Below are 72,089 nucleotides of genomic sequence, written 5' to 3' on the forward strand. Positions count from 1 at the left end.
ATCTCATATAAGTGCCACATTAATTACTTCATGTTCACATTGAAAATATCCCTAACATGTCACCTTTCATGTTATTACTGTTTACATCTAATGGCCTAAGTTAATACAATAAAGGATTATATGTAGGTGTAGACTATCCATGATTATAATGCACCCCTACAAATGAGAGAATGAACTTTGCGCTCTAACAATCCACCCCTCTGATGAAAAGTGTCATCACACCCACATTACAACTCCCTGTAGAAAGAACCAACCTAAACAGATATTATAGTCAGTCTTCCCTGTTGAAACTTCTCTAGGCTCTTGAGATTCTCATAGTGACTGTCCTGCAGTCTTTCCATTCTCCTTTCTCGCTTGCTAAGAGATTTCCCAGCTCGTCTAGACTGATGCCACTTATAAGCCTTCACTGTTCCCATCAGCAAGATGACACAAACCACAACTATTACTATTCGCTTCAAAATAAAACCAATGATACATTTTCCAAGGCTTGCAAACCAACTTCCAACTTTTCCAAAACACTTTCTAACTTTATCTCAAATTCCCCCAGTTGCTACGTCATGTATCTCATGGTGTATCTCAGTGATGTTACTTATATACTTCTTCAGATCCTTACTATGGTCTGGGATATAAGTACAGCACTGTTGAACCCTCAACATTTCACCGACTCCGCCTTCTTTTGCTAATAACACCTTTAAAGCAAGATGGTTTTGCATCACCATAGCTCTTATCGAGACCATCTCTCCATCTATGACTAACAAAGACTGAGCTGTATTGACTGACAACTTATCTACTATAGTAATGACCTATGTCTAACCTCTACTTGATCTACGAATTTCTCTTCTATGTCAGTTAACATACAAGTTAGACTATGAGCATAAGCTTGATCTAATGTAACAGTAGGTACACAATAATTTCCCATTCTAATTTCCCATTCTCTCTTCTTGCTTATAATAATCATATTTGTTCAGATGTTTTGAAGCTGGAACTTCTGAAAGCACTAAGTCATAATTCGAGAAATAGTATTTGTAATGACCTTTTCCATAGAACATGCTAAGCAGCAAACTACAAATAATCCCATAAGGCAAGGGCAGGTGATGATACCTAATACCCTCCTCGACAGAGGCGGGCAATTGCATGCACCCATAGTAATCTCTCACATCCATAGTATTTACATTCTCATACACTAGTTTTGCATAAGCATTCACTGTAAAATCACCTTGGACAAATTTACATGCAATAAGCGACCAGTCTGTTCTATCAAAACATTGTCAACTCCAAATATACCCTCTTTTGCGCTAGAAGTGGTAGGTGTGGATTTCCCATGTACTCTCACTCCCTTAACTTCGGCTTCTTGTAAACATATAATGGACATAGCAATGACTGCAACTATTACTATGATTACTCCTACAATAAGTGTATCTATTATACATTTGTGCCTACGGTTCGAGTTTACAGAGTCCATTTTCAACTGAGTTCGGATTGAAACTGTAAGAGGTTTGCTGAAATGTCTATTTCTCTGCCTCTCACCGTGCCGCAATTAAGTTTATGTGCAGTTTCTTGAAATCATGGAAACAGTTTCAGTTTATGGCACAATATTTACACAGTTCGAAAGACTTCCCTAGCCCTCTTTCTTCTTCTACGGAAAAGTCCCTAATTTTATTCTTCTTCCTCTCGGGCCTAGGTTATCTTTCTTTGAGCAAAAGGATTTTTATTTATAGTTCAAAGTTCAATTTACATCCCTAAGGAGATCAGAGCCAACATCCTCAATGACACACTGCAAAAGTTAAAAGCGACATGCTGCAATCTCCTGAGCTGATGGCTGATTCCCAAAAGTTGGAAACTTGAGATCTTCCAGGATCAAGATCCACAAGCCACTCAGTCTCGGTGGACATGGTACAGTCAATGTCAAAACTCCATTAGCCTCCGCTCCAGGGACTAGCAGTTCAATTTCAGTTACCACTACTGACGTTCCTGACCTCACTCTCCCAGACCTCACTCTCCCCAGCATGTGAAACAAGATAAGTCCACTCAGGGGAGGTGTATCTCTGACACGGTACTCTCACTCTTCTCGACCTCCTCACGCTCCTCTGCGCTTGTTCGGTCTCCCTTTGATCAGATTCAGATGATTCAGATATGAGAGCAAGGTCTCTTTCTGGTGCAAGTCTCCGTACCTGCCTTTTCTGTCTCACAGGCCACAATTCCCTTGCCACCTCAGTTTTCTTTCGCAGCACCCAACCACTTTCCACACCAGTCTCTTCTACTGAGTCGGACTCTATTACACTCGCAATGTTACCATCTTCCTCAGAGTCTTTACCTCTGCCTTGTGTAGCGTGACCCCTCTCAGCTTGTCTTGGTGGGTAACCCTCATCACAAACCCCACAGCTTGGCCTGCTCTCTCCGGTGGTCAGGCCCCCACGGACCCCTTCCCATGCCACATCTTCAACAGAGCCGCTGACACCATCGCACCCATGCTCCGCCACACCATCAACAGCTCCCTGGTGACCGCCTCATTCCCCGACGACTGGAAACACGCCAAGGTCAACCCCCTTCTGAAGAAACCCTCGACGGACTCCACCGGCCTTGAAAACTACAGACCCATCTCCCTGCTCCCATTCCCAGCAAAAGTCATTGAAAAAGCCATCAACAGCCAACTGACCACATTCATCGAAAAGCACAACATCCTCGACTCCTCCCAATCCGGCTTCAGGACAAACCAAAGTATGGAAACGTCCCTCTCGCCACAACAGACGACATCCACACCCTACTTGACAAAGGAGAAACAGTATCCCTCATCCTCCTTGACCTCTCAGCAGCGTTCAACACAGTCTCTCATAGCACCCTAATACATGGACTCCACGATGCAGGAATGCAGGACAAGGCCCTCGACTGGATCTGCTGCTTCCTCTCCAGCAGAACGCAGTGGGTCAGACTCCCCCCTTTCCTCTCGGACCCTACACCTACCACCTGCAGAGTCCCCCAGTGCTCCTCCCTCAGCCCGATGCTCTTAAACGTCTACATGGCTCCACACGCCCCCATTGTCAGAACCTACGGACTAAACATTGTGTCATACGCAGACAACACCGAACTCATCCTCTCCCTATCCAACAAACCCAACACCGCCAGACACAACTTTCGAGAAGGCATGGCAGCAGTCGTCAAAGGGATGAAAAACAGCTGCCTACAACACAACACCAACAAAACAGAAGTACTTATCATGGGCCCAAACCCCGATGCCTGGAGCGACACCTGGTGGCCCCCCCGCTCTGGAAACCCGCTAACCCCCACAGACCACACACGCAACCTGGGAATCCTTCTGGACTCCGAGCTCAAACCAACTCCGTCTTATCTTCCTGCTTCCACACCCTCCGCCTCCTTCGTAAGACCTTCAAATGGATCCCCCTCGAACACAGAAAGACCGTCACCCACGCCCTGGTCACCAGCAGACTCAACTACGGCAACACACTCCACGCCGGAATAAACAAAAACCTCACCGCAAGCTACAGAACATCCAGAAAACCGCCGCAAGACTGGTCCTCAACCTGCCAAAACACTGCCACATCACGCAGCACCTGCGAACACTCCACTGGCTCCCCGTCGAGGCTAGAATCACCTTCAAGATACTCACCTAAGCACACAAGGCCCTCCGCGACACCGGACCAGCATACCTTAACAGCCAATTGATTGATTGATTGATTGATAGGGAATTTATAATGCACTACTTTGCCCGAAGGCGTCAAGGCGCAACTGATGGAAAGCAATCAGCCAGATCCAGGATAAGAAGAGGAAGAAGCATTAAGGGTAAACTCAAATTCCACGTACCCCAAAGGACCCTATGATCAGCCCAGCTCTCCTACGCCATGGTCCCCCGCACCAGACAGACCAGATCGGGAGGCCGCTCCTTCTCCTTTCTCACGGCCAAAGCCTGGAACGACCTTCTGCTCCACCTCAGACAGACAACATCGCTCCCCATCTACTCAAGACCCCCTCCTTGATGGACTGGAACCTGCACCCACCTCCCCCTAGCACCTTAAGAACCTTACGGGTAAGTATTCGCGCTCAACAAATGCCTGATTGATTGATTGATTGATTGATTGATTGTCTTGAAACCATGGCTGGAGTCACTTCAGGGAGAGGAGCTATTTCTTCCGAGGGTCCTGAAATTGGAGGCATGTATCCAGTTTGCAAAGATCCACACTTCACCGCAATGTTCGTCACAAAAAATTACATGGTATGGACCTTGCCAACGTGCATCAAGATAGTTCTTCCTCACATGTCCCCTGGGCCCAAATCACAACAAAGGTCCTTCGAAGTCTGTGCAGTCACAGCTTCAACCTGGTGAAACACAGACACGAACCGCATCAGCCAATCACTTGCAGTGGTCAAGAACCAAATCATCGGTGATGTTAATTAACGCATTAAATAGCACTGCAGGCAAGCGCATCGCGGTCCCCATGAGGATCTCATGAGGGGATAGCCCAGTCCTCTTGGAATGCTGCGCAAAATCATCAACACCAAAGGCAATGCATCAGGCCAGTTCAGAGACGTTGAAGAGCACACCTTTGCTATTCTCATCTTTAGTGTCCCATTTATTTGCTCCACCATTACCAATGCTTCTGGCCTGTAGCTACAGTGTAATCTTTGATCAACATTCAAACAGTACACAAAAGCTTCATGATCTCACTGTGGAAGTGAGTTCCTCTATCCGACTCCAATGTAGTTGCAAATCCGAACCGCGGGATAAGCTTTCTTAACAACAGCTTGGCTACTGTGAGGCTATCACACCTTCTAGTTGGATGTGCATCTGCCCACAGTGAAAATATTACAGCCAGAATGTATCTCAAACAGTTGCACCGAGGCATCTCACGAAATCCAGCTCTATTCGGTTAAAGGGACCTCACAACTTTCCAATGTGACTCAAGGCAACCACCGTCTTCTTACCAGCATTCATCTGTTGACACGTGACACATCGATGGTACACTGCATCCACATCCACACGATTTCTCGGGTTAAATCACGTTTCTCTGAACACTCACACTATTGCATCTCTTCCAATATGAACTGCTCCATGAATCTGTCTCACCATAGGATTCAGTAAACAATCTGGCAACACTGCTCTGCCATCAGTTGAAACCCAAATGCCATCATCATTTTTTTCGCATTCTGCCTTGATCAAACCAGCCTGTTCTTGATCTGAAGCTTCTCCCTGCAGACGCCTGACATCCTAGGTTTCTGCTATGGCTAGCATCATGCTGAGCTTGGTCCAATCCTTGTTCTAGGCTGAATATTTCCCATTAAAAATACATGCATGTTGTTGGACTTGGCCCTTCTGGCAGGTTCACCCCTAAACTTTTTGCTTTTTATTGTGACCTGGTGTTAGTGATTTTTGGCTTCTGCGCACTTTACCACTGTGTCCCAGGGTAAAGTGCGTGCGTGTAGTGAGGTTGGCCTGCCCTCCCATAGGAATGCATGGGGGAATGTATGTGTCCCTGGTAGTTCCTGATGCATGGGGAGTGCAGGTGCGAGTTTGGTATGTGCAGACTCGTGTGATGAAATGCTGCGCGATGATGTGCGCGGCGTCAAAGTACCTAGTGGGGAAGTGATTTGATTTGATTTGATTTGATTTTAGGTTTTCTAGAGCGCGCAGCTACCCTGGGGCATCCCGGCGCTAAAAAAGACCACGGTACTGAGGGAAGGAAAGGTCAGGAAGACGAGCTCAAGGGAAAAGTAGGGTTTTTAGACGTTTCCTGAACCTGAGGTGGTTGTGTTCTTGCCTCAGGGAGAGAGGAAGGGCGTTCCAGAGTCTAGGAGCATTATAGGAGAACAGGCGACCGCCTGTTCTGGCCTTCCTAATTCTAGGGACATTAGCGAGGGAAAGAGAGTTAGATCTTAATTGTCGGCTTGAATGTTGTTGAGTCACGAGTGTCCTAAGAATGGGAGGGCCTTCGTTGTGCAACATTCTATGCGTAATGCACAGGGTCTTAAATTTGACCCTCTCCTTTACTGGCAACCAGTGCAGGCTTCTGAGAGCTGGTTTGGCCGAATTCCTCGCTGGGGTTCCTGTGAGGATTCTAGCCGCCGCATTCTGTGCGCGTTGAAGTCTTTGGACAACCGAGACTGGGGCCCCCAGATACAGGACATTTCCATAGTCCAGTCTGGAGTTCACAAGCCCCTGCATCAGGAGTTTCCTGGACTGGAGCGGGAGTAGATGTAAAATCTTTCGAGCCATCTTTATCAGGCCGAAACAAGTTCCCGCCGTTTTCCTCGCCTGAGTTTTGAAACTTAGATCCTGGTCAAGCCATATCCCTAAGCTCTTGACTTCGGATTTGGGAATTGGTGGCGTTCCCATACATGGTGGCCAAGGGAGGGATATGGGGATTTTGTTAGAGGTTCCCAGGAGGAGAATTTCAGATTTCTCCCCATTCAGTTTTAACCTGGATTCGCACATCCATTGATGCACCTTCTCCAGGCAACTGCTCAGATTGGACAAGGCGTTGTCTGGTTGGTTAAGGGAGACGACGAGCTGAGTGTCGTCAGCATACATTATTGATTTAATGCCGAATGGCTTGACAACATCCTCAAGGGGAGCCATGTAGACATTAAAAAGTGTGGGGCTCAGGGAGGATCCCTGAGGCACACCGCACTTGAGAGACTGAGCATTAGAGACGGAATACCCGTCAACAACTTGAAAGGACCTGTCTTTGAGAAAGGATGAGATCCAGGCCAAAGCGGAATCCGCCACTCCCATCAGACCAAGGCGCTGGACAAGGGTTGCATGGTCCACCGTGTCGAAGGCGGCACTCAGGTCGAGGAGGATCACTGCCACTGATCCTCCTGCGTCCATTATGCCCCTAGCTTCTTCGACCACGGCTAACAATGCGGTGTCAGTCCCTTGTCCTGGTCTAAAGCCTGTCTGGGACATGCGGAGAAGATGATTGGTCTCTAAAAATGCCGAAAGTTGTTGGTTTGCTACCCGTTCGGCTATTTTACTCATAGCCGGTAGCAATGAGATCGGTCTAAAATTAGAAGGATCTGTGGGATCTAAGTGCGGTTTTTTTATGAGAGCCTTGACTGTGGCTTTTTTCCAGTTCGCCGGGACTATACCAGTTTTAAGGGAAGCGTTGATCAGATTGGTAAAAAGGGGGGCAATAGTGGGAGCAACTAGCTTCAATTTACTAATGGGAGCTGGGTCTGATGGGGAGCCACTTTTGATTTTCTGTAGAACGTTAAGAAACGTTTCAATGGAGATTTGGGAGAAAAAGGTTAATCTCGGGGTGTCTTGAAGGGGAGAGGAACCAAAGCCTGTTTGTGCGGTAGAAGGAGCTGGAAGGGAGCTCAGGATTTTAGCAATTTTTGCCGAAAAGAAATCTGCCATTTGATTACATTTTGCCCCATCCAAGTCTGAGGATGATGGAGGGTCTTGTATTTTGGTGAGGAGTTTCACTATTCGGTAGGTCTCTTTCGCGGAATTAGCAGCTGAGGCTATTTGCTCCTCAAAGTAGGAGGCCTGCGCGGTTTTTAATGCGTTTTTATAAAACCTAATATGGGTTCTATAGTCGTTTTTATCGGCTGTGTTCCAGTTCTTTCTCCATTGGCGTTCAAGCCTTTTGCCCTTCCTTCTTATTTCGCGTAGTTCTTCAGAGAACCATGGTAGTTTGGACGATTTCCTACTGGATGGGAGAGTTTTAACTGGTAAGACTGAGTCGAGGGAGTCATTTATCCAGTTATGAAGTTGGATTTCAGCTGACGAGGGGTTAGGGTCTACTATAGGCAGAGTGGAGGTCAGCGCGTGATCCCATAGGATTGTGTCCAATTTTTTCCAGGGACGAGAAGGGACTCGGGGAAGGGGGGTGTCAGACGGTTTACCTGGAAGTTGAAGTTTAAAAGGGACCAAAAAGTGGTCTGACCAGGGAAGGGGCAGAGGGGTTTGTACGGAGAGTTTGGAAAGGTTGGAAAAGATGGGGTCCAGTAGCCGTCCTTTCGTATGGGTGGGTTCATTGTTGAGTAGTTGAAGATTAAGGGAAGCCAAATCGGCTTGTAAGTCAGTGGCGAGTTTGTTGCTTTGATCATTGAAGTGGAGATTTAGGTCTCCGAGGATTGTGAAGTTTGGGGTCACACAGGCAAAAGAAGAGATGGCGTCCATGAGTGAGTCTATGAAACACCCTACCTGTCCCGGAGGTCGGTAGATTAGGGCCCCAGAAAGTGTCGTAGATGGCGGCAAGTGAAGGGAGAACAGAACATTTTCACTATCTAAAATGGGGCTATCTTTAAACTGGCATAAGAAATTATCACGATAAATGATCGCAATACCCCCTCCAATACCCTTCGGTCTATTAAGGGTTTTAATGAGGTATCCGGGGGGAAGTGCTTGATTGATGTCCGGATCAGTGCTAGGGGAAAGCCAAGTTTCTGTTAAGAACAGGACGTCTAAGTCCGACTCTGATAATAATAGGTGAATTTCTGTCTGGTGCTTTGGGAGTGACCTACAATTAAGCAGGGCCATCTCAATATATACTGGTTCGGGTTGGGGGGATGGGGACAATCTGTAGTCGCAGTTTGGGCAGCCAGTAGGATCGGTTTCCAGAGTGATAGTTCCATTACACCTGGTGTTTAATGGTTTCCTGAGCTGGTACAGAGTATCTAGTGAATAGTTCAGTCGAGGGCAGGTGTGACCAGCCTGGGGTATGGGCTCAGGGCTCGGTCTGGCGCGGACGGGCGCAGACGGGCTTACCTTAGGCGCGCCTTCGGCACGCCATCGGCGCGCCCGCTGCGCTCGTCCGCTGCGCTTCCTGGCGAGGCACATAATTTATAATGGGGAGAAGAGGCGTCACGGGGGCGTGGCCACCTGAGGTGGGCGTGTCTCTCGTCGCGCCTCGCCCTCGAGAATGGCGGTGGGAGAGTGACAAGCGTTGCAGCGATGAGCTCGCTGTTCGTGGACTGCAGAGTGCAAGAAGTGAGTATTTAAAAACAGAGTATCACACAACAAGAGATTTTTAAAAGAAGTTTCTCAATCACTCCCGGCTTCCGCCTCAGGAGTCTCGTGGGTCTTAGTGTCGCGCTTTCCAGCTGCGCGCACTATTTATACTGTATCAGGGGGCGTGGCCACCTGAGGTGGGCGTGTCTCTCGTCGCGCCTCGCCCTCGAGAATGGCGGTGGGAGAGTGACAAGCGTTGCAGCGATGAGCTCGCTGTTCGTGGACTGCAGAGTGCAGGAAGTGAGTATTTAAAAACAGAGTATCACACAACAAGAGATTTTTAAAAGAAGTTTCTCAATCACTCCCGGCTTCCGCCTCAGGAGTCTCGTGGGTCTTAGTGTCGCGCTTTCCAGCTGCGCGCACTATTTATACTGTATCAGGGGGCGTGGCCACCTGAGGTGGGCGTGTCTCTCGTCGCGCCTCGCCTTCGAGAATGGCGGTGGGAGAGTGACAAGCGTTGCAGCGATGAGCTCGCTGTTCGTGGACTGCAGAGTGCAAGAAGTGAGTATTTAAAAACAGAGTATCACACAACAAGAGATTTTTAAAAGAAGTTTCTCAATCACTCCCGGCTTCCGCCTCAGGAGTCTCGTGGGTCTTAGTGTCGCGCTTTCCAGCTGCGCGCACTATTTATACTGTATCAGGGGGCGTGGCCACCTGAGGTGGGCGTGTCTCTCGTCGCGCCTCGCCCTCGAGAATGGCGGTGGGAGAGTGACAAGCGTTGCAGCGATGAGCTCGCTGTTCGTGGACTGCAGAGTGCAAGAAGTGAGTATTTAAAAACAGAGTATCACACAACAAGAGATTTTTAAAAGAAGTTTCTCAATCACTCCCGGCTTCCGCCTCAGGAGTCTCGTGGGTCTTAGTGTGCCACTTTTAGACGTTGGCATTTCTGTGTGCAGTGCGAGATGAGTGCCTTGTCTGGCGATTGGCTGGCTGAGGCCATGTGATGGGCTAGGGAATCCCCAGAGTCAGGATGAGTCACCCAGTGGTGAATGGGGAGGTCAGCAGCCAGATGGGTGGGAGGAGTGCACCTGGGACCTGAATAGGGCTGGGCTTTCCCCACACAATGCTGGCTCCACCCCCTGTGGTGAGACTGATGACCCTGGCCTGTCCTGTGAAAGGAAGGAGAGGGGCTGAGCAAAACAAAGTGCTCAAGTGCTCCTGAACCAGTTGTAACTGGTTCTGCCTTAAACCCTGTGCTGTGTCACAAAACAAAAATGTGTATAAAAAGGGGCTGTGACCCCTTACAAAATGTTCTCTGCTGATCCTAATTTGAGGGGGGCCTGCTGCTGGGCGCCAGGATGACCGCCACTGGGGACTGCCTCCCTGCCTGGAGGGCCCTGTGAGCTGGCCCCTGGGCCCAGCCCTTGCCCCCTTCCTTCCTAAAGACTTTTCCTGGACTTTAGGGGACTCCCCATCCTAGCGCCTTGAAAGCACTTCAGTTTTGGTGCGGAGCGCATTTTCTTTGCCAAGGAGCGCGTGGGCTCTGTAGCACTGCGCTGCCTCATCCACCAAGGGAGTCCCGCCGTCGGGATTCCCCCGCATCTGCCCTTTATCCAACGGGAACCTACCCGGCGTTATGGCCGCTTTCACGGATCATTTCTAAAAGCAGGTGCCCACCCTGCATCTGTGCCGTTTTGTTTGGCAGATTTATAATTCGAGGGAGCCCACCCCTCATCGCCGCTTTGGAGAAGGAGAAAATCCCCGCCGCAGGCCCGGAGTCTCCTCGGCGTCATCTCTCTGCCGCGCTGGGATTGGCCCAGCGGGAGAGAGTGCTTCCCCGTAACGGGAGGCTCGACTGAGGGAGCCGCGCAGTGATTAGAGGGAGCTCAAGCCCCCTCCGTGCTCTTCCCCGAAGCCACTACGGAAGTGGAAGTCCGGCAGCGGCCGCCTCAGCGCGACCTGAGGAGAGGCTGAGAAGCGTGCGGAGGGCGGGAGTCCACCACGCCTCTCTGCGACACGGCCTGGAGCCTCGCCAGTTCACCCGTAGAAGTCCCGGTCCCAGAAGAGGGACCGGGTGAAGCGGAGGCCCCGCCAGGAGGAGCCGGTAAGTGAAGCCGGCTGGGGGGAAGCCAAATCGATGCACCGCTCCGGTGCCTCCCTCCCGAGCAGCCCCGCCTGACAGAGACGTGCCGGAGCAACCCCGCTGGTGCGGGTCGCCCCCAAACCGAGGCCCGATTGTTCTCCTTTTGGTCCCGACCACATTCATTCCAGAGCGGCCCCACTTGGCAGCGGGCTGCTCCAACGAGGCCCGCCACCCTTTGAAAAAGGGGGCATTATTACTGCTGAGTCCCCCGAGCGGGACTCCAACGTTTGGGGGCAGCATTGATCAAGAGCCAGAAGCGCTCCAACGTGCGGTATATTTGTTTTGAAAGGCACAGTGGTGCCCCGGCTCATTTTCCCAGCTGCCCAGCACTTAGTGGGCAGCTGCAACGTTTAGGTTGTGCCCCTGTGCTGTGGCTTGCGCAGTCCAGCCCTGACTTTGGACAAAGGGCGTTTGAGCCCCTGAGAGGCCAGGTTGGCCTAGGGGACAGGTCTAAGTGATCTGTGCGCTATTTGTACTTATTGCCTAATGTGATTTATGCAATGCTTTGTGTATCCCCCTAGATGTATTTTTATACCTAGGAGGTTGTGTTACCTAGTATAGTGATACTAGTGAGTTCATGGTTCCCTGCGTAATATTTTCCTAAGGTGGTTAGGGTTGCGTAGGTGGTACTTACCTGTTACCAGTGGTTACTGGTTGTGCGCTACATTTTCTAATTGGTGCTACAGTGATTATATGTGCTATGTTCTAAAGTGTTATTCCTACAAAGTGCTAGTTCTAAAAGTGCTTATTCCTGACAGTGGTCCATGAGGCCCTGTCCCATGTAGATAATTCCCCTGTAAATTCCGCCCAGTGCCAGTTGGCACAGTGAAAATTGTGTGAATATTATCTAATGTGTTTGGTATAATACAAAGGCTATTTTTATATATAACCTTGTGTGGAGTTTCTTTTGTGGTGGGCCTTGGGTGTTGTTGCTGGGTGTGCGTGCAAACGCTTTACACATTGCCTCCGGGATAAGCCTGACTGCTCGTGCCAAGCTACCAAGGGGATGAGCAGGGGTTATCTTTGGCGTGTAACTCCCCAGCCCTGACTAGAGTGGTGGTTTCTGCCTGGCTTTGGCGCAAGCCCTAGCCAACCAGAAATCCCATTTCTAACATAGGTGATTAGCGGTGGGATTAGGACTTGCGTTTGCGCAGTACCACAGCGACGACTGGCTGCACTACAAAACTCTGCCTTTTAGATAATCACGTGTTGGGGATTATTGTTCTGAGGTTTATTTTCAATTCTTCTCCTAAAAGTGTCATTCTTGAATTGTGTACTCTTGCTTCAGCTCAGACGCCTAGGTCTCTTGTGTGGCGCCTGTGTTTTTTAAAACCTTGCCATAATGGAACCTACCTTTAGTGCATATAATCTGTTGGAATACAGTATGTTTGAGTTAAGGGGGTTCTGTGATGAGAGAAGCTTAGCTGTGGGTGAGGAAGGCACTCAGCTATCCCTTAGGACAGCCCTGCTACACTGGCAACAGGATAGATGGAGACAGATATGCAGGGACCAGGCCGCACTCCAAGAGGGTGGTGGGTCTGAGGGTGACACTGAGGAGTCTGAAGAGGAGGAAGAGAATGACAGGACAGAGACGCCAGTAGATAGTGAGGACCCCATAGGTAGGGAGTCCCTTGCTGGGTCCAGTGTCAGGGGCAGCACCCCACCCCTTTCCCTATCCCCAGAGGAGTGAGTAGATAGGAGGGAAAAAAGGGAGCATCAGCTGGCGTTGGAGAAGCTCAGGTTAGAGCATGCCAAGAAGATAGCGCAGCTGAATGTGGAGGAGAAAAAGTTTGAGACCGAGAGGGTCTTAGCGCAGGAGAGGATGGCAGAGGCAGAGAGGGCCTTTGCTAGAGAGAAACTAGCTCTGGAGTGTAAGTTGTCCACTGAGCGCAGTTGTAGTTGTCTGGATTCCCCAGGGAGGGTAGAGTCCAGTGGTGGCAGCAATATAGAGTCCAGTGCAGAAAGTCCCATTCCCAGTTCCCAAAGTATGGTACCTTGTTCCCCAGAGGAGGAGTACAGGTTGAAGTTCAGGGACAGTAGGAAGCTGTCTCACCAGTCTTGGGAGGAGTTTGTGGGTGAATGTGATGATGCACTGGATGATTGGGTAAAGGTTAACCCGGAACGTGGTCAGTCCGCGCTGTATGATCTGGTTATCAGAGAGCAGATGCTCAGTAGTTGTTATCCCGGGTTGTGCCAACACCTGTTGAGGTATGGCTCCCTTTGTCCTTGGGACCTTGCAGAGGAAGCAGACCACTGGGAAAGGGCCCAAGGTTCTGATGAGGTATGGGAGAGTACTTCCAACAGTAGTGGCTCAGGTATCTTCCCATCCAGTATTGGGGAAGAGGCTCAGAGTAACCCAGCTAGTTCCCAGAGTAGTGAGAGAGGTGTAGGGGCTCACGTCCTATCTCAGTGGAGTAGGAGTGAGTGGGTGACTTCGAGTCCCCAGAGGCCCGAAACCCAGTCTCAGAACCTGGATGGTTTCTTCAGGGAACACCAGGTTGGGGGCCTAGGCTGTCCTGTTAGTCCATTTGAGGAGGATCACCTAGCGTATGGAGAACCTGGAGCATCTGTAAGTAGAGCTCCAGTGGTTCTGGTGTCTGGCAGTGCCGCTCCAGTAGGGAGGGTACCGAAGTCCAGCGAGAGGGGTGGCATGGGGCTGTGTTCCCCAGTGAAGGAGCCAGTGGGTCAGGGACCAGCCGGGAGGGCTGAGTCTCCTAGAGGTGACCATGGTGACCACACGTCTGTCCTGAGGGATCTTCACACACTGTCAGGTGGACAGGGGACAGGAGATCTGCACCAGGCAGACTGTCACGCAACGTATGAGACATATGTTACCCTCGGGAGGATGGTGTTTAAGTCCCCAGAAGTCCTGGAGTGCCAGGCAAGTACTCAGCCAAAGGGTTTAGACGAATAGGTGTTGTTAGTTCGCATACCATTAGTGCGCATACCATTAGTGCGCGGATTTTACTTCGCATATGGCATTTCTACGCATTTTTCTACTTCGTATGCTTTTACTTTGCATCTGCTTGTAAATCAGATTGTGACCTTTTTCTTTCTTTTCGTACATTAAATTAAATAAATAAACACCCCAACACTACACAAAATTCTAAATGTAAAAACACTACACTACACACGACAAACTTCACAACAATACTCTAATCCCTTCAACACTACCCCAGAACGACACTAACCTGTGCCCCAGTCCTGCCACTACATGCAAACACTTCCCTACACGACCCCCTGACACTACTCTAAACCCTTATACACTACTTTACACTACACAAACACTACCCCCAGCACGACCCTACCCCCAGTCCTTCCCCTACACTTAAACACTACCCTACACAACCCCCTAAGACAACCCTAAACCCTAACGTACTACCCTATACTACACCTACACTACAACACTACCCTAACCCTAAAACACTACCCGAAGGACGACCCTGCCCCTAACACCACTCCACTACTCTACAAAAACACAACACATCCCTTAAAACTACACAGCCCCACTTACCTCTCTCTCCTCGTTGTCCCTCTCGTCTCGCGTGGTTCCTCTCTGCTCCGGCTTCCTTCCTCGTCTACAAACGGATGCGCCTTAAACATAACGATGACGATAGGACATACAATTCCTACACATGCGTTGTACAAAGCATGCGATGTAGCAGCATGCGTACTAAAGGCGACGCGTTGTTACATCGCATGCGTACTAACGCTTGCGTAGTAATGGTACGCGAACGAATGTCCGCGTACTAATGGATGTTTCCCGGTTTAGACCCCTGGTTGGGAGGCCAGGTTCAGGATCAGCCTGACCTGGAGGGAAGGACGACTGTAAGCAGTGTCCTGACCGATGTAGCTGCTAGGGGCACCACTCCAGTTGGGAGGGTGCCAGACTCTGGAAGGGGGTGCAGAGGGAGGGAGTACTCGCCTCTGACCCCGGTGCAACCTGAGGGGTTAAACCCTAGGTTGGGAGACCAGTTCTCAGGGAGAAGTCCTGAGCTGGTGGGTGAATTGTGTTACGGGGTCTCCTCTCAGAGGAAGAGAGGACGGAACCCTAGAAGAAGAGGTAGGGGGAGGAGAGCCTCGCCCGTGACTGTTGGTCAGCTTGAGGGTACAGACCCTAGGCTGGAAGATCAGTGGCAGTTTAGAACTGCCCTGACGAGGGGTAGAGTGGAAAATGGTTACTATGTGCCAGGGGTTACTACCCCCCACTCTATGGTTAGGCAAGGACCAGTGGCACCTGGATGGCCTAGGGCCTGGTCCTGGCCGCGGACAGCTGAGGAGTACCAGTGGGGTAGCCCAGTTGGTCCGCCAAGTTTTTTCAGAGGGAACTACGTGGGTTCAGAGTGGCGTAAAACCGGAGAGTGTCCCTGCCGTTGCGGGCCTGCGTCCGTGTTTTATCGCCCCAAGCAGGGAAGACCATCACGGTGGTGATTGATCTACCCTGCGTTTTGGCTGGAAGGGGGTTGTGTTGGACTTGGCCCTTCTGGCAGGTTACCCCTAAACTTTTAGCTTTTTATTGTGACCTGGTGTTAGTGATTTTTGGCTTCTGCGCACTTTACCACTGTGTCCCTGGGTAAAGTACGTGCGTGTAGTGAGGTTGGCCTGCCCTCCCATAGAAATGCATGGGGGAATGTATGTGTCCCTGGTAGCTCCTGATGCGTGGGGATTGCAGGTTCGAGTTTGGTATGTGCAGACTCGTGTGATGAAATGCTGCGCGATGATGTGTGCGGCGTCAATGTACCTAGTGGGGAAGTACCACTTCTAGAAGTTGGCATTTCTGTGTGCAGTGTGAGATGAGTGCCTTGTCTGGCGATTGGCTGGCTGAGGTCATGTGATGGGCTAGGGAATCCCCAGAGACAGGATGAGTCTCCCAGTGGTGAATGGGGAGGTCAGCAGCCAGATGGGTGGGAGGAGTGCACCTGGGACTTGAATAGGGCTGGGCTTTCCCCACACAATGCTGGCTCTGCCCCCTGTGGTGCGACTGATGACCAAGGCCTGTCCTGTGAAAGGAAGGAGAGGAGCTGAGCTAAACAAAGTGCTTAAGTGCTCCTGAACCAGTTGTAACTGGTTCTACCCTAAACCCTGTGCTGTGTCACAAAAGAAAAATGTGTATAAAAAGGGGCTGTGACCCCTTACAAAATGTTCTCTGCTGATCCTAATTTGAGGGGGGCCTGCTGCTGCTGCTGGGCGCCAGGAGGACCGCCACTGGGGACTGCCTCCCTGCCTGAAGGGCCCTGTGAGCTGGCCCCTGTGCCCAGCCCTTGCCCCCTGCCTTCCTAAAGACTTTTCCTGGACTTTAGGGGACTCCCCATCCTAGCGCCTTGAAAGCGCTTCAGTTTTGGTGCGGAGCGCTTTTTCTTCACCAAGGAGCGTGTGGGCTCTGCAGCACTGCGCTGCCTCATCCACCAAGGGAGTCCCGCTGTAGGGATTCCCCCACAACTGCCCTTTATCCAACGGGAGCCCACCCCGCGTTATGGCCGCTTTCACGGATCATTTCTAAAAGCAGGTGCCCACCCTGCATCTGTGCCGTTTTGTTTGGCAGATTCATAATTCGAGGGAGCCCACCCCTCATCGCTGCTTTGGAGAAGGAGAAAATCACCGCAGCAGGCCCGGAGTCTTTTCGGCGTCATCTCTCTGCCGCGCTGGGATTGGCCCAGCGGGAGAGAGTGCTTCCCCGTAACGGGAGGCTCAACCGAGGGAGCCACGCAGTGATTGGAGGTAGCTCAAGCCCCCTCCGTGCTCTTCATCGAAGCCACTACGGAAGTGGAAGTCCGGCAGCGGCCGCCTCAGCACGACCTGAGGAGAGGCTGAGAAGCGTGCGGAGAACGGGTATCCCACCCAGCCTCTCCGTGACACGGCCTGGAGCCTCGCCAGTTCACCCGTAGAAGTCCCGGTCCCAGAAGAGGGACCGGGTGAAGCGGAGGCCCCGCCAGGAGGAGCCGGTAAGTGAAGCCGGCTGGGGGGAAGCCAAACAGAGGGCTGCCCCAACACCCGAGACGTGCCGGAGCAACCCCGCTGGTGCGGGTCGACCCCAAACCGAGGCCCAATTGTTCTCCTTTTGGTCCCGACCACATTCATTCTAGAGCGGCCCCACTTGGCAGCGGGTCGTTCCAACGAGGCCCGCCACCCTTTGAAAAAGGGGGCATTATTACTGCTGAGTCCCCCGAGCGGGACTCCAATGTTTGGGGGCAGCATTGATCAAGAGCCAGAAGCGCTCCAACGTGCGGTATATTTGTTTTGAAAGGCACAGTGGTGCCCTGGCTCATTTTCCCAGCTGCCCAGCACTTAGTGGACAGCTGCAATGTTTAGGTTGTGCCCCTGTGCTTTGGCTTGCGCAGTCCAGCCCTGACTTTGGACAAAGGGCGTTTGAGCCCCTGAGAGGCCAGGTTGGCCTAGGGGACAGGTCTAAGTGATCTGTGCGCTATTTGTACTTATTGCCTAATGTGATTTATGCAATGCTTTGTGTATCCCCCTAGATGTTTTTTTATACCTAGAAGGTTGTGTTACCTAGTATAGGGATACTAGTGAGTTCATGGTTCCCTGCGTAATATATTCCTAAGGTGGCTTGGGTTGCGTAGGTGGTACTTATCTGTTACCAGTGGTTACTGGTTGTGCGCTACATTTTCTAATTGATGCTACAGTGATTATATGTGCTATGTTCTAAAGTGTTATTCCTACAAAGTGCTAGTTCTAAAAGTGCTTATTCCTGACAGTGGTCCATGAGGCCCTGTCCCATGTAGATAATTCCCCTGTAAATTCCGCCCAGTGCCAGTTGGCACAGTGTAAATTGTGTGAACAGTATCTAATGTGTTTGGTATAATACAAAGGCTATTCTTATATATAACCTTGTGTGGAGTTTCTTTTCTGGTGGGCCTTGGGTGTTGTTGCTGGGAGCGCGCGCAAACGCTTTACACATTGCCTCCGGGATAAGCCTGACTGCTCGTGCCAAGCTACCAAGGGGGTGAGCAGGGGTTATCTTTGGCGTGTAACTCCCCAGCCCTGACAAGAGTGGGGGTTTCTGCCTGGCTTTGGCGCAAGCCCTAGCCAACCAGAAATCCCATTTCTAACACATGTGTTGCACAAAAGTGGGCAACTTCGTCCATGTGTCTGTTCTCCACGGTCTCAAAATCTTCCCCTTTCCCATGGGAGGCACAATTGACAACGACCATTTCCTTTGGTCCCTGCAAGGCTCCCGCAGCTGTCTCACATACTCTTCATTCCTAATGGGAGATACAGATGAGGTTAAGATCCCCCTCTGTGACCACAGCTGTCCGAAGTCATTAACAACACTGAAACAGCTCTTGGTATAGATCGTGACTTGGATCTGATCAGAAGCAAGACATGCATGGTTAGGGCAATGATTTCAGCTACTTGTGCAGAGTATACTACTAAACAAGCAGCTTCCACAACTCCAGAAATGGCACAGAAAGCAAATACAGCTCTCAGGTAACCCTCATTGTCATGAACCATCAACAAAAAGAATTTGGTCAGAGTCAGGTAATGGATCATCGACAATGTTGGGTCTCTGTGTGGTACAAAGTTCAGTCACATCCAGACAGCCGGGGTCCTCCCAATCTTCTCCACAGAGTTTTGGAATAGGCATCAAAGTAGGAGGATTTAGCACAGAACACAGCTTCAGAGTAAAATTATCAGTGGGCAACAAGATTTGTTCATATCTGATAAGACTATTATTCGTCAAATGCTGTGTTTTGGTTCTCATCATCAGGAGCTCAGCTGTGTGTGTAACATAGACAGTAAAGGGATGGCCCATCACAATATTTTTGCATCTTTTAATGCTGACACCTGGTGCAGCAATGGATCTAAGACATCCAGGCAATGCTAAAGCACAGGATCTAATGTAGCTGGGAAATAGGCCACTGGTCTAAACACACCCCCATGTGTCTGGGTGAGTACAGATAGAGCACAACCCTCCCTCTCACAGTAAAATAGTGAAAATGCTTTGTTGTAATCAGGCGGGAAACAGCGTTTACAACGCTGTTCCTACCCCACTGGTAGGTAACAACGCGGTCGTTACAACGAGCGCGTTGTTACAACGTGTGCCTTTACAACGCAAGTTGGCGTGCAACAACAGGAAATGTGTTGGATTTTAAATCCAACACATTCTCTGCTGTTGCACTAACTGGAGTAGGAATAGTAATTTATACTATTCCTAAGTCCAGCGCGCCATCTAGTGCAAGTCTTAGAAATGACTTGCGTTGTAAAGTCATGCGTGGTAAAAATGCAGTCGTTGTAACGACCGCGTTGTTACCTACCGCAATGTAATATGTGGCGTTGTAACATCACATATTCTAATCAGGCATTCCCAGAGATGAAGCACGACACAGGAATTCCCTCAGCTCTAAGAAGGCAACCAAGCAATTGTTATCCCAGGGTACTGGATCACTCACATCTTTGTGCGTCAGTCTCTGTAAGGGCTTCACCTTCAACGAGAAGTTTGGAAACCATTGTCGGCAGTAGCCAACCATTCCCAAAAGCACCCTGACTTCCTTTTGTGTGGTAGGCGCATTCATTTTCATGATTGCCTCAATGCGGTCTGCTGACACCTATCTTTTGCCTTTTTCAATGCATTGAACCAAATACTGAACTTCAGTCAAACAGTACTGAAGCTTGCTCTGTGACACCTTGTGTCCATTTCCTGCCAAAGGGTTCAGCAAAGAAACAGTATCATCCCTACAAGCCTCTTGTGTTTCCAATGCAATTAAGAGATCGTCAATGTACTGCACGAGAGCTGAATTTTGTGGCAACACCAAACTCTCAAAATTATTTTTCAAAATCTGGTTAAAGATGGATGGACTCTCAGTACACTCTTGTGGGATACGACACCATGTTAAAAGACAATTCTCCAGCCAGAAAGCGAATAAAAATTGGCTTTCCTCATGCAATGGACTGGAGAAAATGCCTGATACGATCAATCATCGTAAACCACTCAGCCTCACAAGAAACCTAAAACAGGATCACAGATGGATTTGGTACCACCGGACAACATGGAATCACATTTGCATTGACCTTTCTAAAATCTTGAACTATGTGATATTTGACGCTTGGCTTCTGTAACTCCATTATGGGTGAATTGTTTGGACTTCCTATTATCTCCTTCAAGATGCCCTGCAAAATCATTGACTCAATCACAGGCGTGCTCCCTGCAACTGTTTCTGGGGCCTGGTCAGAGGCGTAGCTAGAGCTTGTGGCGCCCGGGGCTATCCCTCAGATTGCCGCCTCCTGGAGAGGGGGATGAGGGGGATGAGGGGTGCTGGGGAAAAAGGACCGAGAGACATGTAGTATCGCCGCTAATAGTTACCTCGATCATGCAAGTTACATGCACATACATGACACTGTCCAAGGCTACACAGTTAAATACACTGGTGACCGGCAGTACAAAGGAGAACACAGACTGCCACCCTGCAGGATTTCAGGAAGGGCCTAAAAACATGGTTATTCGATTAACGTCCCTAATCAGCAGCACCGCCCCCACACTCAAGCGCCTAGATACCCTCACAGGTGATAAGTAGCGCTATGCAAATCCTGTTTGTTTGATTGATTGACACCCGATTTCCACACACTGTTTGTGCGCTACATTAGTTTTATCTGTAAAATTGTATGTCTTTGCAAGTTAAGTGACCAGTTCACTGGAGATTGTGCTGTCTATAAATGACACTGCGCGAACACACCATGCTTTAATGATATATGTTCAACATTGTGAGTTCAGTGATGAAGCACTGATGGCAGCGACGCCACTCTGAAAATTGTTCGAGCACCACTGGGTGTTCCCAATCCTGTTTCTCTTGCTTATTACCTTCTCTGACTCAACGAAATTCTAGTCCCCCTCCCATATGAATGTGTCACAAGCCCTCTGGACATTATTAAGGCAGGTATTGGCCTGATAATGTGGTAACCAGATATTTTACTCATTTGCATTTTTAAAGAAGGGCGCATGTTGTGTGTGTTTTTAGTGTCTCACCAGAGTGGCCAAAAAAGAATCCTGCTGTGGTAGGCCCTTTATAGTTTTCAGAGCTTGATACAGTCTCTGACAATTCTATGTTTATTTGTAAATTGCTGGCCTCTGTGCTGAGGCTGGGTGTTAAGGAGTCTGGATTCCTCCTTGCACAATTGTTGGCTCAATTACTTTAACTGTAACTCTAAACCTAGAACACAAACCCTAACCAGAAACCTGCGGTAAGACCCAATCGAAACACTTGTGTTCATCCAAACCTTAAAACTAACCCGCAATCTAAGCATAATCATACATGTATCTCTAAACCTATTGTTAATCCAAGCAATGCTAATAATTACAGTCCTCGTTCCACCCCTATCCCATTCATCTAACCATCACCCTCATCCTAGTTGAAACCTAATTCTTTCTAACACTAATATTGACTGTCACTCCAACTCAAACACTAATACCAGCTTTAAGGCAACCCCTCTCTCGTGCCCTAACTCGAGAATAGCAGATCTTGTTTCAGTGCAAGATTTGTGCATGCTGTGGTGCCTTATGTTAAAAACAAGATCTGCAAACCTTAGTCCATTCTCTAGATGTCACCAGGTAGGTATGTGAAACTGCCCTACTCACTGGCCTATCAAGCCTGGCTTCCTCAACATTATTATTAATCTCAGCAGCAAGGCTTACTGCAAACATGGAAAAGGGCAGACCACAGCTCATCAGTTAGAGAATGTCTGAGCTCGCTCCCAGTAGAGAAACACTGCATACTCAGGACAGTGTGCATAACCTTCAAAGCCCTTCACCAACGTACCTAGCATCAGCAATTACACGTCACGGGGCAAAACAGAAACCCCAGAAACAAAGAAGCACTGATGCTTGTAGCTCTGAAATTCGACATTAAAAAATCATATGGCCTTATTTAGAGATTGGTGAATGGAATACTCTACCACACAGTGGCACATATCCTGTGCTCTGTATACAAAGGCTATAGGCTACCATGCACCTGTAATACATTTGTGTCTGAGTATCCCATCGGCGAAACTCCAAAGTAGGCCCTTACTCCATCTCAATTACAGCACCCAGAATATGGATTTTTTATTTATCCAATAAAACTCCATATTCATGCCTCATAACACCTAACACTAACGTTTGTGACATTTAATTGCAGCTCTCTCCAGCACCTGCACCACCACATATGCAGTGTCATTCTTAAATCAAATATTGTAGCGTGAAGAACAAACTGACGACTTAACGTTCACTATAAGACAACACGTCTTTGCTAACATGGATTTATATGACTTGGATGCATTTCTCAAAATATGTATCTACAAATTGCAAAATGCTCTAACATCATACTGAACATTTCTTTGTAAATATGTATGTTTATTATTTGGAATCATTTCTCACATTTTTTTTGTAAAAATAAAACACTGTAGAGTACTTTAACGTCGTCTGCGTGTGGTATAAAATTTCAAATAAAGAAATAAAAACGTAGAAATTACCAGCATTCGCAGGGTTCTATACTTTATGGAATGTTCTCCGACACCCTACTGTACAACCGGCGGCCATGTCTATGTTTCTACAGGGCAATGCCTGCAATGTTCAGTTCATGGTTTGTGCATGTGGAGGGGCGCAGCTGGCACCGGAAGTACAGCTAACAGCAGCAGGCAGGACATAAAGGAAGCATAGCTGCCAAGGTTTCAGATTGCTAAGTGTGACATTTTTATAATGTCAGCGTAGTTATGAGTGACACTTTTTTTGCAAGGAAAATAAAGCAATAAAAACAAAGGTAACATAAATATCAGAAATTACACCCATCTGAGCAACGAAGAAACTGTAAGAAGATTTTAAAACGGCTGCAAAGCACTGGAAATGGAAGGGTACACGCGTAGCTTAGAGGTCCCAACTCCTCTAAAGACTGTAATTTATCTCAAAAGGACACACTGAGCAATTTGATAAAAATCAGTTCGCTGATAACAGCAGGGTGTGTGTCGCCACCCGTTATTTATTAATAATCTGAAGCTACGTTGCATTGCTAGTCTAAGCAATTAACATTGAGACACAATTAAGCATGGGGGTGCGTGCAAGCCTCAGGAGAAAAGTTTGATTAAAGTACACATAGTTTAAGGGTCACAACTCCGCTGTAGGCAGTTTTATTTCAAATATATACTTTTTGAGAGAGTGAGCATTAAAAAGCCCGCGCTATCTAAGAGTACTTGCACCAGTGCGTGTTATGCAGCAGGCTGAAAAAGTAGTCTAAAAAATACATATGGCACTGCACAGAAGTGTTTGCTTTAAAACATACCGGCACTCGTACTGACTCCTGAAGATGAATGACATCTTGTGGCAGCTGTGCATTGGATCCCAAGCGCAGGTGCCGACAAGAGAAGCTTAGACAGCTCCTATACTTCAGCACAGGTTCGCCGGTGACTCAGAAGGCCTGCCTCACTCGAGTAAGCCATAGGTAGGCCTGAGGTCATGGGTCAAGTTGTATTTTATTTTTTAACACGGGACTTGTGGTCCCCTGTGATGACACAACATTCTTGGTAAACAACACCTTCCTCTTTGGTTCCACTTTTTAAGAAATGCACATCGCTTGCATCACTGCCATGATAGGGGGCGCACGTTTATGTTTATCTTGTCTAGCACAGACTGCTAAACGTAATTGCTTCTAGGCGCTTTATGAGAGGAAGTGGCAGTGCATGAAGTGGTGATGCACATGAGGGGGATACATAGATCAGTGCATCTGACAACAAACTGGGGGTGTCAGAAGGTAACGGCCAATTGTGGTCCTCAAGTGCGGGCGACGCACTGCAGCGACAGCGAGCTGACGCACACACGATGTAAAGATTAGCGCCCGTAATGCCGCGTAAAGGATGCCTTGCAGCCGGCCTGGGGTGGCGTCTCAGAAGACCCTGTGCTTAACATTATGAGACAGGGCGCGGGAGGGGCGGGACAGAAGGAGGGGGGGTCTAATGTGCTTGCACTGCAAACGGCCGCATGGCACTGGCGGACCGTTGCGGCAGCCTTTATAATTTATTTGGTGACTGGGGACACTGACTGACAAAGTGTCAGACAGTGAGTGTCCCCAAATAAATTATAAAGGCCGCCGCAACGGGCCGCAAGTGCCGCGCGGCAGCCGCTCCCAAATCAGTGCCTCTTGGGGTGGTCCGCCCCCCTCCCCCCCCCTAGCTACGCCACTGAGTGCCGTCGAAGCAACTTTAAAGCTGTGCCGAGAGCATAGAAAAGTACACAGGACGAACAACACGTGCACGTGGCTACAGTTACGTTAGCGCTGTAAAGAGGCACGTGCACAGATGCACACATATATAAGTACAGATAAATATGTAGGGGTGGGCGGAATTTGCGTAATCGCGTTACGCAAATCTCCGCGAAACGGTAAAAAATCTCCGCGAACACACAGAAATTCCGCGAACACGCGGAATTGCTTGTTCGCGATGCTTTTTCCTGTTCACAATCGCTTTTTGCGTGCTCGGGGAGAAATATCTCGCGAACACGCATTTTGAGAACGCGAACAAGCAAAAAATTACGCGAAGTCGCGGAAAGCAGAATTTTGGGCAATTTTGCGTTCTCCGCGGAACGCGAAATTACCCAAATTTCGCAAATTCCGCGAGCGGAACGGAATTTACCGCCCAGGCCTATAAATATGTACAGGTGCACGTTCATATGGGCGTATGTAGAGAGGCGCGCGGCCCTTTGGAATGGGTTTAGTGCGTAAGGAAGTGCTGGGTAAAGTTTAGTCCGATGAAATAGCGTGCACAGGTACAGATCTGGACAGAACCTGTAACACTTATTCGTGCAAACATTCACATGTGCACAATAACGAGCTTACTAGACACGTACAGGTAAAGGTTCATCTTACAGATATACTAATGCAGAGTAGCAGATAACTAAGGGCTGTTCTTCAGGTCCACCTCTACAGTTAACATATACAGGTGCTTATCTGTATGTATAAAGCTCTATGCGTACATTGGTATACAGGGACATATGCGCTGGCATTTAGTCACAAAACTGCCGATGCAGGGGCACTTCACAAGATCAAATGCACACTGGTGGGAGAACTTATGTGCATATATACATGTACCAAGTTCATATGTTCGGTATGGGTACATATGCACATCCCATAGTAAGTATGCACAGGTACATGGCCGCAGAATTGCACAATAGAATGTATGTTAGCACAAGTTCTTATGTACGTCTCCTCGTATGCGCATGCACATGGGACAGCACAAATATGTAGAGGTACACAGGCATGTCACTCTATAGATGTTAGTCCATAGGTTACATGTACAGGAAAACATACACAGAACTGAGCATTACCATAACTACAGGCACAAGTGATTTAAATGCACAGAAGCTCCAGTACTTACGTGCATACAGTGTTGCATAGGTGCGAGTGAGCACAGGTACACTTGATTAAAATGTACATATGCTCAAGTACTTATGTGTATACGTACATGTGCATATAGAGGTAACGATGCCCGTGTACAGTTACACGTGATTTAAATGCACGTATGCTCTGGTACAGCATTTTCGTGTTCGGTTCCCAAGTCAGTCCCTGGCTCATTACGCCAGAGGAGTGACTGAATTCTTACAAAAATATATTCACTCCTCCCCCCCAACTCACCCGGATCGTGCAGGTTAGCCCAGTCCCGATGGAGCGGGGGTGTTGTTGCTGTGTGACAGGCTGACAGCGAGGGGTTAGACGGAGTTGAGGGGGTAAGAAGAGGGCTGATGGGGTGTTAAAAACGCCGCTTGTCTGACAACAAACTGGGGGTGTCAGAAGATTACGGCCCATTGTGGTCCTCAAGTGCGGGTGACGCACTGCAGCGACAGCGAGCTGACGCACGCACAACGTAAATTTTAGCGCCCGGATGCCTTGCAACCGGCCTGGGGTGGCGTCTTAGAAGACCCTGTGTTTACATTATGAGCAGGGCGTGGGAGGGGCGGGACAGAAGGAGGGGGGGGTCTAATGTGCTTGCACTGCAAACGGCCGCGCGGCACTGGCGGACCGTTGCGGCAGCCTTTATAATTTATTTGGGGACTGGGGACACTGACTGACAAAGTGTCAGAAAGTGAGTGTCCCCAAATAAATTAGAAAGGCCACCGCAACGGGCCGCCAGTGCCGTGCGGCAGCCGCTCCCAAACCAGTGCCGCCTGGGGCGGTCCACCCCCTCGCCCCCCCCTAGCTACGCCACTGGGCCTGGTTGTATTGGGGCATTCTTAGAAATTCTGCATTTGTCTTGATCTGTATATGAACTGAATCAACTCCTTGAATCAGTCCTATCTCCTCCCCTGTGAAGTCCCACACCACTGGCAAGACGGTATCTCTCAAATCCAGTGGCATGTTTTCCACTGTTAGTATGAGAAGCATGTCTATGCAGTGGCTATGGTTCGCCAATTTGAATGCAGTATCATCATCATTGGTCTGCAACTCTTTGGCGTACAAAAGATGGTACAGTTCAGCTTTCATAAAAGGTCACGCCCTAACAAACAAACTGGACTCCGTTCGCACGCCACAAATTGGTGTTGATCCCAGAAGGTTCCTATCTTCACAGGTATTTCTTCTGTAAATGGATTGGTCATTCTCCTATTGGCAACTCCTAGAACTTAGATCGCTTGTCCCGAGAGGGGTAGGTTTGGAGCTACTGCAGATCTCACACTAGAACAGGTTGCACCAGTATCAATCAAGAATGTAATGGGAAGACCACCTATGTCTGTATTCACATACTGTCGACTCTGGTCTACCCCTAAGACTGCCCCAAGGGTATAGTCTATCTCCCCCTCAGGCACCGTCATTATGACAGGTCCTGAATCCGTTGAGAGTTTCTATGAAGGGCATTTGGTGGTACGCTTGTTTACTCTACGGAACTCTCGTAGGTTGGGATACTTGCACTAGCTGATTCTGACTTCCACCATTAAAGTATCTGGGTCTGATCAAAGTATCGATTCCATTGGGCACCTGCACTACCTCTCCCTCTTGCAAATGATTTTCTGGATTTAATCGACACTCGTGCTTCCAATGCCCGATTTATTTACAATAATGACAAGCAGTCATTTTCTTCAGTGTGGCAATGTGTATACCTGTTTTGGTCCCTATACCCTTCACTTTTCCCTGCCCAGTGTTCCTCGGAGCACTTTGAACCCCTCCTCGGTTGTATCCCTGTTTCTTTCCTAGGGTTCCCCAATTTGTCTGTACTTAATCTACTCTGTTCGTCTTCCTCATCTGGACCAGCATTAACTTGTCTTTGATCCTCCTATGCTTAGAATCCACTTTGTCACTGCAACACCTGCCATACCATAGAATCTCATCCATGGACTTGTTCTGCCAGCAGATTAAATGTTGCTGAATCATAAAACTAATTTCTGGTCTCAGTCCCAACATGAATTTGGAGATGAACTGTCCCATATCCTTCGGATCTAGAGTGTCTAACCCACTGTACTGCTTGAAGGCTTGTAAGAGCTGTTCATAGTAAACATGTACTGATTCTTTAGGTTCCTTTATGGTTCAGTCTATTCTAACCCAATTAATACCTTGTGGGGCTATTTTCTGACTGCAACCATGTAATTACCTGTTCAAACCATTTCATAACCAAAGGTGAAGGACCGTGAGTTATAGGATTTCTGTCTAGTTCAGTAAAAGCCAATCAATAGCAATTTTACAATCAGACCATAGATCACTAGGAACCACACTATCAAACACGTGTTCTGATCAATCCACAACACCTTTGAGATCTTTAACAAGCGATTGACCTGCTTATACCATCCAGCAGGTTTTTCCTTCAGCTGAGGAAAATCATTAGTGAATGCTGCTAAATCACCCCTGCTCCAAGGCACATGCAGATACCCTCCACTAGGCACCTCTCACAGTGGATTAGCCTTGACTCCTAACATTCCCCCTCCTGGAGGTGGCTTTTCTCCCGTCACCTTTCTATCAGTTTTTTTCTTTGACCATCTTTCCTCCCATTTGTCAAGCATGTTCCATGCACATATCCCTACAATCAGCTTTCGGGTGTGTGTTTTCAAGCCTGTTACTCTTTTCTCTTCCAATTCTTGATCACTGTAATTCAACCTGTGGTTTCCCTTAACATATTTGTATTGGACAAGTCTCCATCTTATTTCTGGTCCAATTCTGTCAGTTTTTCATGTGCTCATCTTGTTTTTACAAGTGACATCCTTCGCCACAAACAACAAATCATCCTGTTCCCTCCAAAGTCAAGTTCCCACTGATTATTTCATGCACCTTAGTCTTCAGCCTTACTACATACAACAACTTTGCCTTTCCTGCAGCCTGGATTGTAGACTGACTCAACGTGCTGCTCTGTCCCTCCCCATCATTGCTCTGACTTTTATGCCAGTTCTCTGAATTTGGGGTCTGTGAGACATGCTGTTTTCCAGAGCTTCCTTGACCTGCACCTATTTCAGGCGTCCTTCCCATGGGTCCCTTGACTGGAGTTTCCCACAATTTTTAAATCTGAATTTGACTTAGCTAATGACACAGATCGTATGGTACTAGACCCAATGCATACACTCGAAGGATCTGCAGTTGCTAGAAATGGGGTATCTATTTCTATAGGCACCATAAATATGTGGTTCCCATTTATAGTCACATTTCCCCCTGAGCTAACCCTTTCTTCTAACCCTGGCTGGTGTTGGATAGCATTTTCCACTAAACTCGGGTCGTACACAAAGAACACAGGTCTAATGGTGACCGGTACCAAAAGGGCTTCCGGCAACCCTAAAGCAGAATTGACTCTTCTTGACTCTGCACCTCCTAACCTTGGCATCCCTGTTACTTCCACTCCTGCAGAAATCCTAACCAGTAACCCTGCACTAGGGCCTGTCTGTGATTTGACCGCTCTTTCCGTGTTTGCTGCGTTTGCCAGTTCTCGCCTTCTGTCCTCCAAATGTGGATTGTAAGGTGGAGGACACTCTGACAACAATCTATCTAACAAGCTGTCTTCAGTATCACTCCCATCATTTGCATTTTCTCCTCCACTCCTATCGGGATCACCTCTCTCTCTCACCAGCATGGGGTACAATCTCTCTCCCTCAATGGTGTCTACTCTCCATCTCTTTAGTTGTGCATCCCATTGGTCAGCTTCAATGTCAACCAAAGTCTGTCGTTCTTCGCTCTTGATCATTGGGCTCTATTTTGGGGCTCTAGGGGTCTAGAACTTTTCTAGACTTTTCTAGATTCTCCTCCTGCTTCACCTGACAACCATCCTACACTGCTACCAACTGAAGGAGCCGGGTTCCACATTCTAGATCAGCTCTGCAACCCCTAGGTCGATATCTCTTTTTGTCAGCATGTAAGCGTAAGGAGGAAAGAAATCGTTACCCAATCAATCATTACAGTTCTAATGTACTAAGACTACAAAGAATCACTGACTCCAAAATAGATTTAGTTTGTTTATTACAAAGCCAAGAACAGTTAGACATACAAATACCTCAAGATGAGGGTGTAGAAATACATAGGAACTAATACAGAGCTTTGCCTCATACCTGCTTGTTTCTGACCTTTATTCTGCCTCTTTCTGCTTGTTTCTGAGCTCTATTTTGCCTCTTTCTGCACATTGCTGACCTTTATTTTGCCTCTTTTTGCTCATGTGTCACCTTTATTTTGTCTCTTTCTGCTTGTTTGTCATCTTATTTTGAATCTTGCTGCTCGTTTCTGACCTGTATTTTGCCTCTTTCTGCTGCTTCTGATCTCTATTTTGTCTCTTTCTACTCATTTCTGTCCTTTTACTTTGCCTCTTTCTGCTTGTTTCTGACCTTTATTCTGCCTATTTCTGCTTGTTTCTGACCTTTCTTCTGCACATTGATGAACTTTATTTTTCCTCTTTCTTCTTGTTTGTCACCCACCTTTATTTTGCCTCTTGCTCCTGGTTTCTGACAACTGTTTTGCCTCTCTGCTCATCTCTCACTTTTGTTTGGCCTCTTTCTGCTTGTTTCTGAGCTCTATTTCGCCTCTTTCTGCACATTGCTGACCTTTATTTTGCCTCTTTTTGCTCATGTGCCACTTTTATTTTGCCTCTTGCTGCTCGTTTCTGACCTGTATTTTGCCTCTTTCTGTTTGTTTCTGATCTCTATTTTGTCTCTTTCTGCTCATTTCTGTCCATTTACTTTGCCTCTTTCTGCTTGTTTCTGACCTTTATTCTGTATATTTCTGCTTGTTTCTGACCTTTGTTCTGCACATTGCTGACCTTTATTTTGCCTCTTTCTTCTCGTTTGTCACCTTTATTTTGCCTCTTGCTCTTGGTTTCTGATATCTGTATTGTCTCTCTGCTCATTTCACACCCTTATTTTGCCTCTTTCTGCTCATTTGTCACCTTTATTTTACCTCTTGTAGCTTGTTTCTGACCTTTATTTAACCCCTTTCTATTTTGCCTCTTTCTGCTAGTTTCCAGCCTATATTTTAGCTCTTTTTGCTAGTTTCTGACCTCTATTTTGCCTCTTTCTGCTCGTTACTGATCTCTATTTCCCCTCTTTCCGCTCATTCTTGGCCTTTATTTTGCCTCTTTTTGCTCATGTGTCACCTTTATTTTGTCTCTTTCTGCTTGTTTGTCATCTTATTTTGAATCTTGCTGCTCGTTTCTGACCTGTATTTTGCCTCTTTCTGTTGCTTCTGATCTCTATTTTGTCTCTTTCTACTCATTTCTGTCCTTTTACTTTGCCTCTTTCTGCTTGTTTCTGACCTTTATTCTGCCTATTTCTGCTTGTTTCTGACCTTTCTTCTGCACATTGATGAACTTTATTTTTCCTCTTTCTTCTTGTTTGTCACCCACCTTTATTTTGCCTCTTGCTCCTGGTTTCTGACAACTGTTTTGCCTCTCTGCTCATCTCTCACTTTTGTTTGGCCTCTTTCTGCTTGTTTCTGAGCTCTATTTCGCCTCTTTCTGCACATTGCTGACCTTTATTTTGCCTCTTTTTGCTCATGTGCCACTTTTATTTTGCCTCTTGCTGCTCGTTTCTGACCTGTATTTTGCCTCTTTCTGTTTGTTTCTGATCTCTATTTTGTCTCTTTCTGCTCATTTCTGTCCATTTACTTTGCCTCTTTCTGCTTGTTTCTGACCTTTATTCTGTATATTTCTGCTTGTTTCTGACCTTTGTTCTGCACATTGCTGACCTTTATTTTGCCTCTTTCTTCTCGTTTGTCACCTTTATTTTGCCTCTTGCTCTTGGTTTCTGATATCTGTATTGTCTCTCTGCTCATTTCACACCCTTATTTTGCCTCTTTCTGCTCATTTGTCACCTTTATTTTACCTCTTGTAGCTTGTTTCTGACCTTTATTTAACCCCTTTCTATTTTGCCTCTTTCTGCTAGTTTCCAGCCTATATTTTAGCTCTTTTTGCTAGTTTCTGACCTCTATTTTGCCTCTTTCTGCTCGTTACTGATCTCTATTTCCCCTCTTTCCGCTCATTCTTGGCCTCTATTTTGCTTCTTTCTGCTCATTTCTGACCTCTATTTTCCCTCTTTCTGCTTATTTCTTTCCTTTTACTTTGCCTCTTTCTGCTCATTTCTGACCTTTTTGCTGCCTCTTGCTGCTCGTTTCTGAGCTCTATTTTGCCTCTTACTTCTCGTTTCTGACCTTTATTCTACCTATTTGTGCTAGTTTCTTATCTTTATCTTGCCTCTTTCTGCTCATTGCTGTCCTTTAATTTGCCTCTTTCTGCTCATTTTTTACCTTTCTGTTTGTTTGTCACCTTTATTTTGCCTCTTGCTGCTGGTTTCTGACCTCTGTTTTGCCTCTTCCTGCTCGTTTCTCACCTTTATTTTGCCTCTTTCTGCTCATTTGTCACCTTTATTTGCCTCTTGCTTCTAGTTTATCACCTTTATTCTGCCTCATTTTGCTTATTTCTTACCTTTATTTTGCTTCTTTCTGCTCATTGCTGACCTTTACATTGCTTCTTTCTGCTCTTTTCTTTACCTTTATCTTTCCTCTTTCTGCTCGTTTCTTACCTTTGTTTTGCCTCTTTATCCTCATTCCCTCGGAAACGCGGAGGGAGCCTCAAGGTCCGCGATCCCAGCCAGATGTCCACCTCCGGCAGGAGCTGGCATTGCTACTGCACGGCAGGAACTGCAGGAAAGGCAGCTCCCTCCATGTATGAGCAATTGTTTCATTTCTTTCCCTGCCCGGAAGCTCAGGTAATTATAACTGATAAATTTCAATGGTTTTGAACAAGTGAAATCTGAGCCTAAGTATAATGCCCTTGTAACCTTTGTTTTTTTTTATGACTAGGCGCATTTGCAGAGTGGTAAATAGGACGGGGCCTCCAACCAGCTCGCAGCAATGCCCATTGTGTGGAATTTACTGCTGGTAACAGGAGGGCTTATTGGCACCCAAGGACCCTTAGCTTCCAATGGGACTTCGTCCACAACAAGTAGTGTGCCAGGAGGCTCATTTGCAGAGTGGTGGAGAAAGGGGGCGGTCCTCCCAAAATCTCTCAGCAAACCCTCTGTGTGGGACTTCCTGGAGGTAGCAGGAGGGGCTCTTGACCCCCATGGACCCTTACCATCCAAGGTAGCTTCAGCCTCCAACCAGTACTATGCCAGGAGGTGCATTTGCAGAGTGGTGGAGAAAAGGGGCAGGGCCTCGGATGAGCTCTCAGCAATCCTACTGTGTGGGACTGACTGGAGGTAACAGGAGGGGTTGTTGGCCCCCAAGGACCTTCAGCAGCCAGGAGGATGTCATCCTCCAACCAGTAGTGTGCCAGGAAGCACATTTGCAGAGTAGTGGAGAAAGCAGGCATAGCCTCCGATGACCTCTCAGCAATCCCACTGTGTGGGACTTACTGGAAGTAACAGGAGGGGTTCTTGGCCCAAGGGATGCTGAGCATCAAAAGGGACTTCATCCCCCAACAAGAAGTGAGCCAGGAGGCATGTTTGCACGGTGGTGGAAAAGGGGGCGGGGACTCTGATTACCTCTCAGCAATCCCACTGTGTGGGACTTACCAGAGGTAACGGGAGGGTAGTTGGCCCCCAAGGACCCTCAGGAGTCAAGGGGACTTCATTCCCCAACCAGTAGAGTACCAGGAGGTGCACTTGCAGAGTGGTGGTGACTTGCCGGTCCAGCTTTGTTTTAAAAAAAATGTATTTATTGGGGAAGTGAGCTGAGCGATCCCCTCTTCCCTGGTCTGATTTGGCCCCAGGACCCCATCCCCCGGGACTAGGTCTTTTTTTATATTAATGGCCTTTCTATTTATTTATTTTTTAAATCAAATAAGAGAAGAGGGCTGCGCGGTCCACCTCCCGGGCTGATTTCAACCCTGGGTACCTCATCCCTAGGGCCCAGCCTCTATTGTGGGTGCCCTGGTACCATGCAGGGAACCCAGTCAAAACTGTTGGGGCCAGCGGGGGAGCCTGTAGGCCCCCTTGGTTGCTGCTGGCTCCTGCCTCCTGCCTCCTGCATGAGCTGGCATTGCTTCACAGAGAGGGAGCTACTGAACATGCAGCTCCCTCACAGTGAAAACAATTGCGCTCCACTGCCAGCAAGGAAGAGCATATTTAATTCTCTTGCTTGCTGGAAGCGAAGCGTTTGATGTGCTTTGTCGGGAGCGGTAAAGCTCCCGCTAAGCCATAGCAAACAGCTATGAAGCATCCCGGGACATAGCAGGAGCAGGTACTGGGGATGGTGGCCCTCAGGGCTGAGAATGGTCCAGAAGGGACCCCTTCCCATTAAAAAAAATTACCTTGGCACGGGCAGGTGGTGATTCCTGGGGGTCCCTGAGGCCCCCCCACTAAAACTTGTCTATGGCCCCAGGGAGCTGGTGGTCCACGAGGCCAAGAGGGGATCCGGGAGGCACTCCCCATAGAATACAGAAGCCCCGGGGAGGTGGCGGTCCCTGGGGCCCAAGGGGTCCTAGAGGACTCCCCCATTTCTCATCAAACAAGCTCCAGGGAGGTGGTGGTCCCCAGCACATAAAAAGCCCCAGAAGGGGGGGCTGTATGCCCCCATCTTATATTTGGAAATGTCCCTGGGACCTGCCCCACCTTTTATGTTTTTTCAGGGACTCTGCTCAAACTGGCTGGCAACACTTTCTGGTTTGAAGTGTTGGCAGCCAAACAGATCCTCTGCTACCCTATATATATAAATTGGAAATTTCTTTGAATAACTACACAACTACTTAACATATTTAGGCCGAGTCAGAAAAAGGCACTTCCCTGAGCCAACATCTGCCTTTCTGCCAAATTTGGTGTAATTCCGTTCAGCACCTCGGGCTGTAGCTGTGTCTACAGTTCCTATGGAAATTAACGTTTGGAAAACGTATTTTGGGACCCCCCATTATTTCCTTAGCCCACGCATGATAGATTACTCCAAAGTTTTCAAGACAGCAGCTCAATTCAGTGTCAAACTAGTTTTGTAAATTTCACGAGGATTTGTTTAACGACGCCAAAGCGCTATGGAAACTGCATTCTAACTATAATTACCTACAGGCAACCACCAGTAGCCTATGGCCTTTATCAAGAGGTGAGCACATCAATCAACATATAGGAACTGATCTATTGACTTTATCAAAAGTCACTCATAAATATAATCTAATGCATATTTTATAAATGCACACATTCCTATGTTTAATAATACTTTACATCACAAAATATATTAAATAAAGCATTTTTGGGGGGAAAAACAAGATGCCTGAGTCTTTTTTTAATCATTTTTCAGGCCCAAAAATGCAGCCACAGAACTAACCACAAAGGGTTCCTGCACTCTAGCTGAATACCATACAGATCCAGCTGGGCGGGCTTTAAAATAAAAAATGGAAGGCTCTCCTGGGATCATGGATTCAATGACCCAGGGAACTTGCTGTGCTTTTTTTAAACAACATTAAAAAAATATGCTTAGTGGTGCCCTGCCCCTTTTAGGGGTATCATCAGTGTTAAAAGAAAACATAACTAAAAAGCCCTGACGGACATTATGGGGTGCTCCTTTATTGGGAGCAGTGAATAATAAATGATTGGATCCTGCCACTCATCTATTCTGTTTTTGTCTTTGTTTTTTTGGATGTCTTAGTCTCACCCAGGACACGCACACTCTATGTATACTTCGGAGCTGCAGGTGGAGCTCCAAGACCCCCGTGGACCATGCCATTCAGTTAATTACTGTGGGTACTTCGCTGCCACCCGGGGCACCCATAAATTTGTTAAATGTTGAAGGACAGAGATGGTAGCCCCAAAGTCCCTGAGGTCCCTGCCAGCTGCTCAGCCAGAATCCATCCTCGGTGCCAGCAGGAGCTAGCCAATTGGATAACCACTATGGGTAAACTGATGCCACCTGTGGAACCCCCAACCTTGTTAAATGTTGGGGGTTGTGGGAAGACCCCCAAGGTCACCCCAGCCTCTACCTGCTCCTCTGACAGCAGCCATCCTGGCTGCCAGCGAGAGCTGGCTCTACTACTTTGCTCTCTTAGGGGTAGAAGCAATTTTTATTTCTTCTTCTGCCTAAACTAAGCAAAGCTATGTTCCCTGCAGGGGGAGTGCAGGAATTAGATTCATACTCCTTGCCCGCAATCCAAGGCAGGGAACAAGACATTGTCCATGGGGATGGGATCTGCAGGACAATATCTCTCTTTGGGCCCCGGGTTGTATTGCTACCTTTGACCTGTGACCAAGGCAATACTTCGCCGAATTGCATCGGGTAGTTATGCTGCAGAATAATCCAGGACTAAAAGTGTGCACACCTTTTCTTGGGAATGAGAGGAGAAGTGGTTCTGCTACATTTTTAGGACTCAAGCGCAAACTGCCTACCTCAGTGGCCGAAAGAGGTTGTGAGGAGACAGAAACTTCAGTGGCTTCCACCGCTGTGTAGTTATAGTTATGTCAGACCGATCAATAAGAAGGGCGTTTTTGTTTGGCTGATAACTGCATGACCGAAAGATCTGCTTGGCTGCCGCATCCGGAAAACTAAAAACAAAGGCTGTAGAAGGCAGAAAAGGAAACCTAGGGCTGAAACAGAAAGAAAAAACTTAAATACCGTCATGGTCCTGCGGGAATGCTGTGTGACTCAGCTCAACCACTATGTAGTCACACATAGTCCTGCAGGAGTCCTGTGGGGGTGTAGCAGGCCCAGGAGACCAGAAGAGATGCCCCCCCACCCCAAAAAAAAAATGAAAGCTCAGGTTTCAGAGACTGTGCAAAGCTCTTTACAGAGACTGCACTGCCAATACAATCTGAAGCACAATTGCTCAGATTGTGTGTAGTACCCACACCCTCCACAGACATAAGCCAGCTTAGGTGGGCAAGCTCCTACTACAGACTGTCTGTGCTCGGTGCATAGACTGTGCTTAGAGCTCACTCCCTCCAGACATGCAAGCACTATTTGGTGGGCAAGCCCCTACCATGCACAGTCACACCTGAAGGCACAGACTGTGCATAGATCCCACTCCCTCCATAGACCTAAGCCCCATTAGGTAGGCAAACGTCTGCTATGCACATTCTATGCTCAGTGCGCAGACTGTGTGTAGAGCCCACTCCCTCCTGACACGCAAGTGCTCTTAGGTGAGCAAGCCTCTACTATGCACAGTAAGTGCAGAGAGCACAGACTGTACATAAATTCCATTCTCTCAAGAAGCCTAAGCCCCATTAGCTGAGCAAGCACTTACTATGCTCAGTCTGTTCTCATTGTGCAGACTGTGCATAGAGCCTGCTCTCTCCAGACATGCACGCGTTATTAGGTAAGCAAGACCCAGCTATGCACAATCAGCAAACACTGTGCATAGAACCCACTCCATCCAGAGACCTAAGTCCGATTGAGTGGTCTAGCACTTACTACTCACATCCTGCACTGACTGCAAAGGCTGCCCATAGTGCACAGTCCCTCTAGACATGTAAAGCCTGTTGCACAGTTCTCACTTTTCAGTAGGGACTGTTAGTTTGATGGACAACATAAACTTTGGGATGGTGCCAGACTGATTTTGTGCACCCCCTCAGGATATGCTGGCCTGTAGTCCTGCTAGCTCACAGTGCCACCATAAGTACCCGTTAACCTGCAAGGTAACAAATAGTTTCGACAACCTCAGAACATCACAAACCTGACTCCCCAGGGAATCATGGTAACAGATCTAGAACCCTTTCGCTCAGTCGCTCGTGCTCACTCAGAGAGATATACAAGAAATACTCAAGGGGCGTTTTCAATATTTATTGAACCATTGTGATTCTTGTATAAAATGTTTGCACTGCAATGATTATTAGACAGATGCAGACAAAAGTGATTAGCAATATAAGGACAGTGAAAAGAATGAAAGATTCCACCATTATGCTAAAATAGCATATATATGCTGGCACATAAGTACTTGGTATAGTGTACTCCTACTATGCATTCCCAAACCTAGTTGCCTATGGCGGGTGTTCTGTCAAGAATTCACCACTGCATGATCTAAATCCCCATTACCTGATGCAAGGTATGTAGGTCCCCATCTTAGTCACAAGTTGGACATTCCTCAGAGTGCTCCTCTAATATGAGCTGAGAAGAATATGTGTATTTATAACAACAGCAACCATGATTCAGTTTTGAGGCTTCAGCCAAGCTGACATTGTTTATTGTCTCTGTGAGAGTACTGTCGCCTTATGGACAAATAATAACAACTTTACTCAATGTGTGTAGAGGTCTTGTGCTAAATGTTCAAGGTGTCGTGATAGTGTACTTACGAAGTGGTATTGTAAGCAATGTGGTTTCAAAGAAACTAGTCCTGCACTGTCAAGCAAGCAAATGTGTATCAGAAGTCATTGTGTGGAAAAAGAAGGCATACATGTAAAATGGCAGTGTTCCTGGGCCTAACCTAGCCAAAAGACAAGCTGATTAAGTGGCCAAGCGCCTACTACTCACAGTCAGTACTGAGTGCATAGATTGTGTGTATAGTCCACTTCCTCCAGAGACCTAAGCCCCAATAGGTAGGCAAGCCTCTACTATGCACAGTCAGCACTCAGTGTGCAGACTGTACGTAGAGCCCACTTCCTCAAAAGATGCAAGCCACTTTAGGTGGGCAAACCCTTACTACACACAGTCTGTGCTCCGTGCAGACTCTGTGTTAAGCCCACTCCGTCCAGCCACGCAAGTGCTATTAGGTGGGCAAGGCCCCTACTACTCACAGTCAGCACTGAGGGGCTTCTTTATGAGCCCTTGCGTCACTTTTGCGCCGCCGGTGCGTCACTTTTTGTGACGCACCAGCAGCGTAAAAGATGCACCATAGTGCGTCATATTTACAAAGTGACGCATCTAGGTAGATGCGTCACTTTGCAAACCCCTGCGCCAATTATACCTGCACCAGGTATAATGTATTTAGGGTGGGCGTTCCGACGCAAGTAAGCCTCGTAGAAGTGATGCAGTGAAATTTACGAGATTTCCCTGCGCCACTTCTAGGACGCAAATGCGTCAATATCTTACGCCTGCCTCACAGCAGGCGTAAGACTGACGCAGGCCCTTTCACATGGGGCTTGCCCCATGTGAAAGGACACATTGCTGGAGTTGCGTCACTTTTATGACACACCCCAGCAATGCGTCACTTTTGCGCCAACAGATACGTCAGAAATACTGATGCATCTGTCACTCCTTGCGACATGATGCGTCATATTGTAAATAGGATGCATCATTGGTGTCGCAAGGAGGGCGCAATGAAAAGTGATGCATCGCTTTTTTCACTCAGCGATGCGTCACTTTTCATAAATGCGGCCCTGAGTGTGCAGCCTATGCGTAGAGCTCACTTCCTTCCGAGACTTAAGCTCCAGTAGGTGTTATGCACAGCTTGTGCTCAGTATGCAGACTGTGCCTAGAGCCCACTCCCCCCAGACATGCAAGCGCTATTAGGTGGATAGCTCCAGAGACCTAAGTCCCATTAGGTGGGCAGGCCCCTACTGTGCACAATCAGTGCTCAATGTGCAGACTGCATGAAACCCACTCCCTCGAAAGATGCAAGCCCCATTGGGTGAACAGGCCCCTACTTCACACCGCCTGCATTTTCTGAGCTTTGTGGAAATCCCACTCCCTCTAGGCATCCCTGACAAATTAGGTGAGAGAGCCACTACTACAAAGAGGCTCTGCTGTCTGTGCAGCTAATATCATAGACAGCTTACTCTCTCCACATACTCAAGCCTCCTTACTTAGTAGTCAGGTATGTTCATAATATTTTACTTTTCATTACAAAAACACTAAAACTTCAATGAAAAAAACAAAAGTTAAAGTAACCTTATAGTTAGGGGTAGTACTAATTTGGTTGTTTACATTAAAAAAATCCTAGAAATTAAATGAAAAATCAAAGGTTAAAATGACGTTATAGTTAGGTCTGATAATTATATCTTTCTTTACATTACAATAAAACATAGAAATTGACTGAAAACAAAACACATTAATGTGAGCAAGGTGAAAATAAATGTCAGTTAAAATACAATTTTAATATAAATTATAAAATGGCAATTTGCACAGGATCATAGAGTTTACCCATAAAGGGGTGCGTTTATCTACCCAAATTCGCATTTGCTCAATGGCAGGTAACACAGTCATCAGACTCTCCGGGCAGAGTCTTTCGAGTGGACTGAGAGTTAGGGATGACATGAAGCGGTAGGTAGGTCATTATTGCATTTATCAAATCATTTAGAAAATCACAGAAATGTGTTAAGTAGCAACATTCGGCTTTCCTCCAGGTGAATGAAGTTGGATTCCAGATAAACTCGGTGTTTGTTGTATTTTTATGTTTGCTTAGCCCTGGGTATGGTTTAAAGCTGCTTTGAAACGTTAAGTAATGCAACTACATTCGGACCAGCTGAAAAACTGGAATCCATAGTGTGCGTGCATTTTCAGACGAAATCAGGTCACTTTCGGTTCGAAAAAAGGTTCCACCAACGTCATGGAAAAATGGCTTTCTGGAAATGATGGCCAGTGCTGTGTATTAGAGCTTATCTGCTGGAGTGCAGGCAACGCTGGGCGACCAGGGGTTACTAAGGTATGGAACAGCGGCTGCTGCTGCCTCCCTTGCCTCCTATCTGTGGCTTTAAAGTGACTTAACATAGCATGCATTGTCCAAGCCAATAGGCCTGGTTTTAATATAGTAATATATGTCTGCAAAAAACAGGCATGAATACATGCTGATTGCCTGTATTGGCACATTAGAGCCAGAAGTTTTGACTTCTCTAATGCTTGTTTACTCAGCCTATATCATGACTCGGCTGTAGATTTTAGCATTTCATGGAAAAGTAATTTATGCTTGCGTGAACTGTCCAGGTCGACATTGTTTTCTTAATGGACAGAAGATTGAAAACTCTGCCTGGCTTTGTCTATATTGGAATTTGAAAATCTGTGCAAATTACAAATTCAACCACTAAACTAATTTTCAACCTCAGAGAGCAGTGTATCCTTGTGGCATCCCTCATTCACTAGACAGTGGGTCTTGTTTCCAGGTGTTGTCAATACTTTGTGGACCCCTGTCTTTTAACAAAGACTCACATATACGAGGAATGTCTCCAGTGTGAGTGTCTCACAGCTAGGGGCATGCAACATGGGTTGTGTGTCTGCATATGGCCTGATTTGCAGTTGGGTGCTCATAGCACACCCTTAGATTTATGGAGAGACTGCCAAATTCAGAAGAGAATTCCCCAATGTAATTTTCCCCGTGTGATAGACCCATGGTGGTCAAAGTTTCACCACTGGGATTTTACTCACGATTTAGCACCTTGATTAGAAATCAGACGAATATCCATTGTCAGCCAACTCTAAATGGGACACAAAGTGTGCTCCAGTGATTCATTTGAGTGTGAGCTTCCTGTCACTCAGTCTCTGAGATTATTTTCAATGAGGTCCTAATGAAAGCATTAATCTCTGGGATAACCTTTTAAATGGAAACTGTTGTTTGTCTTTTCATCCGGGTTGGAAGGAAGTTAGAAAAGATACCACTGTGGTGGTATGGGGGACCTCTCAGAATATGTCCATCTTTGTGCCATATCAGTGGCAAACCTCACTGACGAGCCCTAAGTAGAACAGAACTGGTCTGGGGTTGCATTTGCGCTCATCCTTCCTGATCGGCCTGGACTGTTCCTACCAGTCCAGGGAAGACTACTTTGCATATAGCTACTCTCTGACTAGAGAAACAATGGAATGGAATGTGGCCCTAGTGATCAGATGTAGGTGAGATTATTTACAACATTCCTTCCTTTCATTTGGCACTCATTATGAGTAGCCTGGGAAATAGGCTGGATTTTCTCCATTACTGAAATGACTGATACCGGGATGCTAGTAATTCTGGCGGTGGGCAATATTTTGGCCAAGTTGGACACTGAAGTGAGGAATTACTGGGGGAGTCTGTCATTCTTGGTCCAATTCCTCCAGTAATTCCTCAATTCCCCTCAGATTTTCACACAGATTTCTCCTGCTTTCAATAGCTGAAATCTCCATATGAAAATAAACAGATCTGTGGAAACGCTACAAATCTCATTGTTCCAATGGGGCTGATAACTCCTACTACCGCCCCACACAGTGGTGTAGCTAGGGGGGGTGCGGTCTGCCCCAGGCGGCACTGTTTTTAGGGGGCGGAAGAGGTGGGCAAGTCGTGTTTTTCGACTGCCACCTTCCACCGTTAACAAGTAGTCCTCCAGACCACCAAAACAAGTCATCCATCAAACGCCACCTCTCCCTCCCTTTTACCTGCACCGGGTGGCAAACTCAGGGTCCACCCTGGGTGGCAGTAGGTCTAGCTATGCCATTGGTCCCATCAGAATTAAGAGGCCACTGGTAATGAGGGTCTTTGTTTTATGTTGAATGATGTCAAAATGACAAGCAAAACACCACTGTGGTCCCAGGTGGAATTTAGGTGAAAGGACTAGAAGGGCAAATACTTCTGGGAAGATTTACTAATTATTAACACAATGCAGTGCCACAACCAAATTTGCTAAGCTGCATTGCACTAGGAGGGCAACAAAACCCAGATCCATACGTATTAAGTATTCACCTGCTGCTGTCATTCCAAGCACTAATGCTTCAATTGGGCTGCTGGGTACAATACATTGCCTTGACCCATAGTGCAGAGGTGAGTGTGTGCTGCCCAGTTTGGGATTTGTACTGGAACCATACCTTTCCAGTAGATATTCGAATACCAAGACAAACTCAGAAGGTTCCCAGAGATTGGATGTGTGCTGTGTGCACTTTAGCACATGTACAATGTGTGGATTTTTTTCAGAAATAAAAACAGTTTTACTTGTTTAATGCCTTCGTCAAGGAGGCATTTCTTTTGGATGCAATGCCTGGTCTGGCTATTTTAGTGTATTGCCCTTTATGGTTTATGGTTTATGAATTTATAGAGCACACGGTCACCCAAAGGTATCATGGTGCTGATTCTCAAAGGAGAAAAGGACACACACCCAGAGAGCTATGCGTCAGAGACAAAAGACTTCCTAAATAGCCAGGTTTTTAATGAGCACTAAAAATATCCAAGGATGACAATGAGTAAATACGCAAAAAAAGACAGTTCCATACTCTGGGAGACAGAACTGAGAAACTGCATCCACTACTCCTGAATTTAGAGTCAGAACCTGTGGATGTGTGCACTAATCTGTCCAACTAATGCACTAGTAAAGCTCCCTTGATGCAAAGTGACACAAAGCAGCAAAAAGTGATTTTTGCAATTTGAAAAGTGCACCTTTGCAGGACCAAATACAATGAGGTGCTTTGCATCACTTTGCTATGTCATAAAGCCTTAATGAATCTGGGCTCTGGTGTAAAGCTCAATCCATCAGGTGAATTGGCACAAGGGGGACCACCCTTTTGCTTCCTGCTTCATAAAAGCAGTAAATCATAAAGATTTGACAACTATACAAATGTGATGGTTTGGAAGCTAAACTGCAGGCACACATCTCCATTCATAACTAGGGCTTCCGGTGTAAAGGTATTTATTTTTTAAACACTTCCGTCTGTATTAATCCATATATAATGTAACAATATACAATATAATGTAATCCTCAGAAGGCAGTCAGGTGCTCCTAGAGGGTTGCGATGGCCATCACACACCCAACAACAGGAATTCTTCCAAAATGTAAAACAGAAACATTTGAGCCACCGCTCGAGCCGACAAAAGTTTCTTCCTATAGCAGACTTCCTCAGGGCACGTTAGTAGAGTTAATCCTTACTTCCACTGTAAGCAAAGTGCAATGAAAAGAAAATATCACCACAGAATTATAGCCATGTCCAGAACGTAACAGGATTCTGTGCAAAGTAGTATCTATTCTGCCATATTTGAAGTTGGTAGGACCTCAGTGTTGGGGTACTGTCTTTAAACTTAGATTCAGAACTACTACATAGTTCATGTCTCCCAGAGAGACAGTATGGAGGTTTTCATAATGCACTTTCATAGCTTGATGTTCACCTCTGGTAGAGTCCCTCTAAAGTTAGCTACTCCAGGCTTCCCAGGAATAAACGACATTGTAATAGTTTGGCTTCGGGAAAAAAAAGCCACCATTTGATATGAAGACCTCTTCTCGTCTTTATTTTCCGTCTCATTGTCACCAGAATTCCTAGGACAAGAGGGGCAGCTCCTAGGCTGGGCTTGAAGTTGAAGAGAACGCCTTGGTCCCAGCAATGACACCTAATTCATCACTTCCCTAATGGAAGCTAATGGGTTTTTCTAGCAGGTCAAAATATGTCAAATTGTATTTGCTTTTCTCATGAAGGGTCATTAACAATTTTGATTAAAGGCAGGCCGACTCTAGAGAGCGCTTTTATATTGGTTGACAGCTGACTGAATTTAAGGTGACAGTTTATATAATCTTGCAAAACACAGATTTGGAAATATTCTTTCCAAGTAAATGCAAATCGTGCTATTTTAATCGCAATCACCTGTACATTTGACATTGAGTATAATTGCTACATAAGGGATTTAAAATAATGCATGATTTGATCAAATACACACCCTGGAGCCCGTTGTCCAAAACCATGAAAGTAGTAGAGAAGTAAGCATAATTGTTTGGCCCATTTAAAACACATCTTGTTTGCCCAGGAGCTGTAAGCCAACACGCCACAAACATGTTGCATGTTTGCACTTTTCATGAACCACGGGGCCTTATTTATGCGGAATTGGCGTAGGGCAGCGCCGCAAGTCTTTTTAAAGCGCTGCCCTGTGCCAATGTGAAAAGGCAGTTATGCACCGTATTTATGAAACTCAGTGAATTCCTCTCCTTTCCCCCTGAGCTGATGCAAGTTTTGCTGCCTAACGCAACATAGGCACCCTTGCTGGTGGAAGGGTGCAGCCATTGCAGGCAGGATTGTTGTTGTCCAGAAATTTAGAGAGGCGTTTTCCTCTTTCTATGTGTGGTGCAGAATTCAGCACACACGGAAAGAAGTAAAAAACAAGGAGAAATACAAATATTTCATCTCCGTACATCTGCTCTGGGGAGGCGTAAGGTTTTGGCACTGCCCCAGATTTACTTAATTACGTAAATTGAGGGCAGCGTCAAAATCCATGGGTGTTGTGTGGGAAAACCCACCGCAATGAGAGGCCCCCACCGTGCCTAGAGGTGGGGGGCCCTTAGTGGCATTTCGTGCGAGAGGCAAGAGAGAGGCTGGGCCAATGCACATCTGGTCAGGGCGAGTGGGAGGGGACACCAGGAAATATTAGGAGGTAGGCAGGCACGTACTACGTCACCTAGGTACGCAGGCGGCCCCTCCAGGGAAAAGGATAAGAACGCTGAACAAGAGGGAGAAGCCCTCTTTGTCCTCTTGCCTCAGGCGCCCAGCAGGTCGCAGCCAGAAGCAAAGTTGGCAAGTGGCGGCGGGCACCGGGGTGAGGGGGCCTCACAGCGTAGCAAAACCAGGACTGGCAAGGTGGGTAGTTAGTACCGTTTGGCGGTCGCTTTTAGCAATTTAAGTTAATAAGGATGAAGTGTGTGGCGGGCCGCGAGGCACGGCAGGACGTTGTTGATAAAGCGCGATAGCACGCGTTGGTGGAAGGACATACTCGGTGTAGCTCTTCGGGTAAGAACAGTCGGTATATTTGATTGAGGTTTGAGGCCACGGTCCGACCAGCATGGAATATTTTTCGGATTAGCTATAAAAATAAAGGAGGGTACGTTAAAGGATCCCTGGTAGCGTGTGATGATGGATGTTTTATTGGCAATGTGGCCGATTCAAGAATAGGCGCGCTTCGGCAACACGGCGGGGATAATGTTTGATGCAAATTAGGCGTGAAGGGAAGGCCCGGAAGGCAGCGGGGGAGGAAGCGCTTGGTGTGGAAACAAACGCAGGATTGTCGGGACGGCTAAGTGGGATGCGGGGAACCGGGGGGCGAGTTGGCGCGCATTGAGGATCGGCATGTTAGGAGTCTGTCCTCTTACCTGGATAGTCCATGAAGGGGTTTCCACACAGTTAGAACTGAGAGATAAGCCTTTAGACAGATATTGTCCAGGGGCGTGACGGCCCACGGACGTGGCCTTTGGGAGGATTGCTTTCCGTACCGTCGTTTGCTCATCGGCGTTCTGTTTAACGCCTTTGTCGGTATTAGGATAACTGTTGTACTGTCATTACTAGTAGAGTCACACAGAAAGCGTTTAGTGCCCGCTTTCTGTTGCAAACACCTCACACAACAAAAACAAAGCTGTCGTGTATTTTCAGTACCTTTGGCTCAGAGCAAATAGGACATAACATTTAATGCAGCTAAATCGGGGACATGGCTCGCGCTATAGCGTTGAAGAACACCCCAGTATTTGATGCTCTGGCAGAATTAAATCATTTAAAAAGGCTTCAAAACCTTTAAATAGTTGCAGGGAAAGCTAAAGCAGCATAATGGGCCGAGTCCTTTTAGATTAATGTCTGCCATAACAGCATTTTCTGAGGTTTTAACCTAGAAATATTGATTTATCCTTTTATAATATGTTATGACATTTCGTAACTATTAATTACGCCTGCATTAAAGAATGGATGGGCTAGGACATGGTGCTGCTGACAGTAAGATGTCAACAGGGATGCAGAGGAGGGCAGGTTGCAGCAGAGAGTTGTTGGCTCATGTCGGTTATAGTTCCTTGGACCATATGTTATTTCTGAGGATGGTGCCCCGTGGTTGCACTGCTGAACGTTATATGCAGGTTAAGCACCGCTGTAATGTAGCTGTCGCAGAGATTTAGCCTTGCAACTGCAGGAGTAGGGAAGAAGGATTCCCGTTTCTATAAAAATAAATAAATAAATAAATTTTAAAAAGTATCTTTCGAGCGTATAATGTTAATGATGATAAACCACAATAAACACCCATAACCTCCCTTACCTGCTTTGTGATACATGCTGCCTACCTTTGATGTAGGTCGCAGTACATTACGTACACTAGCTAAGGAAAGGCATGTGGATTAGTTTATACGAGTATTTGGGACCCTATTTAAAATAATACGTTGAAAATACCAATCCTGAGCATGAGGGTTTTCATTTAATAATATGACTTGTGCCTTTATAAATCAGGGGGATAGAGGCATGGAGTGTTCACTTGGGTGGTGTAATCCTTGGCAAGTGGTTCATTTGCAGGGGAAAGCAGGGTGGCCCTGAAGTATCACTCTGTAGCGCCTGCTCCCTCTTTCTTTTGAGTTCAGGCTTGATCTAAGCAGGGGCGGCCAAAAATGTTAAAGGACGGGTATGCGTGCGGTGAGGCAGTTAACATAATGCAAAAATGTCGATGCGCACAGGGCAAAGGGAAGTGCACCAAACATTAATTTCTCGATTTTCCTCTTGCTTTATATCTGGCTCACACGGGAGGTGCACCTCACTAGGATGGCGGCTGCAGGAGGATGGGCCAAGTCACGTGGAAGGGTAGTGGTCAGTGAACTCATTAAGATGGCGACTGCAGGAGGATGGACCAAGTCACGTGGAAGGGGAGTGGTCAGTGATGTCAATGGACCAAGATATGGCGATGGCATGCAGAAGGCCACCAAGGAGCTGATATTTCATTGGCAAGATGAGTGCGTGTCATGCGCTCAGCATGGGTAAGGCGAGCTAAGTTGGAAAGGACTGTTCAGATGTTAGTTACTGAGCTCCAAGGAGCTTTAGCTCACTGGGAAGGGGCGGGCCCCTGGTAGCGCAGACTCTCCCAAGACAAGGGCATGAAGCCCGCCCATGCTCGAGACCCGTCCCTAGTTGTTGAAACTTCAAGCACAGCTTGCTCTTCTGGGGATAATACTGACTTGGGATAGTCAGAGGAGGTTGCAGCTCTCGTGTGCCCTTTCTATGTCGCAAGTAAGCTGTCCCAATTTTGGCTCAAACAGCAAGCGCGGGGGCTAGCAGTTCCAACTGAGGGGGTTAGTCACATATTAGTGAAACACAATAGGGCCACGGGTTAGGGCTTTGGCTACAGTGGGGTAAACGTGGTCTGAGAGGCCCTTTAATGAGTAAACTTAGCGGCATGGTAAGTTAGCATATCGAAGTGCCATGGCATGTGTGAACGAACCCAAGGGGCCCCAGGTTAGGGTGTGGCTATGGGGAGTAAACTGGGTCTGAAGGAATTGGTATTTGGAGTGCATAATAGCATGGGTATTCTTTGAAAAGGAAGGAAGCAAGGGTTCAAGCTTGTTTGTCCTATTGAGTAGGCCATGGGATGGGACGCACCAACCAAGTTACCGGTGGGTGTAATAAGAAACTTGGAGAGCATATTTGGTATAGGATCCAGGGGAGGGCAAGGTATTAAAGCGCAGCCCTATATGTAGCACCTCTGGGGTACAGGACTGGTGGTTACCACAGTACAAGTTGTCGGCTGTGGTCTTTTGGCACAAAAAGCATAGGGGTACATCTCTGGGGAGCCTTATGGTGAGGGGCCATTAAGGTAAGGTAATACAATGACAATCAGTGGCTGGAAGGTATTGGCAAAACTAATTGGTTGCTACCACATTAGTGGGTTTACGGTATTCATATACACTGGTTAGAGGTGTACATTCAATCAACAATTACAGAGGGCGTTGAAGGTAGGTGTATTTAAGAGATTATGCAGTAAAGACCAAGCCTATCTAAGGTGGGGGAAGTTTCAGCCAGTCACGCGAAAAATGAGGAAAGTTAAGAGCTGTTGGCGTGTGGCACAACATTGTCTATCGGAAGGGTCTAGTGGCTGCAGTTGGGGCCTTATCTCCTGGGGGTGAGACTCTCCAACTGGCAGCGTTTGGCCCGTATCTCCAATGGGGAAGGCTCTCAGATTATTCTGCACAGAGGGACACTGTTTTAGTGGTAATTAGAGGAACGAATTCCAAGCTATTTCAAAGCAGCGGGTTTTCCCAGGGAGGTTGTAGAGGCCGACCACTTGACACAGACAAGGGTTAGTAAGGCATGGCAGATGCCAGTGATGGTGAGGAAGCTTCAGTTGCTTAGGGACAGGGGGAATGCCCAACAATGGGGTTTTTAGCATCTGGATGGACCCCAGGAGGGGGCAGTGGCCACATGTACTTTATTGCCCTAACCCAACATGGATGGACTGGAGTAGAATATTGGGGGGGCTTCGTCAGTTTATTAGGGGCAAGGGGGATGCCCAACAAGGGTGTTTACGGCTACAGAATGGACCTCATGAAGGGGTAGTTACCACGTGTACAGAAGGTAGGCAGGGAGAGGGATGTCCTGCTGGTGGTCCTGCACTCTGCCGCCCTAACCCAACATGGAAGGACTGGGGTAGAATATTGGGGGAGCTGTTTCAGTTCTCTTGGGGGCAAGGGGAATGCCAAACAGTGATGTGTTTTTTAACCTGTTTGAAAGACCTCAGGAGGGAGTGGTTTTTCCACGTGTAGTATTGTGCTCTACTGCCCTAACCCAACACGGACGGGAGTAGAATGTTGCGGGGGCTGGTTCAGTTTTCTTGGGGGCAAGGGGGATGCCTAACAATGGTGTTTTCAGCTATTTGAGGATCCCATGAAGGGGAGGTTTTCCACGTGTACAGAAGGTAGGCGAGGAGGGGACTGTCCTGCTGGTGATCCTGGATTTTTCTGCTTTAAACCAACTCGGGTGGACTGGAGTGCAATATTGGGGGGGCCTGCAGGCGTGCAGGTACCCTGGGGGTAGATGGGGGATGCAGTGCCCTGGTTTTTTAAGGGGTGCACTGTTGGCTGTAGACCATTGGGGCCTGCTGGCGCAATGGATGCAGAAGAGGGGATACTTGGTAGGCCGAGTCGGTCAAGTTCAGGATTACGGCCGGGATTTCAGGGGTACTGCCGGGATTTCAGGGGTATGGCCGGGTTTTCAGGGGTACGGCCGGGTTTTTAGGAGTACGGCCGAGTTTCAGTGGTACGGCTAAGGTCATGAGTACGGCCAAGTGCAAGAGTACGGGTACACTGAAGATGAAATGCATTGTCTTGACTAAATTTTCTTGCTACCTTTCATAGGTGGACTTGGTGAAAAAGGGGAGCTGTGAATAAGTTTCGATATATCCAAGGGGGTATGCTTACTACGGGGTATTGGAAATAGTAGACAAAGATAGGGTGCAAAACACATGTTTCCCGGGATGGCGCGTGTAGTCATGCGGCACCCAGATCAATGGGTTTATCGCCTTTAGTTAGTAACTTCAGTGGACAAAGGGGAATGGTTGTTAGGTTGGGCTTTACTCAGGTCTTGAAGCAGGGTCGCTGCCCATTCAAGTAACGAAATGATCAAAAGGTGGGCAGGTGGCGGTCTTCTAGTTGGGAACAGTAGATCAGACTACAGTTAGTTAATCGTGGCCGAGGTGCAGCGGCGATCTAGCAGTGCCTTTTTTCTTTATACTCTGTGACTTTTCATACAGTGGTTTTAAGGCATCGGACGCAAGGATGCTGGGGTGGAGATAAGCAGGCTGCAATATGATTCCGGTGGGCGAAAGGGGGCCGTTATGCTCCATTAGGTACCATGATACAGGCAGCGAAATCTGAATTGTACCTAACAGATGGGGTGCAGCTGTCCAGCGCAGGGTTGGAATTATTCATCCACGCTATATTGGGGAGCTTTAGCGCTAAATCTGGAAGGTGAAGCTGTTTTTGGGGGGAGGGCGAGAGCGCCAGTAGGCTCCTCGCCCTGTGGCGGGGTTCCGGGCCAGGAAAATGGCATGGACTCCTGCTTGACGGGGACTGGCCGATCGTGGAACAGGGAGGGCAGTCAATAGGGCTCCGGGCTGGCGGGAGAGGGGACCGTCCTGCAGGTGGCCCTGGACTCTCCGGCCCCACCCGAGATGCCGGTGCTTGGATGAAGCAACTTGGTGAAAGCTGGTGCGCAAGGAAAGGCGCAAAGCATTGCTCTGGTGGCCGCGTCTAGGAGGTAGATGACGGGTAGTTGCCTGAAATGGAAGCAATGGAGATGGGTTGTGTCCTGCTGGTATAACCCGCATACAGTGTGTCTCTGGAGATCCTGAACTGTAAATACAATTGTAACTGTAACCTGTGGTTCAAACAAATACTGTGCAACCCAATGTTATCAATGTGTGTTAGATTGGTTAATAAAAGTTGGTCTAATGTTGACAGTGCATCTACAAATAAAGATGGCATTATCTGAGAATTAATAAAGACTACGCAGTGAAGACCATCCACTGGTATGGTGCCTTTTGTGGTGGGAAAAGAGGGGGCAAGTGTGGTGGGATGAATTGCACGTTATATGCCTACTATGTCTATGGAATGCCTCATTGACGCAGAGTGAGGCTAGGCAGAGACTTGTCTTTCTCCATATCTATGAGGCCATGCAAAGATAAGCAGAGTGGCTTTGCGTCGCCTTATAGATATGATTGAGAGGCGAGCACTGCCAAAGCATTAAAAAACGTGACACTACGACAGCGCAAACCTCTCTTAGCACTGAGAAATAGTGCTAAATGAAGGAGAACACACATAGCCAGCATGAGTGGCCTCTTCCGCTTGCTAAATGTGCTCTTGCGGTAGGATTTTCCCCACAAATTAACACGAGCACTAATAAGCCCTTCATTACAGGTAATTGTGTGTCAAACAGTAACACGGAATTATCCCGATTACTCAAATCTCTCCAGCATATTTGAAATTACGTCCTGGCCTAGCGAAAATCAGGCTGCGAGGGGGAGGGGAGGTAGTATCTGGCCACATTATAGCAGCTAGATGATATTTTCTCCATACTCCCCCCAACACCAGCGTAACGTAAACATCACAGGTAAGCGGTAAAACGTGCCCCTACCCTCAAAGCTCCAGTCTGTTGATGACTACAATACACGAAAGCCAAAATAGAAGATGAAAAAAACACGCGAAACATCTGAATGATGGACTAATTAAAAGAACAGGTCACTTACTATACGATGATTGTGAGTAATTTCATGTGTTCCTCTATAAAGGCATATTGTGAAACTTAAAAAGTATGTGGATAAAAAAAATTGCAATTGATGTAAATATGCGCATTGCTCCCCTAAAAAAACATATGAGGGATTTTTGGAACTCATTTTGCAGTGATTTTTGTGACAACCATGGGGCATATTAACAAGCCAGGCGATAACATTATCGCCGCTTTAGCGGCAGAAAACTGCCGCTAAAATGGCGATAATGGGCTTGATAATATGCTCTATAGGATTCCAATTGAAGCCCATGTTAGATGTCCTTCACATCTAACATAGGTTTCAATTGGAATTCCATAGAGCATATTATCAAGCCCATTAACGCCGTCTGCCGCTAAAGCGGCGATAATTTTATCGCCTGGCTTGTTAATATGCCCCTAGGGGCTAGTTGATAGGGACTCACAAACTTAGCCATGATATCCACCTTCCATAGGATATCATGGCTAAGTCAGTCCTGAAGCAGGCATAAGGAAAGTAGCGATAACAGGTGTTATCGCTACTTTTCCTGACGCTATGCTTCATAGCGTGGGTCTTGATGATAGGAGAAATGTCGCTTAGCGACATTTCTCCTGTCATGTCAGGTCAGGAACGCCCACTTTGTATCTCATTAGAGATGCAAAGCTGGGCGTTAGAAATAGCCACGCTAAAGCAAGGTTTCACGCGTTAGCGTGACCTTGCTAATATAGCGATAAAATTATCGCCGCTTTTCGGCCGAAAACGGCCGCTAAAGCGGCGATAATTTTTATCGCCTCGTTGTAAATATGCCCCCATGTTCGTTAGCTTTGCTCGCTGGAAGAACCTATTCCCCTCAATGCTGGTCAGTGAAATATCCTTTCGTTTATTTTTAATGTGGGTGGTGTGTGAGAGTCTATTACAGAGAATTTGCAGAGAAATGTTGTGTTTATGTTTCATTCAAGATCCCTAAAAAAGTTTCTTTTAGATCAAAACAGAATTTCACAGTTGAGAAACAGGAGGATCTCAGAGAGACCACTTGCTGTAATATTAGTGAGCTGCTGCTGTGTTACAATATTGAAAACACACTATCACTACCCCTGACTATTAAATATTAAAATATTTAGAATTTGGACTAGTGTGCCTGTGCACTGCCAGTGACCTGGCAGAGAGGGCATGAAAGGCCTGACATTGTATCATAAACTTAAAGCTGTTCAGATCTGAGGCTCCCAAAATACGTTTGCTCCAGCGCCCCGAAAATCGTTTAGAAGTCCCTGTCACTGACAGCGAATTCAAACCAAAATCACAAATTTTAATTGCGGTGGCCGACTATATGTCCCCCAAGGTGAACCCTAGCGCTCAGTCATTGACAAAGACTATAAGATCCAGCTATTTTAGTTGAATGGGTTCTTCGCTGCATCATAATGCACTGGCCCTATGTTATGTGATACAAGTAAACGTGCAAGACATAACACGTACACAAGCATCTTTGACACACAGACAATACACAGATACACAGAGGTACAGATGGTACAGACGGCACGCGTACAACCACAAATGTAGGAACAAATGTAGACACTGGTAGTTGCTATAGAAGACCCTTTAGCTTTACCGTGACTTCCAAGCCATGTACCACCAAGAGCCATAAGTTGCACTCACATCAATCTCCTGTGTGGGACACAGTGTCCGGGCAGTCTCTTGTGAATGGAAAACACTTGAGCTGTCGCTCATGCAGGAGTGCAGATTCTAGGCAATCTATTGTGCTGGCAGGCACACCAAAGTGGTCTATATGTATGGAGGCATCCTCAGAGCAGACTCTTGCCTGAAGGGCTCACCTGGCAAGAGATGGGCAGACTGGCATGATGGTGGCCACACGCGAAGCCTTCTTATATGGGGTGCCTTTCAGGTGGTCTCATATACAGAAGGCAGTCAATGAGTAGTCTCATATAGGGGCCAATTTATGACAATCTCATGTATGAGTAGCTGACTATGGAGCTTCTCCTACATTCAACACACTTGGATCATCTCCTGTTTAGGAGGGAGGCACTGGACAGTTTTCGAGAATGATAAACACTGGACCACTCCCTCCACTCATAAATGTGGCCAGACTCCTAGAAGCCCCGGCCTTGTGTATCAGAAGCACACACGAGGCAGGCTTTCATATAGGGGAGCACTTATAGGGCAATTTCATGTATTGGACCCGTTTGGAAAGGTGTAGTTCTTGAGAAGTCACTTTGTTTTTCTGATGTATGTCGGCTCCCTTGGAGCAGTCTCTTATCTATGGAGGCTCACTCAAAGCATTCTCGTGTTTGTGGAGCGCACTGCAGTCTCTTTGGAATGGGCGAAACGCTTGCGGCACTTTTTGTTGTATGAGACACAAGCCCAGCCCATTTATATCTGGAAAGAAAAGCGAGCAGTGTCTAACCTATCAGATACCTTGAGGGCCATCTATCATACATGGATAGCAAACATAAGGTTGCACCCAATCACACATTGGGGGCAGGTTCATGGCAGTTTCATGTATGGGTAGGATGATCGGGGAAGACTCTGTCTAATTTATGGAAAGTCTACTTTAAGCAGACCTGTGTCTACAAGGAACACTCAGTGCAGTCTCGTGTGGTTTGTCTTTATTCAGAAGATCCTCATCTATGGGATGTTCACTTGGGCATCCAGTGTGAGGTGCAGTCTCATGTGGGGAAACTGATCGAGCAGTTGTCTCCATGGAGAGGAGGCTCTGTATAGCTCTCAAGCAAAAGAGTACATTTGCATGAGCCTCTCATGTATGATAGTAGACTCCAGTAGCGGCTGGTGTGCAGTCGGAGTGGAGGGTGGGGGGTAAAGGAGGGACGACGGATGAAGAAAACAATCAGATTAAAAGTGAAAAAGAAAATGAACGTACCTGCCTCATTGTGCCGGCCGAAACACTTCTCGTCTGTTCCTTCCTCGCTGCAGCACAGGCTACCAGCCTCCCCCCGTAGCCAATCCTGATGCTGTTCTCATGCATGCATGAGAGCAGCATCAGGATTGGCCTGAGCACCCTTGATTTGAACTCCCAGGGAGACTGGGAGCCTGGGACTGCTGTCTCCAACCCAGCAATGCAGCTTGGGTTGGAGAGAGCTTCAGTGCGCATGATGCTTTGGCCAGGCCTGAGACGGCCGGACAAACCGTCATGCGCAGTGAATCACAGTCCTAACCACTCTCCCTCCTGCCTTGCCCTGTGATGACCCCGCCCCTAAGCCTCCTTCAATGGAAGAAAAATTAAATCATTAATAAACGGATTTTATTATCATTTTAGTTTTCGAATTTTGAGGCTGGCGGGGGGGGGGGGGTGGCGCTCATCCGCCATAGCGGAGGAGCCGCCCCTGGTAGACTGCGAAGTCTGTTGTATACAAGACACACTTAACATCAGTCTCTCAGATGTGGTGAGACGATATATCTGGTCAGATTTTTAGTTGTCTCTCGATGTAGTCCTCACCTATAAGAACACTCTCAGGGCAGTCATTATATCAGAGAGCCCTCACAGGGCAGTCATCATATATGGCAGGCTCTCTTGGGCTGTCTTCCCATAAGGAAATCATTACTGAGGTTTCAAAAAGCCTGTTATGCACCATGACCCTGTGGCCGGTGATCCCTCCACTTCATTATTCAGCCCCCCTCACCTGGAGATGTTTATCCCCAGACAACCAGCTTTGCTCGTGGATGGTTGGCTGAAGGAGGTTGGCTGCCCTTGACTCATGGTGGGTTAACTGGGTAGTGACAAGCTTGTGGGGAAATTGAAGGCCAAGGGTGCCCATTTGTGAAGCGCTACTGTCCGAGTAGGACATTAGGATGTCACATACTGAGACCGCAAGCACTGAATGCAGTCTCATGTGTGGAAAACATACTCACTGAAATGTTGCTGTCAAGGAAGCAGAAAAATACTGCAAGCAAAAAAGTAAATAATGGTGTCTAAATCAACTTGATTGAAGCTGCCAACATGCTTATCTTTATATAAACTTCGGGCCTCATTTACGACGCACTAGTGGCACTTTTGCGCCACCTGAGCTTCACTTTTTTGATGTCCGGTGGCGCAATGTACCACACCATATTCCAAGGCCACAAAAACCCACTTTACCTGGCTTTTCATTGGCCTTGTAAATATGTGGCCCTTTCAAGCAGAACACTACGTGAAAGGGGTGTTCCATGGGTGTTGCTGTGGGTGTTGCCATGTAACATCCATGGAATCTAAAGCATTCCCAGATTTATGAGGAATCGTAAACCTGGGAATGCGTCAAATTCTAACGGTGCCCCAATGGGGGCGTTAGGAAGGTTCAACGAGAAGAAATATACTTATTTCGCCTACTTTTTTCCACTTTCTATGTGTGCTTGATTCTGCAGCACACATAGAAGGAGGAAATCACATCCATTGATTGATATTGTGCAGAAAGGTGTCCCTTCCTGCACAAAATCAATCATCCCTACAATGCAGGCACTCTTGCAACAAGGTGCAAGGGTGCCTGCCATGGCACTAGGCTGCTTTATTAGCGCTGGCGCAGGGGACAGTACAGGAATGCACTGTATTCTTGTAAATACGGTGCATTCCTGCACTTGTAGAGGGCTGCAAAATTGCTTGTGGCACAGCGCTGCCCCATTCTATTGTAAATAAGGCACTTCAATGGCAACTTCTTAAATTGCATGGAGGCAAGAGTACGTCAGGTGATTACTGCTTGTGGGGCACGGCGAGTGGTACCACTGATATAATGAAACAGCCACATCACCACAAATCCCCCCAGATGCTGTCCATCTTCCTTCCTCCTGGCCACTGCCATGCCTGCTGCTCTCATTTTCCATCAGTCCTCCTGGTCCCAGGGGATCTGTAGCTTAGCTGTAGCAACCGGTGTGTGCTGCTGAAGACCAGCCTCTTTCAGGTGAAAGCAAGCAGGGCCAGCGTTCTACACAACTGAGGCTGACAGGCCTCCTGCTTCGGCATGGCGGTGGAGTATAATATGGATCTCACAGCTGGAGTATAATATGGATCTCACAGCTGGAGTATAATACAGATCTCACCGCTGGAGTATAATACGGATCTCACCGCTGGAGTATAATACGGATTTAACAGCTGAAGTATAATACGGATCTCACAGCTGGATTATAATATGGATCTCACAGCTGGAGTATAATACGGATCTCACAGCTGGAGTATAATATGGATCTCACAGCTGGAGTATAATACGGATCTCACCGCTGGAGTATAATACGGATTTACCAGCTGAAGTATAATACGGATCTCAGAGCTGGAGTATAATATGGATTTCACAGCTGGAGTATAATATGGTTCTCACAGCTGGAGTATAATACGGATCTCACAGCTGGAGTATAATACGGATCTCACAGCTGGAGTATAATATGGATCTCACAGCTGGAGTATAATACGGATCTCACCGCTGGAGTATAATACGGATCTCACCGCTGGAGTATAATACGGATTTAACAGCTGAAGTATAATACGGATCTCACAGCTGGATTATAATATGGATCTCACAGCTGGAGTATAATACGGATCTCACAGCTGGAGTATAATATGGATCTCACAGCTGGAGTATAATACGGATCTCACCGCTGGAGTATAATACGGATTTACCAGCTGAAGTATAATACGGATCTCAGAGCTGGAGTATAATATGGATTTCACAGCTGGAGTATAATATGGTTCTCACAGCTGGAGTATAATATGGATCTCACAGCTGGAGTATAATATGGATCTCACAGCTGGAGTATAATACGGATCTCACAGCTGGAGTATAATACGGATCTCACAGCTGGAGTATAATACAGATCTCACAGCTGGAGTATAATACAGATCTCACAGCTGGAGTATAATATGGATCTCACAGCTGGAGTATAATACGGATCTCACCGCTGGAGTATAATACGGATCTCACCGCTGGAGTATAATATGGATCTCACAGCTGGAGTATAATATGGATCTCACAGCTGGAGTATAATACGGATCTCACAGCTGGAGTATAATACAGATCTCACAGCTGGAGTATAATACAGATCTCACAGCTGGAGTATAATATGGATCTCACAGCTGGAGTATAATACGGATCTCACCGCTGGAGTATAATACGGATCTCACCGCTGGAGTATAATATGGATCTCACAGCTGGAGTATAATATGGATCTCACAGCTGGAGTATAATACGGATCTCACCGCTGGAGTATAATACGGATCTCACCGCTGGAGTATAATACGGATTTAACAGCTGAAGTATAATACGGATCTCACAGCTGGATTATAATATGGATCTCACAGCTGGAGTATAATACGGATCTCACAGCTGGAGTATAATATGGATCTCACAGCTGGAGTATAATACGGATCTTACCGCTGGAGTATAATACGGATTTACCAGCTGAAGTATAATACGGATCTCAGAGCTGGAGTATAATATGGATTTCACAGCTGGAGTATAATATGGTTCTCACAGCTGGAGTATAATATGGATCTCACAGCTGGAGTATAATATGGATCTCACAGCTGGAGTATAATACGGATCTCACAGCTGGAGTATAATACGGATCTCACAGCTGGAGTATAATATGGATCTCACAGCTGGAGTATAATACGATCTCACCACTGGAGTATAATACGGATCTCACCGCTGGAGTATAATACAGATTTAACAGCTGAAGTATAATACGGATCTCACAGCTGAAGTATAATACGAATTTCACAGCTGAAGCATAATATGGATCTCACAACTGGAGTATAATATAGATCTCACAGCTGGAGTATAATATGGATTTCACAGCTGGAGTATAATATGGATCTCTAATATGGATCTCACAGCTGGAGTATAATATGGATCTCACAGCTGGAGTATAATATGGATCTCACAGCTGGAGTATAATATGGATCTCTAATATGGATCTCACAGCTGGAGTATAATATGGATCTCACAGCTGGAGTATAATATGGATCTCACAGCTGGAGTATAATATGGATCTCTAATATGGATCTCACAGCTGGAGTATAATATGGATCTCACAGCTGGAGTATAATATGGATCTCACAGCTGGAGTATAATATGGATCTCACAGCTGGAGAATATTATAGACTCCACAGTGGAGAAGCCAGAAAGCAAGAATGGAATCAATGTGACCTGCATTGCAGCGCATGGACACTTCACCATCACTGCATTGCAATGGAAGGGCTCTTTAGGGCAGACGCATGTATCTCCTCAACGAATGGATTGGCTCATTGCAATACGAAAGCAAACTTCTATACAGCGCCAATGGCACTTCCATCAATCAAAGCTGCTGATTATGACCCGACTCCCATTCATGGCTAAAGGCACTAACCTTCTCACCCTCTTTCATTTTTTTTAGATACAACAGGTTTGTGAAGAGGGAAGGTTGGAGATTTTTCCAGCATATTTCAATATTGACTCAACAGTTTTTCTTTTAGCAATGAATAGTTCTACTCCACATGACATGCTCCTTCTCAGATTCATGAAAAGAAAAGGGAATGAACATGTTTTACTCAAAACAACTCACCTGACCTTCAAAGACTGACCTCCACCCTTGCCAATGCTTTCTGTAAAAACAAAGGCGTGTTATTGTAGTGCTCCGTTCTGGAACACTCCCCTCACTGTTTACCTCTAAATATATTCGCCGTATTCTTTACATGGCTGCTGTTCCCTGACAGACATCCAGATGCTGAAAGGTGTGCTGACTCCACCCACGTGCACAGCAGGCTGAGGAGCAGGCCTCAGTTCACACATGTCATTGACTAAAAGAAAGAACAAGTACATCACATCATGCCTGCCAGGGCGCAGCTCCGGGCAATGTTTGCAATGCGACTTGTAGACCCAAGGGAGGGCCGAAGTTATGGCTAATAGTTAAGATATTTGCTTTACAAATCTGGGGCTGCAATCATTGCTCGCCAGTCCCATCTCTGTGACATGTGTCACATCATTCTATATTCATTGGTTTGAGTTCAACAAACTCTCCTTGAAGCAAGCTTAGCAGCAGGATGGAGCCAGCATCAGCCTGAGATGTCAAATAATATTGCAGTTGAGGTGTGTGGAGTTTTTATAGTTGGAATATGCCACTATGCATTGGTGTTGTGTGGAATTGCATGAACCCATTACAGTTAATAGTGAGTAACACTTTATCAACTGTACAATGCAACAGCACGCACATTCCGGGCCGTTTTTAATACGTCCCAGCTAGTAATTCCTGTTATGTGTACAAGCTGAAGCCCGGGTATGGGGTTTGTACAAGCTGAAGCCCCGGTGTGGGATTTGCTTGCTACTTTCGTGGAAAAAACACCACCACAGTGTTTCTCTTTATGAGTGACAAAAAGTGGATTAGGAAACTTTACCCGACATTTTTTACTCCGCATGCCATTACCCCGCATTTTTTACTCCGCAAAAACTTTTACAACGCAGGGCTTTACAACGCAATCCGTTAATACGCATTCCCCATTCCAACACAATTACTATTCTAACACCACAGAGGCGCTAGTTTGGGGAGTGCATTGTAACAGTTTTGCGGTGTAAAGCCCTGTGTTGTTAAAGTTTTTGCGGAGTAAAAAATGCGGGATAATGGCATGCGGAGTAAAGCATGCGGGGTAAAGGATGTTTCCCCAAAGAGTAACTATCTGGATTGGAACAAAAATTCAAACTTTCAGAAAAGGCCGCAGTGTTCTAGTGATCTGTGTGCTCTATTGATCTGTGAGGATCACCATACACCTTGTTTGGTCTCCTCTGCCTGTCCTTACCACATTTACTTGGCTCACACTTGTTCCAGTTGGATCCAACCAGTGTAGTTGCGTTGATAGTAATATCGCTTCCACTTCAAGGAGAAGGCAACACACCAGCTACAAGCTACTTCTAAACATTTAGTGCAAATACATTTCGGTAGCCATAGAGTTCACATGGGCTAATAAATAACAACACATTTTCACAATTATTGAGGTGAATCTTTCAAATATCATTGTATTGATTTATGCCAAAGTCAAAATGAAGATCACAGAAACATCACAGCAGGTCTATCTCTTTAATCAATGCATAAAACCATGCTTTACGGCAAAATCAGTGTAAATTGCCTCTTGTTGTATACATGGGAACTTAATTTAAACATGACACTCATTTCATTGGTACCTGATAGATGAAAGGCTTAGCGCCTCATCCCAAAATTCAAACCCCGAATCTGAGTAGTTACATACTTTTCACCTTCTATGTTGTTTGTTGCAGCACATATTGGAGGTGACATTTTATAGGAATACGAACTCACCTGAACCCACCATGGGGCCCCAATGTTCTCTGCATTAATCCAAGCTGCAAAGGTAAATTGGTGCTTGGAACCCAGTAAGAGTTAATTGAGGATAACTTGCTCTTTTCTACAGTTTGAGATCTCTTCAACTCTTCAGCCTGGCCCAATCCGTGCCGTATTCAGGCAGGGCCAGGCCGATTTCATAATCTAGGCGAGGTCAGGCATTCATTATACCCCCTTGTCTACAGACAAAGCCAGGCAGCTCGAACAGAAATTTTTGGCCATCGCGGTTGAGTATTTACAAGGCAAGAAGCGGTTTTATTTACAACATTCTGTGCATTGACCAGATGAATACTTTTGTGCTTTCGATGACGTTTATTTTGTCGAACAGCAAATTTGAGCAGTAGTCAGGCTGTATGCATGACAAGCAAATAGGTAAGGTTCTATCTGAGATTGTTGATATAAGGGTTTACTTTTCATTAACTTCAACAGGAAAATGTTTCATGACCGGTAGTCTCCTACATTTTTACATCCCCTGCAAATCCCAGCTGTCAAGTTGTATGGATTTCATATGTGTGTTTGACTTGAAGCACATTTTTTCTTGGCTTCTCATCAAGTTGTTGTGCAACCTATTGCCCTTTTGCAAAGTCCAAACACAGAGCATGTGATATGGCAAACATGGCATAGAAGCTTTGAAAACTATTTAGTGGCAATTGACGCTAAGAAATATGATCAAGAAAAAGGAAAAAAGCCTAACTGCTGTCTGGGAGCAACTTGTCAAGAGATGTTTGATCAGCTACAAGACGTAGACTCGATTCATGATAGTTTGGGCACATGGAACGACTATCGTGGAGCTGTGAGGCAACTTGAAATACAATATGGAGAAGGACCAAATGTGATTGTAGAAAGATTTCAGGGCAGATTTACTAGCCCCTTGCACCACTTTTGCGTCACTTTTCCCATGATAAAAATGACGCAAAAGTGATGCAAGGGGTTTGTAAATCTGCCCCATCATTTATTTTTCAAGAAACAAAGCAGTGAGGAGTCAATTGATGAGTATCTTGCAGATCTTAGGATTTTGGCATCTACTTGTGTTTTTGAATCTAATATTGACACTTATTTAAGGGATCATTTAGTTTTAGCTTGCTATATTACACAAATACAAGACAAATTACTGTGCTCATGTAATCCTACATTATCAGAATCTATAAGCATAGCTAAAGGCATAGAAAGATCAATGATATTTTCAAAAGTCCTTGCTATCAATGATGTGAATAATGAAGTAAGTGTGAATGTTGTGCAGATGGGCGATAATAAGGGTAGTCGTTTGGACAAGGGAAACACAATAAACATAAGACGACATTTTGTTATCATTGTGGTTCTCATTTACATTAAGGTAATGCTATAAGTTCCCCTGCACTCAAAACAAAATGAAATTTGGAAAGTTAGGGCATTTTCCAAAAGTTTCTAGTGGCAAGAACAATTCAGATCGATCTAACTGACAGGTTAGGCCAAAGTTGTCAATGTGTCTGCTATTGAATTGGAATGTCCTACTAACTTTTTTCAGTGGCTCCGGTGAGAATCAAGGTGTCAGAGGCCCAATGTGTCAAATTAGAATTGGTACTTTTCAAATGGTGGTTATCACCAAATGAGTTATATTGTCTTTCCTGAAGGACTAATGCCAGGAATCACATTCATTTCCACCTCGGTGGAAGGTGCCAAATGGTGATTGTGTGGGGGTTCTCGGAGGCTCAGCTCCTGTACTTCAAAGTCCAGCCTATGGGAGCGCGAGCTGGGTTTGCAATGCTAGATCTTCATTTCAGGAATAAGGGGTGAACTCACATCGATGAAAATCATCACTAAAATGCAACTTGGCGCAAGGAGAGAAATGACCATTTTCTGGTATTGGCAGGTATATGTTATGCAGGAGTTTATCATTTCAGCTCTTAAACAAATGGAGCGTTCTCAAAGCAAACAAAGGTTTTACTTGCTCCACTGTATTTCACTGTTATTAAAATATTTTTTTCATGAATCACTTTTGATATCTACATTGGAAATGTGCAAGAGGAGACCGGGTCTCTATGGTAGAAGGACGAACAGAGACCCTCGAAGCTGAAGAAAATGAAATCTGAAACTTAGAACTTGGGGATACATTTCTAAAAAAACTAAGCCTTAAAGCAACCGGGGGAAGGGGTCTTATTGGCCTTCTCTTTCTTTTTCTTATTCTACTGAAGGCTGGAGGGAAGAGAAGGGAAGTGGTGAAAAATTGGTTGTGGAGGGGGGAGAGCGAGAATATAAATTGTATGCTCATCTTTCTTTGTTTATTTCTCGCCTCTCCTCCCCTAAAAGAAAAAAAAAACTAGATTATTGCACTCCTCTCTCATTTCCCACCCGGTACAGCTAAGCTAGTCAATCTCCGAATCTATAGGAATCTATAGGTTTTAACCTCGGAGTGGAGCGGCGGCCGGGCGGGGGGGGGGGGGTTCACATTAGCTTTGCATCATTCAGGGTTTCCCTGACTATCTTTTTTTTTTGGGGGGGGGGTGGGAGGGAGGGTTTTTGGGTTCATTTTGAATTTCGGGAAGGCAAATTTAATAGAGTGGTACTGTCTTTCTTTAAAATATTCATCGCTATGTCATGGGTAATGTTTTTCACATTTGTAAGATAAAGGGAGAAGGATGTGAGGTCTTTTGGGGAGGCCTGGGGGGTTGGGATGGCAGGGAGGACACAGGGTCTAAGGCTGGAGATTTGGATAGGACCACGGTGGGAAGATCTGACTGTCCAGGTTTTTCAATTCTACTATCTTATTTGGAACTAACAGGTTCAATGGGGGAAGGAAAAAAGATATATATATATATATATATATATATATATATATATATATATATATATATATATATATATATATATATATATATATATATATATATATATATATATATATATATATATATAAAATAATAAATGACTACACAATGTAAACTTAGAATTATTTCATTAAATATCTGCGGCCTGAATGATTCATTAAAGAGACAGAAAACTGCGCAGACATCACGACTGATGGTGGCAGATATTGTATGTCTCCAAGAGACTCACATTGAAGCAGGACAGAAGTATTTGTTGGACTCTTTAGGTTTCAAACTAATCGGGGCAACTACTCAAGGAGCCCGAGTAAAGGGAGTTGGGATTTTTGCTTGCAAAACATTACCATTAGCTGTGAATCAGGTTAAATCTGATCCATTAGGAAGATGGGTTTTGGCGAGGTGCTCTCTATCCTCGAGTCTTATATTCACGATTTGCTCGGTTTATGCGAGTAACTTAGATGACCCTGATGTGATAAATTATATTAATCAAGAGCTTGCACTCTGCCCACCACCGATTATTCTGTGCGGTGACTTTAATATAAACTTACCCAGTATCTGAGATTTAGATAACTCCTGGAGCTACGAAGGAAGAAAGCCCAAAGTTTCTCGAGCTTTGCGCAATTTATTAAGCACTCATGGCTTAAAGGACGTTTGGGCTCATTCTAAGCCAGATCAGAATGGTTATACTTTTTTTCCCGCTCCACACCGCTCATTAGCCAGACTGGATTATTTTTTTGTTTCCCCAACCCTTACACGTGCTTGCTCAATCGATATCGCCCCCCGATTATTGTCGGACCATAACCAACTCATCTTAAACTTAGAGGGATGGGGGAGCCCGGGATTAAGCTCGAATTGGACATTTGAAAAAGCCTTGTTATACGATAATAATTATCGGGAATACATGGCTGAATGGATACGGGAATTCTTGAGGATAAATATCGGGTCTGCATCAGTAATGGTGGTCTGGGACAGTCGTAAAGCTGGTATTAGGGGGGAGACACTCCGCTTTTCAATCAGGAAGAATAAAAAGGAAAAAGTACAAATGGATTTACTACAAAGACAGATGATAGAAGCGGAAAAAATACTAATACAGGCAGTCCAGGCTGGATCAGGAATTGATGGAGCACAGACAAGGGTCGCGGTAACGAAATCAGAAATGGGGGCGGCATTAGCAGAAAAAATTGCTACTAAATGGGCAGCATCTAGAGAGAGATGCTATGAGCTGAGCGAGCGTATCGGTCATAAACTCGCCATCTCTATCAGGCAACAGACAACTGCAAATACCATCACTTCAATTAACACTGATACAGATACTGAAGGGTTAACCTCTGATCCGAAAAAAATCAAGGAGGCTTTTAGGAGCTTTTATGAAAAGTTATACTCAGAGGAGATCAGCGGAACAAGCGAAGAATTAGATAATAAGACTAAAAAATATCTAGAGAGAACACCAATAACTAAATTGAACGCTGATACACACGACACACTGGAAATCCCTCCAGGCTGGGAAGAGATTGCAGCTGCATTGGCCAGCCTCCCTGATGGTAAAGCTTCAGGGACAGATAACCTTCCCGTAGAATTTTAGAAGGTCTTCTTAGAACAAATAAAAGATCTTTTCACGAAAGTAGTTAGCTCTATTTTCGAGGGGACTCCTCCGCCGAATTCTTGGTCCTCAGCTAAAATTGTGATATTCCCTAAGAAAGACAAATCACCCTTGGAGTTATCATCATATAGACCTATAACATTAATTAATTTTGACTCTAAAAATTTTTCGAAAGTCATTGCCACTAGATTGTCTTTAAATATTGAATCATTAGTATCTAGGTGGCAACATGGATTTATTCCAAATAAGGGTACCGCCGAGCATGTCCGACGGGTTATCACATTATTTGATGCCGCAGAGGTGACAGGAGACCCGATCTCGCTTATTCTCTTAGATGCAGAGAAGGCGTTCGATCGGGTCTCCTGGCAATTTCTCTGGGTTATCATGCGACGGTCCGGTTTTGGAGTTAGAATGATTCAAGCCTTGCAAGCACTGTATCAGAACCCCACAGCTAAAATATTAATTAATGGCCAGTTGACAGAAGAAATCAAGTTAACAAGAGGAACAAGGCAGGGGTGCCCTTGCTCTCCCCTACTCTTTGCTCTTTATATAGACCCTTTGATAAGAAGAATCGAAGCTAATCCCTTGATTCCTCCTATTGTTAGGTTTGGCGTAGATACAAATATCATGGCTTATGCCGATGATATAGCCATAGTAACCCCCGAACCAGAACTGGCCATCAGGGCTTTAGAGCAAGAAACTCAGGAATTCAGACTGATCTCTGGCTATGCTTTAAATAGAACAAAAACGCAGATTGTAGTTAATAAAAAAGTAACCTGGGAAGATAATCGAATTACTGATAAAGCAAAATATTTAGTAGTTAATATTGTTTCTGACTTAGATACCCTGGTTATAGAAAATCTGACACCATTGGCAATCAATATGCGGAAATCACTTAGGAAAATAGATAACCTACATTTAACTATCGTGGGAAGATGTAATATCCTAAAAATGACGTATTTCCCTAAATTGCTTTATTTTTTTCATACAATTCCGTTGGCATTTAATAGTCGTATACTCTTAGTCTTTCAACAAATCTTTACTCAGTTTATTTGGGCATATACACAGCCAAGAAGGTCCTATAGCTTTCTTACTCTACCAAGGGTGAGGGGAGGCTGGGCTCTCCCCAATTTGAAACTTTATTACTGGGCTGCTTCCCTACAATATTGCAGCAAACTGATGTCCGAGACCTACACTTTTAGTCCGTCTGGCCTGCCCTCCCCATATTTTTTGCTTATAGGGGATAACGTAAAGGGGTGTTTGTGGCGACATTTGGAATATAACTATTATAAGCGAGTTAGATTTAAGATGTTGATTAATGCTTACCAGGTCTTTAGTAAAATATTCGGAATAGCCAAACTTAATTTCTATACTCCCATTAGAAATAATGAAAATCTTCCACTCATATTTAAAAATACATACTTGCGACAATTGTATCTGGCAGGCATTTGTAAACGAGGAGATTTTTATGGCGCTGGCCGTATTCGGTCATTCGAAGACATGAAAATTAGCTATAATCTGCACAACAAGTAGATATTTCAGTATAATGCCATTATGAATTATCTAGCTAATAAAACTGGAGGATCTGCGGGGTTCATAGCGATTGGTCTTATAGATAAATTGCTTGGCTCTAACCCACCAAGGATAGGAGTTGTCTACGGTATAATGAATAAATTACGTCCAGACGATCTAAGTAAAAAAGATGCTAAATGGCAGGTGAAACTTAATACCCCACCTAATTTTTTCTGTACCGCCTTGGGTTTAGCACAAACATATCTGCTATCCCCTAAATTGCAAGCGCAATTCTACAAGACGGGATATTTTATGTACATAACCCCTAGTAGAGTTGCCAAATGGACAACCGGCCCCGGAACTACCTGCCCTCGTTGCACAGAATATAGTGTAGACTCTGTCCACATGTTTGCTACATGCCCAAAATTAGAGATGTTATTGAAGGATGTACAATTGTTTCTAAGTAGAGTCCTCTTGTTGGATATTCAGCTTGGGCCAGCCACTATTATGTTAGGGTTGTATAATCAACTCGATCTCAAAGAAGGAGGTGCACTACTGTTTGTCGCAATGACCATCCTGCGAATTTGTATTGCTATGAACTGGAAAGATTTGAACCCTCCATCTTTTGGTCAATGGCAAGCCAGATTGTTTTTTACTTATAGGCTTGAGAGAGCAATTTATGCTAAAAAGGGAAGAAGGGCAAGAAAAAAAGGCTTGACAGTATGGGGCCCTCTGACTAGATGGTTCGATACCCAGAGTATTTAACCTGTAATGGATTGTTCTCCCCTTTTGGTTTTGATTTCTTTCATTGCCTCTCTCTCTCCCCTCCTACCCTGTTCTCTTCCGCTATTTCTATATTTTTCTCTCTTATTCCTCCTCTAGATAAGACAATTAAATTTCTTTTCTCTTCCTCTTTTTTTGTACTTTCTTCTTTTTCTACTGTTTTCCTTTTTTTCCTTCTCTGAGGCCTATGTATAGATAATGCTGAATTTGGTGTTTGCACTGTATGTTTAAGTTCCAAGTTTGTAAAGACTATTTGCCCTCTCTAATTAATGCCTTTCTTTTTCTCTATTTTTTTTTCTTCTTTTTCTTTCTGGACCCGGGGTGGGGGGAAGGGTGGTTGCTGGTAGAAGATGATTTAATTAATTTGATTTGTGATGTGCTGGAAATTTTGAAAATTAAATAAAGAAAAAAAAGGAAAAAGGAAATGTGCAAGAGAAAAAAATCCCAAAAATACAAATATGGGTGAGTACCAAGCCACGAAAACCGTGGTGATATGTACTAGATGAGTGTAAATGCCATATAAATTAGGGCATCGAGCCTTTAGAAAAGTTGTAGATCTGCATCTGCAAAGTTTAACCCTTTCATCAGGTCATATTTCTGACTTTTGGGAATTCACAAAACATTCCAGCAGTGCATCCCAAAAGCTGAGCCAGGTGCATTTTCCTGGGCGTGGTTCATGAACCTTTGGCATAGGCACTTGTATATAATAGCATTTGTTTTGCAATTACCGATGTTAAAATGTCATTGTCTTGATGCAATTCTATATTTTCTTTCTTTTTTTCTCCACAGGGAGCATATTTTTCCCTGTAGAGAAACCCTTTGCCTTATATTCCCACCAATATCGTGATTATAACTCTACTGACTACAGTAAATCTCTGTCCATGTTCGATGACATGGTTACATCTTTGACCATTTCTGGGGAGGGAAGAGACAAACTCGCGAATATTCTCAAACTTTCCAGGGAAACCGTACTCCGGAATGTGTATTCCCTCCTTTCGAGGGGAATCACTCATTGTCGATATTACACAACCAAGGGCTACAATGATTGATTCGTTTTAGGTCATAATTTACTCCTTCATCCAGCCTAACCGGCATTGTAAACCGGTACATTTTAACTGGTAAATAAAACTGATATGTTGTTAACAGAATACTCATTTTAAGGAATGCAGCTCTGTGGTGTTTCTCCGGCTTGAAATACCAGAAAATATTAACGAAAACGTCTTGTTAAAATTATTTATTAATCCGTGTTTTCTATAGAAGGCCAATTTGTTTTACAGATAGGAATGCAAATCTGAACTAGCCTGGAAAATGGGCTGACACTGTGTACATTTCAACAAACTGAAAGGGCTCAGTGTGGCCACCATGTAAGGAAGCATTTAAGCAGAAACAAGCAACTGGTTACTCATTTCCAGAACTGTGGTCACCGCTGCATTTATCTTTGAATATTAGTCTCTGACCTGAAAGAATATTGATTCTGAAAATTAATGGCTAGATAAGTAGACGTGTCCTGCCTACAGAGCAATTATGCAACCATTGTGCAACCATCAAAGAGAAAAAATGTGGTCTAATGTTCCGCCTTCCATGATCAAGTGACCATTGGTGTGACTAGAAAAAAGATGTGAGCTCTCTTTGCCGCTATCTTTGAAATGTTATGTTCGATAATGAGAACAGGCAACGTTTTAGGAGGAGCGGGGGGTGGGGGGGGGGAGGCATTGTATTTGCTACTGGCTTAATTTACAAAATTAAGGAAAAAAATAGGAAATGGAAGGCAAAAATCGACAAAAATCCAAAGCATCACAAATGGAAATCTATGTCTTGTCTTCTATTTTCCCGCATAAGTCTCCTTCCCTGCAAATTGAATTTATAGCAGATGGAAAGGCAGTTCGTCTGAAATGTATTTTGCACTTTTAAAAATCCCATTTATTCTCCAAACGGAGAATGTTTTTTACTGTGGTGATAGCATTTACCTGTATGAAATATGGGGCTACCCCCTGCCACTTTCCGTCCAGTAGGGGGCCTTTTTATTGTTTGCTGTGTTGCCCCCCCAGCACGCAGGGTTGGCAAAGCCCCTTGCCTCTGCCTCCAGGACAAAGACCCACATGGCCTATCTAGAGAGTCCCAATTGATTGGCATAAATGTATTTGAAGAAAGTGCATTAACTAGTGGGGTGGATGCACTTTTGCCACAAGAGGATGGCAAGGGCGACATGGGTTTTCTTGCTTACTCTTTAATTAATTCATTTTATTATTTTATTATTTTCTACCCAGAAAAAAGCATTAATTACAGGAGAGAAAAAAATATATATGTATATGCAGACACACAAAACAATCTTATACACAAATTCTTACAGCTGTGCAGCCATATAGTTCCTTTAATACATATACAACAACAGAAAAAAGAAAAGAGGTATACGTTTTACCCAGTAACAGGAATACTTAAACGTGCATACTTTCCTAAAACAAAAATAAAAAAATAAAAATAAAAAATAATATGAACAAACGAATACATTGGACATCAGTTATAGTAGTAGTTTTCTCTACCTAGTCCATCAAAAGACCTCAAATTTGCCTACCCCTTCTCCTCGCCCTCCGGCCTTTGCATTATACAGTGCCATCTCTATGTTGTATACATGAAGCAGTCTGACATACCAAGCTTGATTCGTCGGGGGGGTCAGCATCCTTCCATTTCAATGCAATCAATAATCGGACTACTGCGGTTGCCATAAAGTAAAAATATACCTGAGTAGGTTCTAACTGTGCATTCTCGTCACAGCCTAATACCATCATAGTTGGTGAGACAAACACATTCTGTCTTAAAACTTTACACAAAAAGGTTTCAATCCCCTTTTTCAGCAAATTTTGTTTACTACAGACCCAGAACATATGGACCAGATCTGCAGAGCCCTGTCCACACCTTGGGCAGTGATCATTTTCCCTCTTCCCCCAAGCAAACAATTTAGCCGGGGTAAAGTACAAATTGAACACAGTTTTGAAGTGTTGGGCTTTTAAGTTAGCAGAGGGAAACACTTTCTTTGAGAGTCTCAATGACCTACTTAAGTCCACATCCTGATTCTCTAGCTCGCCTGCCCAAGCAGTCTCGACCTTTACTAGGTCATTCGGATTGGCATTTATCAGGATGGAGTATAAATCCTTTATTCGGGGTTGTTTATACAAAATACTTTCTAACAACGGAATCCGATCCATGCTAATAATATGTGATACAACAGGTATAATTGTCTCCCTAATTTGGACATACTTAAAAAACGATCTAGCGTCAAGGCTATGCCGCTCCTGAAGCTCTACAAAAGGAATTGTTCAATTCAAATCAATAACATCGCCTTTCCTACTGACTCCTGCCTGTTCCCAAAGTTTGCCTATTCCATCATAGAGGGGAGCCGGAAATACTGGTGAGCGCCACAGGAGCAGGTACCTCTGGAACCTAGATATTTCTAAAAGCTTGCATACTTTGTGCCAAACATTCCAGGCCACTCTAAGAGGCTTGAAGCATGTTTTTTTTTATAGTAACTGCCCTCTAACTGCCTTAATAGGACCCCTGGTGCTGCACCACCCAAGGCCAGCTCAAAGATTGAAGGGGGAATTTCACTTTCCCGACCTCCCAAATCTGGTCGAAAGCTTTTTGAGCATCAAGGAGGATCAGGGACATCTGCTCCTCTGAGGCATCCGCAATGTCAAACAAGGAGATTACCCGACGTACGTGATCTGTAGTTCCTCTCCCTGGTATGAAGCCATGTTGCCAGGGGCTCACCAGGGAGGGATGATTTTGCCCAGTTGGAGCGCAATAATCTTAGAATATAATTTCTCATTGGCATTAATCAGGGAGATGGGTCGATAGGAAGCTAGGTCTCCAGCCACTTTCCCTTACTTCAAAAATACAATGATGCTGTTTTCTTGTCAGGATTGAGGTGGAATCCTCTTATGCTGTACGGCCAGGAACAGACCTAAAAGGAGAGGGATTAGTTCTGACTGGAGGGCTTTATATACTTCCATCGGAATTCTATCAGGGCCAGCTGCCTTACCTGAGGCCATTGCCTGGAGAGCCTCTGTAACTTCAATAAGTGAAATATCTGCCTCTAATTCCAGCCGGTAAGGGACATTCCAGTCAATTTCAGGCCCAGCAGCCTCTGGGGATTCATCCCTAGTCTGATAAAGGTCCCTATAAAACTCAGTGAATACGCTTAGAATTTCTTGGGGTTCTGTGGCTAGGGACCCTTCTTTCCTTTTCAGCCTCACAATGTTATTTGCTGCTGCCCTTTGTCTTAACCGTAGTGCCAAATGTTTACCTGTAGCCTCCCCATACTCATAGTTATCCGTGGTGTAAGTTTGAAAGGCTTCCGCAACTGGTTTACTGTAAAATCCATTAATTTCTGCCTTTATCCTTGTAACCTCTTGCTCGAGCAGAGTTTGTCGCTCAACCTGTTTTTGGGCAGTAGCTGCTGTATGTTCCTACTCACGCTTTGCCAGTTGGTCTGTTAGTTGATATCACTCCTCTCTCTGCCTCTTCCTCCGATGTCCAACAAAACTAGCGATCTCCCCCCTTAACCCTGCCTTAAATGTATCCCACACTGTTTCTCTGGAGGCACTCAACCTATTTGTATCAAAGACTGCCGGGTCCATCCCCTGATATGCTCTATAAACCCCTCCATAGCCAGAAGTTTCTTATCAAAGGTCCACTTTGTACAAGGTCGTTCGTGCCCCTGTACCCTAACTTCCAGCATCAGAGGGTTGTGATCAGACAACACTTTAGGCAGCTTCCTGATATCAGCACCCTCCATAAGGGTGGCGGAGACAAAAAAGTAATCAAGCCTGACGTATTTTCTGTGAGGACACG

This window comes from Triturus cristatus, chromosome 5_1 (genome assembly GCF_964204655.1).
Source record: "Triturus cristatus chromosome 5_1, aTriCri1.1, whole genome shotgun sequence".
In the NCBI taxonomy this organism is placed as follows: Eukaryota; Metazoa; Chordata; class Amphibia; order Caudata; family Salamandridae; genus Triturus; species Triturus cristatus.